Genomic DNA, 60,948 nt, shown 5'->3' with positions numbered 1-60,948 from the left:
TTCTGAAAGGATAGTCATTGTATCTCGAAGGTATACACCCTAACATTTTGTAATGTTAAGGGAATTTATATCGCCTCGAGTCCATTATCATTTGTCTATCTCGGTTAATCCGAAAGAAAGAATTACTGATAAAGTCGGTATTTGCTAATCGTTTATCTCTCTATAACTTAGAGAAAGGAAGTTCCCTACTTCAATCCAGACTCTGGCTTAATCAAGACAAGACAGAGTTAAAGTTAGCTCAAACGGAAGAACAATAATTTATCATACACCCATAATGTTTAATATCAGGCATTATTTGATACCCATTTTTCTCAAAAAAACCAAGACCTTCCTCTATCTAGAAACACTCAATCCACCATGACTACAAGCATTTAAAACACTCAATCCACCATGACTACAAGCATTTAAAACACTCAAGAAAGTTATCCTATTTGGCTTCAAGTTATCATTCTCCATCTCTTCAAAAAGTTTTAAAGCTTCTTTTGCCATCCCATGCATTGCTAAACTTGAAATTATTAAAGTCCATGTAATCAAATTTTTTCTCTCTCTAGAAATGTCTTCAAACATCTTCATTGCACATCTATGGTTCCACATTTTGCATAACTATCTAGAAACGAATTGGTTACACGAATATCAGATGAAATGAACCCAAATTTCTCACTATAACCATGAAGTGATTGACATGAATAAAGACAACCAACATTCCAAACTGCAGTAAGAGCTTCTCTATGTTGATTCGAACGAGCATACCCATCAGGCCATCAATTATATCAGTCCAAGAAATTACACTCTGTTAAACCAGTAATCACAATATTCCAAGTAACCAAGTTTCTTTCAAGCATTTCTTCAAACATTTCACACAGACAATCACAAGCTAAGTAGATATAAACCAAAGCAGTTTGAACATAAACATTAATTTCACAACAAAATTTGATTATATGAGCATGAACTTGTATTCCTTTAATCGGTTGGTTCAAATCAGCACAAGCTTTAAGAAGGAAAGTGAAAGTTTCTGATGGAACAGAGTAATGGGAGAACTGATGAACTTGTTTGTAGAGATATAGAGCTTCTTCAGAGACTGCTTTCTTTCAGGCTCAAAGTTTCTGTCAAATTCTGGGAAGAAAAAACTAATGAGTATTCCAAAGTAAAAACGCCGTCTGTGGGAATCGAACCCACGACCACGTGGTTAAAAGCCACGCGCTCTACCAGCTGAGCTAAGACGGCTTCATGTCCACATTATGCTAAGACATATTTACAACTAAAAGTTATTCGTTTTTCTTCCTCCATTCTTCTTTCAGTTAGACATAAAATCGAACTCGAGCAGAGAAGTCTGAAATCTAATTCGTCTAAATCGCTGAATCGGGTTATTCATTTGATTTGGAAGAGAAAAAATCGAAGAGCACTGGAGAAATTTAGAGGGAAAACCAGTGAGAGCGAGAGGAAGTTATGGTGGGCTCTGGCCAATGTCTTTAGCTACACTCAAATCCAGGGTTTTTCATCAGAGAAAAGAGAAGATTAATGATCAATCTTCTAAAGAAGTCTTTAGCTACACTCATTCATTAGAATTGGCTCAACAAAACCTTCTAAGTAGATAGCCAGAGTACATCAGTAAATCCAGTAAAGGTAAGGTAAAACTAAACAAATCCATTACTTCAGTTTGGCCTTTCAGGCTACAGGTGTAGACTCTCAATCCTTCCGCTATTGTATATGGCTCAGTCCAGCTACTACACATATCCTAACCTGATTGAGTCAGTAACCTCCCAAACCCGAAATGGTTCAGTGAATGTGAAGGGGAGGGTTTAAAAAACAGGCAATGTTTTTTGCACTAATAGCACCGACTCCGCGCACCAATTTTCACATAATGTCACTGAAGCAGTATTCTCAAGAAGACCGTCCGATGAGCATAACTTCGTTCTTCTAGTCTGCCATTTATATTTGTATCTTCCCCTCTCACTTCGTTTGCAAGAACAGGATTAAACAACCTGAACAAACATTATTGTTCAACTGTCAAGAACAAGAATTAAGTACGGGAGAATTACTGAAACCCCCCACTTTTGATAATGCGTTTACTGAAACCCCCCACTTTTATTAGTAATTACTGAAACCCTCCACTTTCGTTAGATTTAACTTTGATATTTTCAATATTACTTTCATGCCCTCTTACGTTTTACCCCACCTTTTGGTAATGTCTTTACTGAAACCCTCACCTTTTATTAGTAATTACTGAAATCCCCACCTTTTGGTTTACTTGAACAAATTAATGGTCAATTTCAGACAAAAATAGAAACCTAGTTGGAAAAATCCCTAATTCGAAGAATCCTAGCTCGAAATTGAAGAAGTTCTATAGGAGTACAACACTAATTCGAAGATTCCTAGCTCGAATAACTGTAGTTCAAATCGGCAATCTTTAGAGAGAGAGACAACTCGAAATTGCAAAAATTTTGTATTGACTTCACCCCTAATTCGAAGAACCCTAATTCGATTAAAGGGTAGTTCGATCAGTACGAGAAAGAGAGAGAGAGAGAGAGAGAGAGAGAGAGAGATGTATTACCTGGTGTGAGGGTAGGAAATCGCGGGTCTAGAAGTCAGCTGGACCAGGCCGTTGACCGGATGTCGGACCTCCACCTGTTAATATTTTTTGCGGGCACCGACGACGTCTTTGGGCTTAAAATGTGACCAAAGAGACAAGAATACACGTGACCGTAAGTCCCTTGGGACACCTGGATGGTGCCGGCCTAAGAAGGCTCCGACGGTCAAGTTAGTAAGCTTGCAAGAGAAGCAAAATGTACGTGAATGATGTCATTAGAATGTTACCGTCGATTGAATAATGGTCGGAGTCTAGGCACGGCTCGCATAGTGGTCGGAGCTCGATCTCTACGGGTTGACTGACTTGGTTGGAGAGAGGTTAAGACAGCCTATGAGGTCTGTCTTGAACGAAGGCAGCCCTGGTGAGGTATGCCTTGTTTGGGGATGTGCACCGTAAATAAAGTGGAAAGCTTTAGGATCTGGCCTTGTAAATATTCAAGTGGGTGAGGTAAGGAAAGCCTGACCACTAGGAGAGATAAAGTAGCGTGCCTACGTTGATCGTTAGGAGAGATAATGGTAGGTCGCCCTTCCTTAGTTGTCAGGTCGCCCAAGAGAGAGAAAGTAAAGGTCGACCTTCCTTGGTTGTCTGGTCGCCCAAGAGAGAGAAAGTAATGGTCGACCTTCCTTGGTTGTCTGGTCGCCCAAGAGAGAGAAAGTAATGGTCGACCTTCCTTGGTTGTCTGGTCTCCCAAGAGAGAGAAAGTAATGGTCGACCTTCCTTGGTTGTCTGGTCGCCCAAGAGAGAGAAAGTAATGGTCGACCTTCTTTGGTTGTCTGGTCGATTGTGAGATGTTCGAGTGTTTTAGTCGAGAATCGGACGATCGCTCTGTATGAGAGAGAAAGTAGTGGGGTGTGTTCGGCGATAACCTGATGATCGAGTGTTTTAGTCGGGAATTGGATGATCGCTCTGTATGAGAGAGAAAGTAGTGGGGTGTGTTCGGCGATAACCAGATGATCGAGTGTTTTAGTTGGGAATTGGATGATCTGTATCACTCTTGGTTCCGTCATTTTATAGTCATCGTTATCCTGATGAGTTGTTTCTTTAAGACGGTAACGGAAAGAGTTGCCATTTGTGAAGATCATAACTCCTTAACGGGCATATTCCGGATATAGTCATCTTGAATGACCGTAACGTCTCCCAACGGCTACAAGGTGGCAGGTCCGCTGAGGAGATGAGGACTGACCTCTTTATCCAGAGCTGGAAGTGGTTTACATATTTCAGCCTGGTGAGGAGGCGAGGGCGGACCTCTTCCTCTAGAGCTGGAAGTGTTTCTTTACTCTAGCATTGCTTCGGGGTGCCCGAAGATAAATGGGTCTGGTCCATTAGCTGTTAATTCATGGGCTTAGTCACCGTCTAGGCCCATTAATCATGGATTTCTAGGGGCGCTCTTGGTGACGTATTTTGGCCCATATACCTGGATTCGACAATCTTTAGAGAGAGACAACTCGAAATTATCTCTCTCTCTCTAAAGAAAGTGGGGATTTCAGTAATTACTAATAAAAGTGAGGGGTTTCAGTAATTAGTAATAAAAATGGGGGGTTTCAGTTAAGTAAATACACAAACACTAAGGGCAGTGAAGTAAATTGACAAGCACTAACCCAGATTTTCCGTTAAGTCTAACAAAAGTAGGGTTTCAGTAATTACTAATAGAAGTGGGGGCTTTCAGTAAACGCATTATCAAAAGTGTGGGGTTTCAGTAATTCTCCCATTAAGTACACAGGATAATCGAGCTAACTTGGGATCTAACTCTGATTCAACTAGCTCTAACTCTAATATATCATTGGTGCAACCAAATCATATATATCATAGTTCGACTACAATACACTAACCACAGTGATGCAGCATGAACAGTTCTCTCATGTTGGGAGTGCAGCTACTTAGCTCGCTTTGCCAGCACCAGGATTGCGGCCAAACTGAATGATCATTGGCTTTCCTTTGAACACATATCCATTCACCAGATTTCGCCATCAATGATACTAAATTCAGTTTTGGGTGATTCACCATCACTAAATATAGAGATGAACATAAAATTGAGGAAACCAAAATTTTTAAGATGGTCTCAGAGACTCAGACTATCGTCTACATTCAGTTAAGCTACAAATTTAAGCCATCATCTTAAAGTAGTTTACCAAAACGTGAAGAGCAAGATCAACTGATGGAAATGTAACAAACGCTTGACCCCTCTTTCTTTCCTCCTGAAATACCAAAAGGCGCATGTACCTTTAGGAACTTTGGCAAGAAAACTAAAAGAAGCTTGAAGAGGCTACTTTAATCAAGAAAAGGAAAACTAGCCAAGGACATTAAAAATCAAATTTCTAAAAAATCGAGAAATACAAACCAAAAAGTTAATCTATTAGGAGTGGAGAATTGAGTGATCAAACTTGCATGAGCATAACATTCAGATCAGACTTTGCTGCATCAGCACTACCAAAGAATGAATCTGCAGGGATGAGAGCATGACTTTCAAAACTTCCTATAGAGCAACTTAAATATAAATTTGCTTAATTGGTTACAAATTCGCTAGAGATGATGTGGAGGAGAGAAGTGATGAAATGGAGGAGAGAGAGAGAGAGAGATGAGGTATTTAAATTTTTTTTAAAGGAATTACATTTTGTCCCTATGTGTCTTTGATGTGTAAATTTTTTTTAAAATGAATCCCATTTTGGCCCTCCAAGTTAGTTATAAGAAAATTGAAATTTTTTGGGAATTAACCCATATTTAAAAGGGGGTCAATTTTGACTTTACAAAATCACTTTTATAAGAAGGGCAAGTATGGAAACAAAAAATAACTATTAAGCATAATTGACGGTATTAACATAAGGGACCAATTCTAAATTTACGAAAAATAGGGGGTCAAAAAGGAAGCTGGTCACAAACTAGGGGGCTAAAAAGAAAATTTAAGAACGCCTGATGCTTTACATTCATCATGTCAAGCGTGAGGGTTACAACCTGTAGCACTGGATTCTTCTTTCTAATCACGGGAATCTCTTTTCGAACCAATTGGCAGTTTTAAGTCCAACAGACTCATGAAAGACATCTTTATCAACTGTTGGCCAACAATAGATTCTCGTCTTGGATGCTTTCGGCTAGGGTTTGATGATTCTGGAGCCCTAGGTTTCCTCTTATTATCATCCTCCCATTCACCCTGTATTTCAAAACTTTAGAAATGTAAGGGCGTGACTGTTCGTCCACACAATTCCAATTGAATATAACCCATTTATTTAAAAATTACACAATCCATTAGAGTCATTAAGTCATTCTGGGCGGGTAGAAAGTCACACGTTAGAGAGATCGTTAGGTAGTCACCAACAACTAGGCTTCGGGCCTTCAAGTAGATGGGTAAACGAGCAGAAGGTTGATCCTGGTAGCCGCGTAGCGGGGTAGGCGAACGTCCTAGTAGGAAACGGGTACTGGTAAGCAACCGTCTGGATTGGAAACGGATACAGGTAGACCTGCACAAGAGAAACAAAACTGTGTAGTCTCCCTCCTCTATATCAGTTTGTCTTTCTTCCCTCTTCCCGTCTCTCTCGCTCCCCACATTCGCCTAACCTTTTAGATGCCTCATTCTCTTTCGAGCAAACTCAGAATGATTGCTCCATCCAAATATATTGTCAACATTTTAGGTTTATGATTTCTTCTTCTGGATGCTTACATCTTCATGCTCTTTCATCCAAGAACAGGAAGTGGGGAGGCTCATATGTGATAACTAATTTGATTTATCATCTTTAAATCTCTCTTCTACTCTTTCTCTAACGCCCATTGAATTGTGTTTTCAGAATTTTGCCCATTGAATTGTGTTTTCAGAATTTTAATGGAAAGAGACGGTGAGAAACAAGTGTATTTAGGTAAGAAATTTTGAGTTTCCATTTAAGCTCATTTTCATTTTATTGATTGAGTGCAGAGATGATAGATCATATCTTTTGCAATTTCACTCAGGTTCATTTGTTGTTTGCTATTAGCTTAACTCATTATTCTTTGGGTAGCTGCTTGCTCCAATAAACAATTTGAGGTAAACTTCTAAAGTCTTTTACTTTTGTACCTATTTTATATCTATTTTCTTCTCAATATTGCCTATCACATGTGCAAGAAAGGTCAAATGCATAAATGGTGTAAAGATAATAATGAATAATTAGTTTCTTTGGTTGTGTTGAATAGTTTGTCTAAGAAGAAGTATATGTTGTTGGATGAAGATGTAATTCTATGATTTTTATACATAATCAAACATACTTTCAGCTTTTGTTGATCATCAAATAAAAGCAAGAATTTCTTGTCTCAGTCTCACATACTGTAGAATATATCTATGTATTCGTATATGGATGGATTTGATTGCATGTGCAAAGTTCTCTTATTAAAGTATTCAAACTACAAATAACTTTGTCAGTTCGAATATATTGCAAAACAAATTAAATAGTAAAAGCTCTACAATAAGAGAAGTTTGATATTCATAGCCTTCATATGTAGCTACAAACAACAAGAAATTTTTATAACCATATTTTTGCCAAAAAATTTATTGTTCCAGAAAGCTAACGTAGTTCAGCCAAATTGAGTGGTCATATTCAGTGTGTTGGCTTAAATTACAATGATGATGAGAATTTATATTTAGTTAACAAAGTTCATTTTCTAAATTACAGTTATGATTGTCAATCGGGAGTTGTCCATAGTTCACGAAGAAGGTGAAATTCTTTATATTTATTTCTTAATGTTTTTTCATATATTTATTCAACTTCGATTTTAATTCGTGAAAATTTAGACAATTTTTTTCATATTTTTCTTTCTTAATGTTTAATATGACTTTTAACCCTCATTTTGTTTTCAAAGTATATTTTATCAGCTGCATTTTTAGTCATCATATTTGAATTCGTCTACAACGAGGAAGGAATTTCATAATGAAGGATTCAAATTTAATAATTGGAGGGTGTTCTTCTCTATGGGCCTACTGAACACGAACAAAGACACTATTGGCCAGAGCCATTGCCAGTAGTATAAATGCCACCTTTTTAAAAGTATATTCTCCCTCCGTCCCATTTTGTTTGTAGTTTTGGAGAATTCAACTTATTAAAGGATATTATTTATTGTTGACAAATATAAAGACTTTTCCTAAATTACCCTCATTTAATATAGAGTATTCATTAAATACAACATAGGTAGAAGTGTAGAACCAATTAGAACCTTTGAATGGTATTCAAAGTTTCAAACTAAAGGGTAGTCTTGGAAGTTTTATCATTTTATCTATTAAATGAATGTTATAAAAGGAAAGTGACCAAACATTTTGGGACATCTATAAAAGGAATAACAACCAAACAAAATGGGACGGAGGGAGTAATTCTTATATTGCTATAAAACTGATATTACTGGCTTTGGGTTTTTTCCAGAGAAAACTTTGAACCATAACATATATTGTGCTTATAGGTGGTCTCAGCTGCTATAATCGACAAATACTTTAGAAAAAGCGCAAGATTGATTCATGAGATGTTTGGTAGGGGTGAGCAACGGTCGGTTTTTTTCGGTTTTGGCTCGAGCCAAAGCCGAACCAATAAGTGACGGTTTGACTAAATCGTCGGCCAAAGTCGAGTCGATCATTCGGCCGGCCGACATGGTTCGACTCGGTTTGGTTCGGCTCAGTTGAGTTCGATTGATCGGTTTAACCGATCACAATTTAGAGAAAATTGTAAACTAATGGCATTCATTTCATTGCATACACCGAAAATAAAAATTAAGAACTCATCATACTTTTCCAGCGTTACATATGCTGAAAATAAAAATTAAAAATTTATCGTACTTTTCCACGATTACAAAAATAAATAAATAAATAGAAGTACGAATACAAAATCTATAATTTTAAGTTATTAACTAAGAATAGGTTGTGGTAAATAGAAAATCAGTGAAGACTTACCTTTAAAACCTTTCAATCAAGTTGAATAGGTGGTTGATGAAGCCCACAACAACAACTAGGGAGGAGGACGGATAGTAGTATGGAAGATTCGATTAGGGGTTTTCTAATTTTTTTTACTTTTTAGTTTAGCACTTTCTAACTTTACAAAATTATTATTTCATTTTTTCTTAGGGTTCGGTCGGTTCGGTTTGGGCGGTTTCTAGAAACTCAAGTCGAGGCCAAACCAAGCCGAATTTGGGTTGTTCGATTTTTCGGCCGAACCGAGTCGAACGGTGATCGGTTCGGCCCAAAAATCGGTCGGTGCGATTCGACTTGGTTGAGTTCGGCCAATTGGTTCGGTTTTTGCTCACCCCTAATGTTTGGATTTGCACGTGATCACCAAGTAAGGCTGCATTTTTATCATCTATCTTTTCTTACTCACAAGATATCGCTTATAACAAGATCTATTCTATTATGTGGTTTATTTGGTTAATCCTTGCACTATCATCTATCTTTTCTTACTTATGAAATTAATGCTATTGGTGGGATCTGTTTTCTGGTTTCCCCTTCTAGGAAAAGCATGTAAGTGGTCATTTGACGATAAACTTCTTATTCAAGGTATTTGTTAATGCCATTTATTTGTATTCATCTCTCTCATTTTGACTGCATGAGGGAACTCATCATTCACTTTTTTAACTCTTAGTTTGATCGGTTGATTGAAATTCCGGATCTTGCCCTTTGATTTTATGTTCTCCGAATATATACAGAGGGAAAACATATAAAGATCGGTTGATTGAACCTACACTTAAATACATATAAAGAATGAAATAGTAATACCATAATCAAGGGAAAACATTATGCAATTCATAAAGAAAGGGAAGACCATCAAAACCGATCAAACTAAGAGTTATTTGTGTACCGACACATCACACATAGATAGGTTATTTGTGTTAGGGTTGGTTTATATTTTGTAGAATGTTAGGCAATTCCGACTGGCTTTGCATACAATAAGTGATTATCAAGTCGGAAAAGAACTCTATAGATAACTACTCTGATGATCTGCATTTACTTTTGTAGTCCACTCGAATATTAATGAACATTTGTGGAATTCATTATTATTTTTATTAATTTTAATTGGTTTGAATTAATTTTTTCACATGCATATTGGTATTTATACAACTTAAAGAGAAAGGTTGTTCGATCTTGCTTTCTAACCATTACAAGTTTCGTTAATCCCTAGAACATGAGAGTTATAGATTTCCAACGATGGAGTATTTGTCATGCAATAGAGGAAGACCTTAATCTTATAGTTTTCAACAATGGACCACAGATAGTAAACATATATATAGATAAGACTTAAGAGTGAGGCAGGCCTAAAGAGATAAAGTTGTTGTGTAGAGGATTTCGAATAAACTTTTATCTTATAGTTTCACTCTAATTCTTTTATGCATTTTCATCTAGAATATGCGTCAACCAATCTCACCGTGCCCGAGGCACGGGCTATACACAAATTTTAAATAAAGTTGAAGTAACAGAGTAAAAATACAGATTTATTTAGGGAGTGTCATCTTCTATTCTATTTCTACTTTAAAGAAGAAACATAGAATTTAAATTAAATCCGGTTCAAACGCAAACTAGTTTGAGTAGTGGGTGTCTGCCTTTCCTACCAGATGGTTTGAGTTTATACAGCTGTCTTTGACATACCCTTCTCCAATCCATCCCTTTTTGAACTCCTCTCACTCTCTCTCTCTCTCTATGTTCTATATGTTTCTCTTACACTACCAGGTGAATATGAGATTTTAAATGAAATGATGAGAGGCAAGTACTTGATGAATTGGGGGGAAGCAGTTTTAACAGCTTCAATGTTTATAATATTATTGGGACTACTCTGTTGCTGCCTCAGTACTGATCCCAATCAAGGTCCTTCCGATACTTGTGATGGAGTTTCTGGCGTGTAATAGTCCACAAAAACTCCCAGACCAGCCTCTCAAGTGATTCAATCTTTTTTTTTTACCTTCTATTGCGATATATATCAACAGAGGATTGACATTTTTTTTTTGTAATCGAAACACTTTTGATTCTTGTATGTGTTATTACAATGTTTTCATAATGATATCATGTTCTATTTCTCTACTTCTTTTATTATGGTCGTAATTTTGTTTCGAAGCCAGATATGTAATCTAACTATTCAAGGTCTAAAGTGGTTTGGATCGAAGTATAGACTTTTTTTTTTGTGTGACTTAATATATCTAACTTGTTTGAATGGCTGATTTGAACTGATTTTAGTTCATTTGATTTAGGACGTGAGAAAAGAAAAAGTCACATGCGTATTTCAATAAGTTGCTCACTGTACACAAAAGGATTCCTCCGCGCCTAGCCTCTTTTGCCCTTGGCCCACCTCTCTTGGCATTTCTTGTATGCAGTCCGAGGCTCACGAACAAGGGAGTCTGAGGGCACTTGGATTGGTATGCTTCCGTGTTGTTTAAACCCCGCACGTATCAGACCCAATCCGAGTTCCCTTTGGACTGTTTAGTCTGTGGGGCACTAAGAGTGAGAGTGGACTCTCCAGTCTGTGGGGCACTAAGAGTGAGGAGCAATTTGCTCGAAACCATTTCATGAATGACGTCCAACTGTAAGGGAAGTTCTATAAGCAGTCCCACTTGAGCAGAAACCATTTCACTGAATGTCCCCAACTATAAGCACTCCAACTTGACCTACTACCTAGGAAAAAAATGACAAAGAACACACAAAGAGAAATCATCACAAATTTCTTTCTTGGCTATGTTCTTCATTCTTCTTCATCTTCTTCAAAAGTGGGTAAAACTAAAGAAAGGTCGAATCTTCATCTTCTTCAAAAGTGGGTAAAACTAAAGAAAGGTCGAAAAACAAAAAGAAGTGCATATAGGCACCTAAAAGTCGGTAACCATCGATATTAGCATATCCATTTCAAATGATATCCACTTCAATAGGCTTGGTCACAAAAAAGTTAGAAAAAGAATTGTTCAATTTTTTGACTTTAACTTAAACAAATTAATACTAAAAGAACTCCAGAGTTCATAAATTCCACAAGAACGAAGTTGATAATTAAAGTTCAACCCATTTAGGTCAACCTAATTACAGTCATATCCGCTTGATCATAAGCTCTTATACGTCATTACCCAAGTTGAATCGAGAACATTCAACATAAAATAAACAAGGGTCAATTCCGTTTAGCCTAAAACAACATATACTTGGTTTTCTATCTATATATTTTTGCAAGGGAAGTTTTATAGGAGCCTCCCATTCTTGTTAAAAGGGTCCCTCTTGTGAATTCAGTACGAGTCCGTACAATTTACAAAAATAGGCTACTAGAATGAATTTCGGTAGACTCGTACCGAATAGTTCTTGCGAGTTCGGTGCTCGTACCGAATATTCTCTTGTAAATTCGGTGAGCTTGTAACGAATTCACAAAGAGGGGTCCTTTCAACAAGAATAAGGGCCTTGTAAAACTTTCCTATTTGCAATCTATGACCGCACTTATAAACACAAAATATAGAAAGATTCCACGGGTGACAGGAACTAGTGACAACATCAAAATTTGGATTACCATAAAATAGATTATCTCACTAACTATATTGTTTAGAGTTCTATTAAGATCATTATCTTGCTCTCTTGGTCAAGTCAAATGCTTTGACTTCATATAAATATTCTGAAACTCACCAAGAAATTTCTTATTAAATTAAACAAAGAAGTTTTAAATAAACTAATCAATATAAATGGATCTTCATTTGTGAATTGAGAAGAAAGGTGAGAGAGAAAGAATGGAAACAGGGGCAATAATTGCTATTATAGTTGTCGGTTGTGTATTTGTGGGTGGATTCATTGGAATGGTTATAACTAATCAACCCAAGGAAAAAACAACCCAATCTCGTGATTTAGCAGACCTACCAAATGCTACTACTATTACTGGTGATAATGTTAGAGATGGTGGCATGATTATTATGGTTGGCACTGCTGCTGCGGCCACCTATGCCGCTACTGCTTGTGAAAACGGGGATGATGGCAGTGGTGGTGATGGTGATGGCGATGGTGGCGGTGGAGGTTGTGGTGGTGGTTGTGGAGACTGAAGATAGAATATTTACGGTTTGCTAATTTACATGTAATTGAGTGCTTAGAGTTTCTCTTGAGTGTTGAATTGGAGAAGGCTTTCTCATCGTCTTTGCATTGGAGATGCTCTTACTTATGTTGTCCTGTCGTAAGTATTTGTATAATGAGAAGCTATGTGACCATTCTTGTGTTATCTAAATATGATATCTTTACTTTATGGACCGTGATATTAATCATTATTTTAGGCTCCTACTTTCACCATCTATAGTATGAAGCAGGACGACAAGACGTAGCGAAGACCCATCCACTGAAAAAGATCTGATTACCATACAAGAAGTTGAGTAAAGTTCACTGTTCCAGTTGGTATACCCCCCTCCAGAATCCATCGATAGCAAAGAGGAAAGAAGAAGGCACAAATTTGCAGATTCATTGTTGGCGTCCACTGGTCAATCATCGGAGGCTAGGGATGAGGGGGTAAATGAATAGCCTAACTCGGTTGAACATAATATTTGCTTAGTTATAAGTATTTGGTTTAATCTTAATCTCTAGTTAGTATCTTCTAGTTAATTTCCTCTTTTCTAGTTGGTTAGTCACAAGTATAGTTTCTTTTAGTATAGTGTTTCTCAGGTTGGATCGTTAGACAGAGACTTTTTTGTTAATTTTGTGTGGTATACTGGTATACAACTAGTATAAAGATGGTTGTTCTAATCCCTGAACTATACTTGTGCTCTGGTATGTGGTAACAGTGTCTTTGATAATTTTTCCATAATAAGTTAATAGTTATTACCAGTTTCTTTAATTCTCCTTTCTCTGTTTTGGCTTTTTCTGCTTTTCTTATCCAGTTTCACCTTTACTTGATTCACTGTTTAGTCTTCTTGGTGGCCTTTAATGGTAGAGCTCGATTGTGGGATCACTCCCCACACTCTAGCCTTTTTTCTGTTGGAGTGCCCTTAGAGGTAGGTTAGTTTCAATTATGAATACACCCCCTAGTCTAGACCCAACCATTCTTAGCTGGAATGTTAGAGGCATCTCCTCTTATATCACCAAAAAACACCTCTTGAAACTTATCAACAAGAATAATCCTGACATAGTTTTCTTGGCTGAGACTAAGAATAGATCGACCAACATTAATAAACACAATAAGATTAACAAAAATTATGCTAGTCACTTTGTCGAACCTATCAACAAAGCAGGGGGACTAGTTATGTACTGGAAGCACCATCTGAATATGAAAATTTTATACTCGGACATGAACATCATCCACGCAGATATATATAATTCGCAGACACACCTCCACACTATAGTTACAGGTTTCTACGGGTGCCCATATCATAAGAACAAATTCAAACCTTGGAAAAACCTGAACAATCTTAAGCCAGACAATAACACGTCGTGGATAGTCATTGGCGACCTTAACAGTATTATAGACACCCATGATAAAGTAGGAGGCACGAATCCTTCTAACTCCCACATCCATAAATCCTTTCTATCATCAACCGCCTAGAGCTTATGGACATGGGCTACCAAGGTAGCCAATACACTCGGAGTAATAAGCAATTCGGGGAGAACCTTATTCAAGAGAAATCGGATAGAGCCTTATCCAATCGCGGAATAATTTTCTCTCCCTGGGAGACAAGAACACGAAGTACTTCCACTCTCAGGCCATTCAACGCAATAAAACCAACAATATCCTGGTCTTTAAAGATAACAAAGGTGAATGGCAGGAAAGTCTCGGGAACATTCAAACGATCTTCTCTTCTCATATCCTTAAGATAAGTACATCGACTAACACCATCTCCGATCCTACCATCCTCAACCTCTTTCATGCTTCTATTACCCCTACTCAGAACCAGGAATTAACAGCCATCCCAGATGATGAAGATATTGATAGGTCTATCAAGGGGCTCAAGAGAGAAGCAGCCCCGGGGCCGGATGGATACCCTCCATTCTTCTTCCAATCTAATTGGGATACTGTTAGTCAGGATATTCATAAATTTGTTCATAACTTTTTTCAGTCTGCCTTTCTACCCTCGGAGGCCAATCACACTCACATTTGCCTAATCCCTAAGACGGCTACTCCCAAACCCTGACAGATTATCGACCTATAAGCCTTCTCAATACTACCTATAAGATTATTACCAAGATTTTGGCTGATAGGCTGAAACTTACCCAGAATTCCATCATTAGCCCTTTCCAAGCGGCTTACATCCCGGGTAGACAGATCACTGATAACATCATAATAGGTCAAGAGATCATCCACTCGCTCAAGAAGATGAAAGGTGCCACGGGTTACTTCGGCCTCAAGCTAGATATGTCTAAGGCTTTTGACAGAATCGAGTGGAACTTCCTAATAGATATTATGACAAAGCTGGGATATTCTGAACACTGGATTAAGATGATCTTCAATTGTATTTCTACCTCGTCCATGTCGGTGTTGGTTAATGGTCGTCCAGGACCCACTTTCTACCCTTCTAGAGGAATTAGGCAAGGTGATCCTCTATCTCCCTTCCTATTCACCCTAACAATGGAAGGGCTTAGCCGTCTTCTAGCAGCTGACCAGAGTATGGGTAAGTTCATGGGGTCCCACTAACAACCCTTACTTAGTGATCTCCCATTTCCATTTTGCTGATGATTGCATTATCTTCGGTCGTAACTCTATAGACAACATCCATACCCCAATGCCATTCTTAAAACCTTCTGCGAAGCTTCGGGCCAGATGATCAACTATAATAAGTCCAACATATTCTATTCCAGAAACTCTCATCTGAAGTTCAAACGGCTTATTATGCGCGCCCTCAAAGTCAAATACGCGTCCACTTCAGAAAAATACCTCAGAGCTCAGTTGTTCATTAGGGCCCATAAAACTAGGGTCTTCAGCGATATTCTTCAGCAGATCAAAGCTACGCTGGCTAAATGGAACCACTCTCTCCTGTTTCAAGCAGGTCGCACGGTTGTCATATCGGCAGTAGCGGCGGCCGTACCCCGATACCAAATGCAATGCTTCGCCATCCCTAAAGGTATAAGCAAAAGCATTACGACTGTCCAACGGTCGTTCTGGTGGGGTAAGTCTAAAGGTATATGCACTAAGTCTTGGTCATATATATGCCTCCCAAAGAGATTGGGAAGACTTGGTATACATCTTCCCGATCTGGATAACAGATCCATGCTTAGTAAACTAGCCTGGAGACTAAAATCTGAGCCAAATGCCATGTGGGTTCAATTCTTAAAAGCCAAGTATTACCCACAGCCAGAGAAATCAGGTCCCGCCAATCGTGGAACTAGAAAACCCTGAGTAAACACCTAAACTAGATTGACAACTTGACTACTTGGGAGGTTCATACAGGAGAGGAGATAAAAATCTAGACTAATAATTGAATTTCCACTCTCCACACCCCTCCGAGGAACTTACGCAACTCTAATCTAGTCATGGTCTCCCAACTCATCACAAATAATAAATGGAATGAGGAGACTCTTAACGACGTTTTTGATAACCCTACGAAAAATCTGATCAAAGCGATTCTAATTACTAGCGACGGAAGGGATCAAATGAAATAGACCCTCACTGATTCGGGAAACTACCCAGTTAAATCCATGTACCATCACCTCTGCATGAGCATGCACACTCCCCAACCCTCCTCCCCTAACTGGAAGTTCATCTGGTCTATCCCCACGGTGCCTAGAATTCAACTTTTTTTTATGAAAGATTTGCTCCAAAGCTCTCCTGGTCAGAGAATGAATTGGTAAGTATATTGATAATAACTTGACTTGTCCAAATTGCAATAAAATAGAATTTATCGAACATGCTCTTCTTCATTGTCTTATAGCGAAAAATGTTGGTTCTATTTTAATATTATCTCTGAAAACATCACTTCTGTGTTGGAATGGATCTTCTCTTGGCAACAACCATCTCAGCAAAGCTACACTGATAATGACATCCACTACGCTACAATTTTGTGGATCATCTGGAAAACTAGGTGTGATCATTGTTTCCAACACACAATTAACACTATTAGTACAGTGATAAACATGGTAATAGCTTATCTGAAAAATTATAAACAGCAAGGGAAAAAACAACTAAATCTCCAAGAAAAATGGAAACCACCAGAAACTCCATTCCTCAAAATTAATGTAGATGCTTCATTTAGCAATATAAAATCCAATATTGGCACTAGCTTAATCATTCATGATGCAGAATCAAAATTCATAGAAGCTCATGCAACCACAGCTAGGGCAAGAAACAGTGAGGAAAGTGAAGCAATGGCGATTCTCAATGGTCTCTTAAGGGCAGAAGAACACAACTATAGAACCATCATTATAGAAAGTGACAACATAAACATCATCAATAACATACAAACCTGTAGACACGGAGTACAATGAAAATCCATCATACATATACGAAGAATACAAGAAGTCAGAAGTAGACTGGAAAGGATCCAATTCAAGTACACCAACAGAAAATTAAACTCACCAACAGAAAATTAAACTCACCAACAGACAAGCTAGCGAAATGGGCAAGAAAGAAAAAACAGAACAAAAACATGGAAAAATGTACCTTATCTTTTAGTAAACAAATATTGTAGTAACGTTTTAATTACTTAATGTTCTGAATAGATTCAACAAAAAAAAAGTAAAGTTCACTGTTGATGCATTATTAAATACAAATGATGGTGAAATATGAAATGTAAGAAAATAAGCTAAAAAGAGTCAATTTATCGCTAATATTAGCTTTAACTGGTACTTATTTTGGTTCACAAGTTAGTTGCCTGAAAATGATGAAATGTGATCGTATCGGAAACCAGTGGTCTCACTTACAATGGCAAAAACAGTAAGGATCCCCCTAGTGATACTTTATGAACACAGGATCCCAATACCATTAAAAACTCGAAAATTTACTTGGTTCTCATGCTATTGCCTTCAAAAATGGATTAAAATATGCAATATCTGCAATGAGTGGTCCCATCTAAGATAACAAAAATGAGTAAAATCTGTTGGTTATGATACATACTACTAGTGTTGTTAGCGGAATCTCAGACATCTCATGTCTAACACTAGTACTTCCCAGGATCATCATGCATAAGCTAATAATTAATCTAAGACTTTAGGATTACCTTAATCGCTATTTTTTCCTCGAACCTTTCCAATCGAATGCGAAAACCAAGAGCCCCACGTGTTGCTCCTCTACTCAAGACACTGAATGATGTATTTGATTTCCCATCTTGTAGCTCGCTAGAACTCCAATGGTGGTTTGATAAGAAGAAAACCTTCTTCTTTATTGACTAGTTAGATAGCTTGGGAATTAGCTCACTTTCTCTTCTCTACTTGATGTGATAGAGTAAGAAAGTTTAATGAGAAATCTCACACCTTATTCAAGTCCCTAAGATACCTTATATAGAGTTCTAAGTTAGAGTCGAACCCTAATTAGATTCCTAAAAAACCCCTTTCGAATAAGATAAAGGAAATAGTGAAAAATAGAAACTAATTGCTATTTTTCCAATTCCCTTAGATGTGGTCGTCCCCTACAAGGGAGAATATCCAGATCTGGCCGGCCCCTTATTGGCAGCCCATTGATCATGGTCGGCCACCCCTTTGGCCCCAATCCACCCTTTTGGTGCCCCGACCCAAAATCCCTTCTTTTAGGCCTTTTGTGCTATCTTTACCTAAACTTCTTTTAGGCCTATGAGACATGTTTATGGGACTCTCCCATGATTATATATCTAATTCCCACTAGTCATATCATTCGATCAAATAGACATTCTTATGTGTAATTTGACGCTTGTAGTTGGTTTCTAGCTAAACACTAGGACCCCTAAATCAACCGGACTTGATGATCTTCTTAATCAATTGTCCTATTCGACAAATTGCTCGCATTGCATCTTTGGTCGAAGGACATCTCCTTTACAAAGAAATATCCTTCAAAATCCCCCTGATGATATTTAATGAAGATAAAGATAGGGTCGGTTATCCATTATACACTATCTCCTATATTAAGAATAGCAGTACAAGAACAAACAGAAATAGAATTACTACCAGGACCTAGTCTTTTTCCAAACTTGGTTGAGTGATCTTTTATAGAAACTAGGTTTTCATCGCGTCCTAAGGACGCGACGGATCCTTCTTGGCTAACGTCGGAGATGACATCTAAATTTAAATTCCTAAGAAGAACCATCTGGAGATAGAAAAAACAGAGAACAATCAATAATTATATGAAGTCGATTTTGGAAGAAAAAATAAGGGAGAATAAATAGATTAGAGATATTAACCAACTCATAAACAAGTTGTAAATCGTGAGTAGGGAGAGAAATAGGGTACTAGTTAGTGTAGGGATATCCTAACCGATTTTCATTGATTTACACTAATACCCTTCTATTTTGATTTAATGTACATAAAGAGATTGTATACCAGCTCTCAGATTTGATCTTTATGAAACTCTCACTAAAAATGGACGGTCAGACTCATCCCCCATGTAACCGACTGACCTGTTCTACTATAATAGATTATTGAATTTTCGAAGAAACTTCAACCACTTTTCAATTTGTATGAGTAATATGATGCAGGGAGATTTTCTGAAGATATTCCAAGTACCTTGGATATCTTAAGATCTTGTATTTTAGTGGTATAATATTTTTGTTGGTGGAGAATTATTATTTTTAGCAGTTTTATATTTTTAGGAAACTAGTATTTTATTTATTTAGAAGTTGTTTATTAGAGTTTGACTGGGTTAAGGAAACCCTAATGCTATATAAAGGGGCTTCAGTGGTTGTTTAGTTTATCAAGTTGATCAATAAAATTCAGTATTTTAGATAAATCTTTGTTGGTTTCAGGTTCTATAAGTCTTAGACGGAGATCTAAAGGTTTTTCTTAGTTTTAAAAGTTTTAGACGAAGATCTAATTCTTTTCAGAGTTTTCGCTGCGTCAGTTGGCATCAAGAGCGAGGTTTCTCCTGGCTTAATGACAGAAGGCAAGGCCAGAAACATAACCTTCGACGGTAATCGGAGTAACAAGGTTGCACGGTTAGCAATAGACAAAATGCATCATGACTTAGACAAACTAGTGGAGAGGCTTAACACCTATGTGAATGTCAATGCAAACCTTAGGCAGTCAACCATTAACAAGGAATGTGTTAAGGGATTCACCCTCAATGTAACATCCCACGATTTGAAGTTAGATGAGGGACCATTCTGAATTCAGACTAAGTGAAATCAGGGACTAACTATGCAATCGAGTCAGAATCAGGGGTCTTTCCGCAATCAGTACTAAATCAAGGACTAAAAATGAAATTCGGCTGTTTAATGGGAAAAAATCAGAACCGGGTCTTCTTTCATCTTGCAACCGAGTTCAAGAGTGGTGTTGGGTTTTTGGAGTAGAAAAAATTTGGTCAAAGAGAAGACTCGGGTAGAATTTCAAGGGGGAAATGCTTGATTTGTTGATTCAAGGCTTGAAGATGGGATTTGAGCTAGGTTTTATGGAAGCTTTGGTAAGAATTCTTACTTTCTCTCTCTAGGTGATGATTGTGAGATGAATTAACTAGTTTTAATGGAGGTTTATTGTTGCATGTGTAGAGATAAAGAAGTGATGAAGGAAATCAAAGGGACAACATCAAAGAGAAGGTAAATGATGTTAATTTCACCCAAATTGATTTAATTGATCATGTTCTAAAATCTAGGGTTTATGAGTATGAAATTTAGGGATTTTTCATAGTCAATGGAATTTTAAGGTTAATATGGATGGGAATTAGTTAATTATGAGATTTAAATGATGATGGAGAGGTTAATGGTGTTTGATTATAGATCAAACAACTGTGTGAGGGACTGTTACGAGGAGTCCACTGTTTTAGTATTTCTGGCCTTGTAGATTGTTCGGACGAATTTTCCGAAAACACGAGACTCGTAGATTAGGATGTTAGATTTCCGACATGGTGTCGTACATGTTATTTCGAGTTAGGATGAGAAAGATATGACCATTAGAACACGCAGCGTACGATCAGTGAAACTGATGCACTGCTGCGTACAATTTGTGGTTTCCGGAGATGTTTTAGGGGGAATTAAGAGAAACAACCTGAGAACAAAACATTATAAATGAGATAAAATTTCCGAAGACGAATGAATGGACTGAAACCGATCAGCGATAAGAGATTTATGACTGTTATAGCGCGCAGCGCCCTGTTAGGAAATTCAGATTTGCTGCTGTTTTGTATTTTGCTATTTCGAGGACCGTACACTTTAAATTTGACCGAGACACTAAGGAATGAAATGTTAGAAACTGAAGTAGCTTTCCAACGATATATGATAGCTTGAATTGGGACTAAATTGTGACGGGAATGAATCTAAGACGACAAAATAAAGTCACTCGGGGTCTTCCGATGTTAATGCGAGTCAACTCTCTTTTGTTCTTTCTTTCCTTATGGTTCTTTCGGAGTTATCTATGTTATTTTAAGATTCTTATCGAAGAATCTAAGATTTATCCTTGTCTAGGTTGTCAGAATGAAAGCCGAAACGAGTGGGAACGAGTTGCTCGAGGCGAAGCGAAGGAGGACGGAGTCCTGAATCGCTAGGTAGGGGCGATCTCTTGTTTTCTTTTGTATTATTGTCTAGATTCATGCTAGAAGTAGGAGATATGCATGCATCACTATGTGTGGATGGTAGGTGATCATATATGCATGGTTTATACGGTTGATTTCAATGAAGTTTAACTATTGATTTATGCCTATTTCAATATGTTTTACGATGAAGCTTGTATTGTTTATTGTGATTATCGATGAGTCGTTTTGATGAGTTTTACTTGTAAATGACTTTCAAAGTGATAGTTTTGAACTGCTTTGTAATAATCGATATCTGGAAACATGAAAATTTCGTATATTGCATGTGATTGGTGAAGTGGAAGTGAGACGAGTCATGAGGGTCTTGGCAGTTGTAGTACTCCACTCTCTAGCTAGGATTCTCGTTTAGGTTGGACTCTCGGGGCTTAGGGATTTGCTACCCTTGACCGCTCGATTGGACTGTAAGGCTGTTTATTTTTACTCTCGGGGCTCAGAGGCTGTACACCTCGGACCGCCCGACGGGTTTGGTGATTGGGATCCCTCTGCACGTTATGATATGACTCTTGGTTGTGCCACTTCTGTGTTTGTAAAAAGCCTATCTCAGTCGAGGGCGTAATGGGTGAGTTTTGAATCTGCTGAGATTGTGGGTGAAGGATGTTTTCACAAGAAAAGAGAATTATTTCGGCTGTTGACACAATAAATGCTTTTCCAAAACCAGAAAAAATAGTTGCATGCTAGGGTACCGATGAGAATATGCTTTTCATCCCAACACGAATACTGGAGGGACGACCTGACTATTCGACTTCGGTGAAGCTAAAACGTATCTAGTTAAGTTATTTATCACGAGGTTAACTTTTCAATGACTGTGGAGTCGCCTAGTGGGAGAGGACTTACCTGCCTAGGGATAAGCCACTTTCTCGAGAGAATTTGAGTACCTTGGTCAGTGCCGGTATGGGACGGTACTAGCCAAAGTACTATAGAATTCTCTGGGTAACTCCCTGTTAATTGAGAGGCATACCTGGGCAGTTAAGTCTGCTATTGTATGCTAGTATTAGGATTGATATATATTTATATGTGTGCATGTTTTACTCGAGAAAAGGTTTATCGCAGTTTTGTTTTGGGACTCCTCTACCAGTTTAACTCGTGTCGGTGAGTTACTGATCCCCTACCAGTTTTTACTGTGCAGGTTCTTAGTTAGAATCATCTGCAGTGGCAGGGTTAGCAGATGGATTGCAGTGGTTGTGGCGAGGTGCCACTTTGGTGTTATCTCTTTTCACTTTGGTTTTCTTTAGCTTCATGTTATATTTTATTTCACGAAAAACCATATAACATATATATGTATCACATAAGTTGTATTAGGATGTATGGGTTTGTGAAGGATGAGTTAAGTGAGTTCTGATGGTTCGGTTTTGAACCAGAATCTGTTAGTTTAATTTTAGCGTCCGTTGTGTTTGTGTATGCGAATGTATGGTTTGCATGACAGGTTTTACAGGTGCGACCGGTTCAATTTACAGAGTAGATGCTGCCGAATTTTCAGTTCGTCTGTGAATTGCCGGGGCGTGCTCGTGCCTATTTATGGGGCATGGGGTGTCACACTCAACCAAGTTGTTATGGTAACAGGGAACGCGATGAGGGATTTGCCCACAACTAACCTGTTAATAAATGAAAAAAAAAACAAGTAGTCTTACAACAAATTCTGAAGTAATATCTGATTCCGATATGTCTTTTGTTGTGGATGAAATTAGTTATACTAATTTAGACACAAAAATACATTTGGATTATGCCATGAAGCAAGTTGATGAAGAAATAAATACTGACATTATTGAGATCGAGGAATAGTCTAATATCATCAGTTCTAAAGATGAGGAGTTTGTTATTTCAGAAGAAGTCGATAATAAAGTTGTTTTAAAGGAAGATGCGAAACTTAGTGAGCCAGTTATCGGACCGATGAATTTTTCTTCATATGCAAATCCTTTTCTAGTATTATGTGAACCTAAGATAGTTTCTAATTTATTGGTTAGTAGTTTTATTTGACAGTCTTCACATAAGGTTGTGATTCTCAATCACTTTATTCATGATTCTCACATATTTATTTTTGGGGTGAAGAAGAAGATTCAACTAAATCACAAGTATCTTGATTATATCATAACTCAATCTTCGTTCAAATCTGAATATTTGGTTATTCCTATACATAACTCGCGAAAAAGTTGCATTAAGGGAGTACCACTCACCATGATAGCTAAATCGATCAGTAAACTCGACGCGAGTTCTTTGAAGTGGAGGAGACTGATGCAGGGAGATTTTCTGAAGATATTCTAAGTACCTTGGACATCTTAAGATCTAGTATTTTAGTAGTATAATATTTTTGTTAGTGGAGAATTTTTAGGGAACTAGTATTTTATTTATTTAGAAGTTGTTTATTAGAGTTTAACTAGGTTAAGGAAACCCTAATGCTATATAAAGGGGCTTCAGTGGTCGTTTAGTTTATCAAGTTGATCAATAAAATTCAGTATTTTAGTTTAATCTTTGTTAGTTTCAGGTTCTATAAGTCATAGACGGAGATCTAAAAGGTTTTCTTAGTTTTAAAAGTTTTAGACGAAAATCTAATTCTTTTCGGAGTTTTCTGCTGCGTCATGATAAATAAACAAAGATGGATCAAACGAAGTAATATTGGAGGTGCCCATAGCAAATGACACCTCCCATCATGAACCGGAACCAATAAAGAAATTCTCCTTCCAAAATTCATTCACCCTTGTTTGTAAATAAATATATTAGTTTTCATTATTTGTAGTTTTTTTTTTTGATGAGAGTCATTATTTGTAGTTAGGTTTCCCATTTCTGGTTTATGTTAAGTTCGATCCCTTTGTAAAGCTATAAATACATGAAGACTCTATCAGTAAATTTTTACCTTTGGTTCTTAATATTTTCGTGCAAGTGTTATCATTAGTTTGGTGTTATTATTATTATTTTGGCATTATTATTTTCACATGGTATCACGAGCATAAGGACTCCGTTATTTTTGATCTTGGAATTCTTCTCGCCGTCTCTAAGTTTCTAATTCCTAGAACCACAATTGTGAATTAAGAAGAAAACGGAAGAAGAAAAAACTTCAAAGGTTAGACAAATAGAGATTAGAGACTATGGACATGTACCTGAGAATTGCGCTTATATTTGTCGGTGGGTTTTGTGGGTGTAGCAATATTAGACGGTGAGCAGCGGTCAATTTTTTTCGGTTTTGGTTCGCGCCGAAGCCGAACCAATAAGTGTCGGTTTGACTAAATCATCGACCGAAGTCGAGTCGATTATTCGACCGACTGACATGATTCGACTTGGTTTGGTTTGGTTCAGTTGAGTTCGGTTGATCGGTTTAACCGAACACAATTTAGAGAAAATGGTAAACTAATGTTATTCATTTCATTGCATATACTGAAAATAAAAATTAAGAACGCATCGTAATTTTCCACCATTATGTATACTAAAAATAGATCTTAAATATTCATCGTACTTTTCCACCATTACAAACAAAAAAGAAGTAGAAGTGTGAGTGCAAAATCTATAATTTTAAGTTATTAACTAAGAATAGGTTGTGGTACATAGAAAATCTGTGAAGACTTACATCTAAAACCTTTCAATCAAGTTGAATAGTTTGTGGTTGATGAAGCCTACAACAACAACTAGGACGGAGAACGGACAGGTATGAAAGACTTGATTAGGGGTTTTCTAAAAAAATTTCTTTTTTAGTTTAACACTTTCTAACTATACAAAATAATTATTTCATTTTTTCTTGCGGTTCAGTCGGTTTCGGTTTAGGCGATTTCTAGAAACTTAAGTCGAGGCCAAACCATACTGATTTTGGTTGTTCGGTTTTTCAGCCGAACCGAGTCGAACAGTGAGCGGTTCGACCCAAAAACCGATCGGTGCGGTTCGACTTGATTTGGTTTGGTTTTTGCTCACCCCAATGAAGAAACTCAATCCCCTCGTTTGGGAGGCCAAACCGACACTTCTACTTCTCTAACTACCATTGGCCGTAATATTAGAGATGGTGATATGGTTCTTATGCTTGCCGATGCTGCTGTTGTGGCCAATGTTGCTGCACCCAATACTTCTTGTTACAATAACGGAGGTGGTGGAAGAAGAAACGGCGGTGGAGCTGGTCGCTGATCTCATTCATTACACATATAATATATCTATGTATATAAAATAAGCTTTCGTAATCTTAGGGGGGTAGTGGACATTGGGGGACATTTTCATGTCCCCCAATGTCCGTGTTATTGGGGGACATTTTCATGTCTCCCAATGTCCGTGTTATTGGTTGGGGACATTTGAAATGTTCCCAAATGCCCACGTTGTTAGTTGGGGACATTTCAAATGTCTCCAAATGTCCGTGTTACTCGTTTGGGACATTTCAAATGTCCTGAAATGTCTGTGTTATTCGTTTGAAATACGAAATTATGGACATTTCAAGACAAATTGATTTTGGGGACGTTTGGAGACATTTTAGTGTAAATTTGGAGAGTTTTTTGACATAAAATGTTTCTCAAAATATGGAAGACACTTGAGGGTATTCGAGGACATTTTTGTAAGGAATATAATAAAAATTATTATTATTATCAAATTAGATTAAATAATATATAATAAATAATATATAAAAATATTAATTACTATAATACTCTATTATAGTAATAATGATATTATTATCCTATTACTATTATTATATTATTATCTTATTATTATATTACTATATTATTGTATTATTATTATATTATTATAATATTATTTTATTATTATATTACTATATTATTATATTATTATATTATTATACTATATTAAATAGTAAATATTTACCAATTGTCTATCAATGTCCACAGATATCTACAGATGTCTACGAAAATCGAAAAAATATATATTTAAAATATTAATTATATTTTTTTGTTTTATATGATAAGATAATAATAATATTAAAATAATAAATATCAACTAAATGATTATCAATGTCCAAAGATATTCACGGATGTCTACGAAAGTCGAAAATCATATTTTGAAATAGTATTATAAATATATTATTTCATATGATTAGACAATACTGATAATATAAGAATAATAAATGTCCACCAATTATCCATCAATGTCCTCAGATATCCACAGATGTCCATAAAAATCGAAAAACATGTTTTTGAAATAGTAGTATAAATATATTATTTCATATGATTAGACAATAATGATAATGTTAAAATGATAAATGTCCACCAATTATCCATCAATGTCCTCAGATATCCACAGTTGTCCACAAAAATCTAAAAGTATATTCTTTAAATATCAGTACAAATATATTATTTGCATATGTTTAGACAATAATGATAATATTAAAATAATAAATGTCTATCAAAAAAATCCGTCCGCTCACCTGAATATGACTGGGTATACCCGCCCACCCGAATATGACTGGGTACCCGACCGCCCGATAGAACCCGACAGGCGTCTCCAAGACGCGTCCAGGAAGCTTCTGGTCCGGCCAGGAAGCTTCCCAAGCATCCTGGCCGGATTTTTAGGAGTTTCAAATTTTTTTTTTCTTTTGCAAATTCAATTTGCTATTTCCTTCTCAAGCATCAAATTCCAACTTTTAGAAACTTCCAAAAAATTCAAATTTGATTTTCAAAACTCTTTAAAGTCTTAAAATCAACTTTTAATCTTTTTAGGAACTTCTAAAATCCAATTTCTTTGTTCTTGAGACAATTCCAATTTTTAGTAACAACTAAAAAACCCAATTTTCAATGCCAAAATCAAAGTTTTGAAAACACTTTTCAATGCCAAAATCAATCAAAATTGATCTTTTTGAAACACTTTCAATAATCAATCTTTGATTATCAATTTGAAAACCATTGAATCTCATTCAAAACATTCAAATTGGATGTTTAAATCACTTTTAAACATAACTATCAACCTAATCAAACATGGATTAGTTCGATTCTTAGCAAAAATTAGTTATTTGCAAGAGGCTCTGACGCCGTTGTTGGGTTATGGTGGTGTCTACTAATGTCGTATAAGCGGAATCTCAGACATCTCATGTCTTGACATTAGTATGTCCCAAGATCATCATGCATAAACTAACAATTAAACTAATATTTCCCTCGAACCTTTCCAATCAATTAAGAAGACCAAGTGCTCCAATTGTCGCTCCTCTACTTGGGACACCGAATGGTGTATTTAATCTCCCTCCTTGAAAGCCTGCTAGTGCTCCAATGGTGGTTTGATATGAAGAAGACCCTCTTCTTGCTTGACTAGTTGATAGCTTGGGAATTAGCTCACTTTCTCCTCTCTACTTGATGTGGTAGAGTAAAAAAGCTTAGAGAGAAATTCAACACCTTATTCTCTGCCCTAATAGTCTTTATATAAAACCCTAATAAGAATCCACCTCCAATTAGGTTTCCTAAAAGAGCCTTTAGAATAAGATTTAAGGAAATTGTCGAAAATAGCAACTAGTTGATATTTTCTCAATTCCTTGAGGAGGTGACGTCCAAACCCAGACAAAATTGGCTTAATGTTCATAACATAAGGAACCGACCCTCCAAAAATCAGCCCAATCCGAGCCCTAAAAGTGCCCGAATCGGTTTAGGCCCAAAACCCCGTTTTCGGGCCTTTTTGCTATCTTTTGCCTAAATTCTATTTAGGCCTATGAGATATGTTTATGGGACACTCCCATGGTTATATCTCACTCCCACTAATCATATCATCCGATTAAATACCCATTCTTATGTGTAACCCGTTGTAGGATCCGATCGAAGTTAGCCGCGAATTACTTTGTAATTCGACGATCGTAGTTGGTTTCTAGCTAAACACTACGATCCCTAAATCAATCGGACTTGATGATATTCTTCATCAATTGTCGTAGCCGACAAATTGCTCGCATTGCAATCTTGGTCGAAGGACATCTCCTTCATGCCCAACAAGTGTTTGTCAATAATCCTCAATGATAATGGTTACCAAGTGTTTGTCAATAATTTTGTATGTATTGGTGTCAGTGGCGAAGCCAGAAACTTATGTCAATAAGGGCACTTCTTAGTCATAATCGTTGAAAAAATCAAATATAACTTACTGAAAAGTTTACGTGAGGGGTTCATTCAAATCTAATACATGACTATTATGGTACTAGGTCCTCTACTATCATTATAATACTTATTAAGGTAGCCAATACGTGGACAACTGTTTTTTTTTTTATATGGACAACTATTTTCGGGCCCGGTGCGAATCAATTATGCCTGACTTAGTTGACTTTGATTTAATAAGAGGACAACTCCTTAAAGTCTTAAATACTAACAGTTACTAACTTGTGGACCGTTAACAAAATAATAGTTCAAAATTGAAAACCTAAGTTGTCTTCTTCTTCATCATCTTCTTCATCATCTTCTTCTTCTTCCTTCTTCTTAGTCTTCTTCTTATTCTTTTACTGCTACTAAAAGTAAACTATAGTTTCTACTACTTCCTTTTGTTTTTTATCAAACCCTAGATGAATGAAGAAGATAAAAATCATCAATCTTCGTGTTATAGACTCGTCTTGGCGCTTGCAGTTATTTTATTTCAGAATACAAATTTGAATCAGCCAATTACATATGCATCATTTGCAATTACCACCTCACTAAGAACTGACAAATACATAGTTTGAACTCATAGTTTGTAAATTACTGGGAGAAAATAAATCCTTCAATGCTTAGTGCAATCAGTTGGCTTGAAAGAAACCTTCTCACATTTGAGGTCATACTCAATAATGAAGTCTCTCTGTGATACATTCCCAAAGATGGACAACTTTGAAGACTGACTGAAAGCTAAACATGTAATACCATCTTCCTTGAACTCAAGAAAAACATTAACATATCTCAGAGCGATTTAGGCACCGGTAAAATGAGCTTTAATGGTTCGAATCTTAGTAAGTTCTTTAAGAGAATAATACAATTTAAGATGACAATGACTTGGACTAGAAACAGGTTCAAGATGAATAACATTTCTCACTGCCAATTCAAATTTCTCAAGAACTTTCTTTGGAGGAAAATTTAGTGTTGTTTCTGAATAAATTATAATATTACAAACTTCTTTCTTACTACCCACTGATCTATTTCTCACAGGAATTCTTTTTCCATTCACACTAAGAGCTTCAAGTGTGAGGTAATACAAACTAGGGTTTTTCTTTTTCCTCACTAAAGGGGTTGAAACAAGTCCTTCACGACCTGAAATTTCAGCTTCACTACCAAATGTGAATTTACTTGTTTCGTTCTTCGATTTGGTGGTGGATGGAGGAGTCAAACAATAACAGAATTTGTTGTCAACATAAGTACCTAACTGGGAAACCAAAGACATAGGACCTCGACCGAGACCTACTATACCTAAATTAGTACTTTCTTCACCGAAAGTTACTCCATTGTCATGAAAGCAATCGAATACGATGCCATGAAGATTGACGGGCTGACCATTCGTGGAATTGAGCTTTAGCGTGTTGGCAGCAACGTTACAACTAGTTTGTTTAGAATCATCTATATAATTACAAGTAGTGTACTTACAAGTTAAATCACAATAAGCTGCATCTCCTTATGCCTCACATAAAGGCGAAGAACACGATATATCTTCGTAAGTTGAAGAGTTTGAAGAATCAAAGGTAGGAGCTATTTGTTGGTAAAAATTTTCACAAGGTAAACATTGAGTCCAAGTAAAGTTACTACCTGTATCAGCAATTCCTAGTATTTCTTGTGATGGCATTCCAAGTTGATACTTCATTAGATAGTCACCATTGGTGTCATTAGAGGTGGGCACAGGATGCTTTAAGTAGTTGACACGGTTGATCGTGTTGGAATTAGGAATATATGATTTTTATTCTTTCATATTTAGTTTATATTGTTAGATTAAGATTAGGATAATATATTATGTGATCTGTATTTATATACTTTGATATGTATCTAGGCTATATAAAGAGATGTATAGCATGAATCAATATATACAAAAATCAGAATTCAATTTGGTACCAGAGCTAGGGTGATCGTTTGTCCTTAACCCTAGAATCTCCGGCGACATTTCTGGCGACATTGCTTTCAACAATTCCAATCCAGCGTGTCTCCATCAATCGCCGATCTTTATTATCTAGGAGAAGTCTTTCTCTCCTTCGCGAAGATCAATTCAGATAAGCATACAACCAGAATCAATTTATCCTGGTTTGAATCTTTGTCTTGATTTCTTCATTTGAAGCTCTCAAGTTGAAACTCTAGCTTCTAATTCATATTCTTAATCTCTTTGTCTGACTATCTAAACCATCAATCTCTTTGTTTGATTCCATTGTAATTCAATCTTGGGAATTTTGGTCTTTCTTACTATATTACTGTTTGGATATTAAGTTTGAGGTTTGTGGCATTTTTTTGTCAAATCTGTGATCTTTTTTTTTTTATTAAGACGGCAATGGCATTAGCTTCTCGTACAGATTTATCCCTCATACATTCAACACCAACTCACCGTGTTACAAGTGTACTACTGAATGGGAAAAAATTTCATGCTTGGTCTCGTTCTTTCCGTCCATATGTTGGTGGAAAACGTAAGACTGGATGGATTCTCGGGAATGAGCCCCAACCTGCTGAAACGGACACAGGATTTCATCAATGGGACGCAGATAACTGTATTATCCTAGGATGGATGTTTAATTCGATGGAGGATCACATCTATAACATGTTTATGTATCATAATACGGTTTATGGGTTGTGGACAACATTAACAAAAATATATGCTCATGCATAATGTGATTCTCGGGTATTCGAACTTTATCGAGATATCTCTCATGCTTCCCAAGAAGCTTTAGGCGTCTCTGTTGCTGGTTTTTTTGGGTACCTTCAGACTCGATGGGAAGAATTGGCTCAATATGAACCTTTAAGTGATTTCCCAAGTGATGCTGAAGTGGAGTCCAAGCGTCTTGATCGTCGCCACACATATCAGTTTTTAATGGGTTTAAAACCTGAGTTTGAGTCTCTACGAACGCAGATTTTGAACACATCTCCTATGCCATCCTTGTATGAGGCATTTGCTACCGTGGACGGTGATGATTGACGACCTTTGCTCCTCTCTCCACCGCAAATACCTACAAATGTCCCTCAAAATCAAGATCATATGGCATTTGCTGCCCACTCAGATTCACATTCAGCAGGTAATCGCCCATATTGTCAACATTGTCAGAAACTTGGTCATCTCATTGATCGTTGTTTTGTTCTGCACCCGGAATTAAAGCAACAATTTTCTCGGGGTCGTGGTGGCGGAAAAGGTAAAGGTGTTACTCGTACTGGTGTTGTTGCTGTAACGCCCACTCCCACTCAACTAGATTACACCCAACTGCAGTCCCAGATTGCTGAGTTGCAGTTACACTTAGGCTTAACACGCTCTTCGGAACCGGTGGCTGCTATTGCTGCTAGTACTTCTGTTGCTCTTCATGGTAAGTCAGAACAGCCAACTTGGATTTTGGATTCGGGAGCCAATAATCATATGACTGGTGAGCTATCTACTTTTACCTCCCATGTTAGTCCCGTTGATCAGACAGTGTATATTGCTGATGGGACATCTATGCCCATTTGTAGTCAAGGAAGTGCTCGGTTATCCCCTGATATAACTCTTCATTCGGTGTATTATGTTCCTAAGTTTGCTTATAATCTCTTATCCGTGAGCCGTCTTGCAAAAACACTAAATTGTGCCGTCATTTTCTTACCCGACTCTTGTGTTTTACAGGACCTGATTTCGAAGAAGATTTTTGGCAAAGGATATAAGCGTGATGGACTCTACTACTTTGGTGATCCGTTGCCTTCTCAGATATCTTCATCTAGTTTGCAAGCTTCTGTTTTACCTTCCTTGAATTCTTCTATCTGTTCCTTAAAAACTTTAGACTTGTGGCATGCACGTTTAGGACATGCAAACTTTCAATACTTATGTTGGTTATTTCCCTCTTTAAATAAAGCTTGCGCAGATTTTAAGTTTAATTGTGAGGTTTGTGAATTATCAAAACATATTCGTACTTCATATATTCCTCGTATGCATCGTGCACCTAGGGCTTTTTATCTCATTCATTCGGATGTTTGGGGACCTTCTCCAGTGTCATCCTTGTCCAAACATCGTTATTATGTCACTTTCATTAACGACTACACTCGCTGCACATGGGTTTATCTAATGAAAACAAAATCTGAAGTTTACACTCATTTTACCAATTTTCTTCAAATGATCAAAACCCAATTCAATACTACTGTCTGTAACATTAGATCTGATAATGGTGGGGAGTATATAACTAATGAATTTCGTTCGGAACTTAACAAAAAGGGAATTCTTCAACAACTCACATGTCCTTACACACCAGAGCAGAATGGTGTGGCAGAAAGAAAAAACCGTCACATTATGTCAGTAGTTCGATGTCTTTTATGTGGTACACGTGTTCCCAAGTACTTCTGGCACTTAGCAGTCCTCACTGCAGTGTATCTTATCAACAGAACCCCTAGTCGTGTGTTGAAAGGAAAGACACCTTTCCATGTCCTTCAACCAGATAGCACCTTATTTCCTATTTTACCTCGTGTGTTTGGATGTACGTGCTTCGTCCAAATTAAATCGCAGTCCTACACGTACCAAACTTGATGATAAGGCTATTAAGTGTGTATTCCTAGGATATTCCTCAATGTCTAAAGGATATAGGTGTTACAATCCTATCAAATGTCGTTTCTATCATTCTATGGATGTAACTTTTCTCGAAAAAGTTCCGTTTTTCTTACATACTGCTGAGGAGACTCCTAAGGAGGACAATTCTTTTCTTCCACGACCAGTTCCAATCCTTGAGTCTGCTCCATTGTCCTCCCCTGCTTCCTCTAGCCGAATTCTGCCTCCAGGTGCCGAAGGTGTTGCTCCTCTACGGGTCTACTCTCGTCAATCACGCTCTCAAAATCCATTGTCAGACTTTTCTCCGCAATCAGGTAACCCTTCACCCCCTTTAGTTTCTAACATTATCCCTTCTAGATATCCTACTAGGGAGCGACGCATGCCTTCTCGATACCTTCTTACATGTAGCACTAACCATCCAATTTCTGAGTATCTTTCTTATCAGGGTATTTCTAGTCAATACCAATCTTTTATTGCTCAGGTTGATTCAATTTTTATTCCTCGCTCTATCCACGAAGCTCTTTAGAATCCTGATTGGGTGGCTGCTATGCAAGTTGAAATGGATGCCCTTCAACATAATCAGACGTGGGAACTTGTTGCTTTACCTCCCGGTGAACGCACAGTAGGGTGTAAGTGGGTTTTAGTGTGAAGTCCATGGCAGATGGTACTATTGACAGATACAAAGCCCGCCTTGTTGCAAAAGGATTTACTCAAGTACCGAGAAAGGACTTTGGCGCTACCTTTGCTCTTGTTGCTAAACTAACTACAGTTCGCTTATTAATATCTCTTGCAGCGTCTTATTCATGGCCTTTGTATCAACTTGATGTAAAAATGCATTTCTGAATGGCGACTTATCAGAAATTATATACATGGACCCTCCACCAGGATTTCTGGCTCTAGGGGAGTATTCGGGGAAAGTATGTCGCCTTCGAAAATCCCTTTACGGTCTTAAACAATCTCCTAGAGCATGATTTAATCGCTTCAGTGATGTGGTCCAAACTTTAGGATTTGTACGTTGTCACTTAGATCATACATGTTTCATTCGTCACCATCACGAGGGAAAATGTATTCTCCTTTCAGTTTATGTAGATGATATCATAATTACCGGAGACGACTCGTCTGGTATTGTTCAAATTAAAAAGGCTCTTGGGAAATTTTTTGAGATTAAGGATTTGGGTCTTCTTCGATATTTCCTCGGCATTGAGGTTGCTCGATCCTCAAGTGGAATATCTGTATCTCAACGGATATATGCTCTTGATCTCCTTCAAGATACAGGTATGCTCGGATCCAGACCTGCCTCTACTCCTATGGACCCAAATCTTAAACTGACAACAGAGTCTGGAGAGTTATTACCAGATCCATCACAGTATCAACGACTTGTGGGTCGCCTCATTTACTTGACAAACACAATACCAGATCTCACATATGCAGTGAGTGTTGTAAGTCAGTTCATGCACTCACCGCGTACTGCGCATCTCGATGCCGTTTACCACATTCTTCGGTACCTAAAGACATGCCCTGGTCTTGGTCTCTTTTATGTCACAGGTCCGCAATCAGGTATTTCTTGCTTTACTGATGCAGATTATGCGGGATCAAAAGATGATAGGAGATCCACTTCTGGTATATGTGTGTTTCATGGTGGTCATCTTATAGCTTGGAAAAGTAAGAAGCAAGCAGTTGTCTCACGATCTTCTGCAGAATCTGAGTATCGTGCCATGGCCCAAGGCACATGTGAGATCATTTGGCTTCGTTCCCTTCTAACTGAATTAGGCTTTGCTGAAACAATGTCATCTACATTATTTTGTGATAACAAGTCTGCCATAATGCTATCATCTGACTCAGTCCTTCATGAAAGAACGAAACACATAGAAGTGGATATCCACTTCATTCGGGAAAAAGTGCGCTCAGGTGTTATCAAACCAAATTTTGTGTCATCGGCTAATCAAACTGCAGATATGTTCACCAAACCTGTTGGTCCGTCATTACTGCAGTCATCTCTTGTCAAGCTGGGTCTCGTCAACATCTTCGCCTCAGCTTGAGGGGGAGTGTTGGAATTAGGAATATATGATTTTTATTCTTTCATATTTAGTTTATATTGTTAGATTAAGATTAGGATAATATATTAGGATAATATATTATGTGATCTGTATTTATATTCTTTGATATGTATCTAGGCTATATAAAGAGATGTATAGCATGAATCAATATATACAAAAATCAGAATTCAATTGATCGATCGTTGAATGGCTTTTTGGACTCGTTCGGACGAATTTTCTTTGGGGTTGTAGAATGGGGAGAGAGGAGAGCCGCCGTGAATGAGTTGAGCATTGAATATACAACAATTTAAGATATTTGATGCATAAAACTTGGTTGATGGCCTGAATATAAAGAAGTGATGGCTCCAGCAACTGCCTGTCTCGAAACCTTAACATTTGGATAGAAAGTCATTCTTCTTTGAGCAATAATGAAAGTCTATCAAATTGATAAGATATTCGGACTAGTACCTTTGCAAGACACCCCCACACTTTTGTGAATTTAAAAGAAGGTTTCCTTTCTTTCCATATTTCATATGGAATTTTTCCTGTTTTTCTATGGGGCAATCTATTTAATAGATGATTTGCTGTGAGTAAAGCCTCCCCCCACAAATTCTGTGGTAAACCAGAACTTAGTAACAAAGCATTCATCATCTCTTTTAAGGTTCTGTTTTTACGCTCGGCTACACCATTCTGTTGAGGTGTGTATGGAGCTGTCGTTTGATGAATAATGCCATTTTTGGCACATAATTCCTTAAAGGGAGATTCATATTCTCCTCCTCTGTCACTTCTTAGTGCTTTTATTTTTTTGTTAAGTTGATTTTCTACTTCATTTTTATAAAGCTCAAACTTCTCTACTGCTTCATCTTTACTTCTAAGTAAGTAAACATAACAGTAACGAGTAGAATCGTCAATAAAGGTAATAAAGTATTTCTTTCCACCTCTTGTTTGAACCAATTTTAAATCACATATGTCACTATGTATTAAATCTAGTGGTTCTGTATTTCTTTCTATGGAATGAAATGAAGTCTTTGTTGATTTAGACTCGACACATGTTTGACACTTTTCTTTAGTGTCAACTTCAAATCTTGGGATTAAATCCATATTCATTAACTTCTTTAATGAATGGTTATTTACATGGCCAAGTCTTTTATGCCAAATACTACAAGAATCAACAACAACATAAGCAACATTATCTTTATTAATAATTTTTGGAGATACAGTTATTACATTCATCTTGAATAACCCCCCACATAGATAACCCTTACCCACATACATACCACTCTTGCTTAATACAAAATTATTAGACTCAAATACTAGCTTGAACCCATTTTTTGAAAGCAAGGAACCAGATACCAAATTCTTACGAATATCTGGTGCATGAAATACATCGTTGAGGGTAACTTCTTTCCCTGATGTAAATTTCAGGACTACCTTCCCTTTTCCAGCAACTTGAGTAGTAGAAGCATTTCCCATAAAGAGGGTTTCTCCTTCTGAAATTTTGGTATATGTAGAAAACAAGTTTTTGTCTCCACAAATATGTTTAGTGGCTCCTGTATCAACCCACCAATCACTTGGATTTCCACCAACCAAGTTGACTTCAGAAACTACATTACATATATTAAGGTTCTGAAGGTCTTCTGTTACTTCTTCTATTTCTTCCTCCATTCCAGTAACCAAAGTACATAGGTTCTGGAGTTCTTCATCTTCCACAAGAGAGGCCTGATTTTTAGCCTTCTTGTTCTTATTGAATTTGCCGTTTTTAGTACGACAATCTCTAGCAAAATGACCATTTTTGCCACAATTGTGACAAGTACCATCAAAGCGGTCATTATTTTTCTTTGATGGCTTACCTGCTGGTCTCATTCTTTTTCTTTTCTGTTTGGGGTTTGGTTCACCCTCAACCATGTTGACTTTTGCAGAAGAAGACCCATTCTTTTCTATCTTCTTTTCTGCATTACGACTATCCTCTTCAATTCTTAACTTGAGGATAATTTCTTCAAGAGACATTTCTTTGTTCTTATGTCTCAAGTAGTTCTTAAAATCCTTCCAAGATGGAGGTAATTTTTCAATCATAGCCCTCACTTGGAATGATTCGTTTGCAACCATATTCTCAGACTTCAATTCTTGTAAGAGAAGTTGAAATTCCTGGACTTGAACCATTACTGGTTTAATATCAGTCATTTTAAAATCCAAAAATCTACCCACTATAAATTTCTTAACTCCTGCTGTTTCAGTTTTATATTTATTAGCCAAGGTCTCCCAGAGTTCCTTAGCCGTGTCTATACCATAATAGACATTGTATAAACCATTTTCCAGTGAGTTAAGAATGTAATTCTTACACAGAAAGTCTGAGTGCTTCCATGCTTCAATGGCAGATACATGCTGAACATCTCCATCCCTTTCAAGAGTCGGCTTCGGTTCAGATAGGTACTTGACTAACCCTAAAGTAGTCAAATAGAACAACATCTTTTGTTGCCAACGCTTAAAGTCAACTCCAGAAAACTTCTCTGGTTTTTCAGCGTGAGTTGGACCAACTTGCTTAACAGCGGATTCTGTGGTTGTTGCCATTTTCTGATAATCAAAATAACAGAACAAATTAATTTTCTGTTTCAACCAGAAAAACAAAAAGATATTTGAATCACTGTCTTAAGATTGTTGTTCTTTATTAATAATATGAAAAACCAAGAATCTGATCTTCCTGTTTAATAAAACAGGGATACACTTTAGAGTGTCTTTCTGAAATAGATTCAGAGATAATTTTATTTCTAAAAAAAAATTAATATCGTATCTCAAACAGATTAAAAGGAAAACAATATCATTTAAAAACAAGGATTAAATAAAAGATTAGAGAGAGAAAGCCGAGTCGAGTTGTCTCTTTCCTTAAGACAGTGAACACCCTGGTATTAGTACTAAAACCAGTAAGGTGTTTGTCTCCCAGGATACAACGGCTGTACCTTTCAGTATGACGACTAAGAGTACTTCGTTTTCTGAAAGCGTGCGAACTTAGAACAGGTAGTAAGAATGACAGATGAATCGACTTCTTAAACTCTAAATGCTATGTAACTGTGAATGCTAAAATTTTCGTATTTTGTTTGCTGGATTCTGTTTGGTATTTATAGAAGTATTGGTGACACTTCAGACAGGTGCCTTAGAAAAGAATGGATGCTTCCCAAAAGTCATATTTGTCTGTTGGTTTTCGGGTGCCATGTTGACCGTCAGATCTTAACGGATCTATTAAGATCTCCCGCATTGAACGTCCACCGTTAGATCATCAACGGATCTATCTTAAAGAGCGCCAAATATCCTGACCGTCAGATCATATCTATGATCGTAAAATCCAAGGCTCCAATCGCATCCTCGCGACGATGCGTAAGTGCGAAGTGCAAAGTGCGTGCGGGCGCCTCAAAAGCGCCCAATGCGCCCTAAACGCCCATTCGCCCACGCCGCGCGTGCGCGGTTTGCGTGGTGAAAACCACGTGAGTCACCTTTCTATTCTAAAGAACATACCATAAATATATGGAAGGTTCTATATAAGGAAATAAAAAGTTTCCTCCTTCATAAATGTGGTACTAACTCAAAATCCCGGTTTTGAGTTAATGGTACTCATACCAAACGAATTTTGTAATAACTCACTCATACGGAATCGGATTTAGACAAAATTTGAGTCTAAATTCAAGAGCTCGACGAGACGAATCCAACTAGACGTCTTGCTTGAGATTCCGATGAATATAGGTACCTCAAATTAAGGAAAAACCGGTCCAGCTCCTTTTGAGCTAAGTACCGATTCCAACATCCTTAGTGAACACTGCATCATTTTATTTAAGCCAATCCTACCAGCTGGAGGATTAATTTTTTGAAAAATAAAGAAGCTGAACCCCAAAAATGGGCGAGGGGCTGCCTACGTACCAATGAATTAGAACATGAAATCCTCTAATTCAAAGGATCAAGCCTTCACGTAGTTCTCTCTCATCCCTTTATTACCCATTAATGTTACTTCTCTTCATAAACTCATATCTTGAATCCTGATTATGCTGCTGCTGCTGCTGCTGTGGTTCTTCTTGCAATCCAGCTTCATGAGGTCTGAGCAGCTCCCCTGATTGTACTCTATTATTGTTCAAGTACTGCTGCTGGGGTTCTTCTTGCAATCCATCTTGATGTTGTTGTTGCTGCTGGGCTTCTTCTTGCGATCCATCCTGATGAGGTCTGCACAACTCCCCTGGTTGTACTCCATTATTGTTCAAGAAGTCATTGTCTTCAATGCCCAACAATGATGACAATTTTTTCATAAATTCATCAACTGATCCTACATCATTCTTGTTCTTCAAGTCGGTGAAGTCCATGGGGATCATTTGAGAATCAGAAACCATACCTTCCCAAAAAGACGAATCATTACCAACTACATTAGTATTGTTCAAGTAGTCATAGTCCATGGGGATTTCATAAGCAGTGTCTGTCATGTCCTTGATTACTATTGCTGTTGCATATGTTAAGCCAACTTGGTTATCTTCATTGTTGTTCAAGTACTGCTGCTGCTGGGGTTCTTCTGGCAATCCATCTTGATGTTGTTGCTGCTGCTGCTGCTGGGCATCTTCTTGCAATCCATCCTCATGAGGTCTTAGCAGCTCCCATGATTGTACTGCATTATTGTTCAAGTACTGCTGCTGCTGGGGTTCTTCTAGCAATCCATCTTGATGTTTTAGCTGCTGCTGGGTTTCTTCTTGCAATCCATCCTCATGAGGTCTGAGCAGCTCATCTGATTGTACTCCATTATCGTTCATGTACTGATTGTGTTCAATGCTCAATAATCCATTTATAAATTCATCATTTGATTCTTTTGCTACTACATTGTTATTGTTGTTCAAGTCGATAAAGTCCATGGGGATCATCATTTGATAATCAGAAACCATACCTTCCCAAACAGACGGATCTTCATTATATACATTATCAGCGGGTTCTTCTGCTACTACATTAGTATTGTCCAAGTAGTCAAAGTCCACGGGGATCATTTCATAACCTGCAGTGTGCATCATGTCCTCTATTACTATTCGTGGTGCATCTGTTAAGTCGACGTGGTTCTCTTGAATAGGCTGCTGATATGCACTCAATACTTCTTTTACCGGTGATGTCGTCATGTCCTCGCTTACAATTCCTGGTGCATCTGTTAAGCCAACTTGGTTCTCTTGAATAGGCTGCTGATATGCACTTAATACTTCTTCTACCGGTGATGTCGACGTCAACTCTGTTCCTCCTCTTGCAGTGTTGTTGCTGCTACTACTAGTACCACCATCGCTAACTTTTTTTCGGATTTTACAAAGTACATACCCATTGTTGTTGGGGAACGTATCAGGCAATGTGTACTCATGCATTATCCATCTAATATTTGTTCTTCTTCTTTTCGGGTCAGGGGTTGATCATGATGAATTTTTATTAGTCTCTTCAAGCGAAAAACTCTTTTTAATTCCTATTTCCATTTTTTGATCATTGAAAATGGATTTACCTCTGCCCTGGCCTTTCCAAGTACATGTACCGACTTGTCTTGATGATCTGGCAGACTTATCGGATTTCTTCTTTAGTTTCGGGAAGAAATATCGTATCTCTCCAAAGTTTTCATCAATATTATGATAGCCATTACCATATTTGCTAGTATCTAGGTTGTAGTTTTTGTGGCCATCATGGGTTAACGTTGCAAATAAGTCCCATGGTTCGGTTTCGTAAACATCTCTTTCAAAGATAAAAAACTCAGTAAAAGGTGATAATTTTTCTCCCAATACCTTCTTCTTTAGAAAGTCTTCGATAAGTTCTTCATCATTTGCGCAAAATCTACACCATTTAGGTAGTATTCCTTCCAGTGTTTCTACTTCCATTGTTGTCGGACTAGTGTTGAAAGAGAAAAACTTGACTATTTGGAAAGTTACTCTCTGAGTTTGGGTTGACCTCAAAAGTTAAATCAAGTATTATTTTCTTCTTCTTCTTCTTCTTCTTCTTCTTCTTCTTCTTCTTCTTCTTCTTCTTCTTCTTCTTCTTCTTCTTCTTCTTCTTCTTCTTCTTCTTCTTCTTCTTCTTCTTCTTCTTCTAAGGCACTGGGTCGGATTGTGTTAGTCCCAGACCTCTCGGATTGGTTCGAATCCGAGTCCTTGTTTGGCTCTCGGATGGGTCGATCCGTGTGGGTGCCAATAAGTGTTCGGGGTCCAAGACAAAGTTAACTACCATAAAAAATGTTAATTGATTTAAATTTGTAAGTACTAAAACCGATATTGGTAACGAAAAGGGAGGATAATTTAAAAACTCAAAATTTGGGGGATAATAGGAACCATGTCCAATTTGGAATAATATTTGAAAAAAAATATTTTATAAAATTACAACTTTACCCCCGAAATAAACGTGAAAAACATTTTTGAAATTTTCTAAACAAATCTTAGTGTGCTCTCAACAATTATGTAAATTTCTAAACAAATTTGGTTTTGCTAAAAAATTGTATTACAAAATGTTTTGGATTTTGTCTTTTGCGTTTGACAAACATAGACTAGCACTAACATTTTGGCTACACAATTTGTCCTGTGAAAAAAAAAAAAGATTCCTCTTGGTTTCAAGGTTCTCTCTCTCTCTCTGCTAGATCAAAATAGTACTACTACTTGATGTTATTAGGAATGGATCCAATTGTGTTATTCACTTGCTTGTTTCGTACTCCATTATAGAAGTTCAATTCATTATACTTGATCAAGGTTTGGGTTTTCTCATCTATGGAAATGTGCTAAGGTATTGCTCTTTAGTGTTCTACACACTAAAAAATGGAAATGCAAGTCAAAGTGTCCAAAAATCAAAACATACCAAAAATAGAACTTTCCAAATATAGAAATAAGATAAGACAAATTCAGACTTAGTGACCCTCTCGAGCTCAACCAAAGCAGAAAATATTAGAGAGAGAGAGACACCATTATCATCATCTACTTCTTTTCTTTTCTCTGTATTTATTATTTTTTTGTGGGAGAAAGTGATACACAGAGAGAGTGAAAGAGAAACATAAAGAGTGAAAGAGAAACAGAAAGAGTGAAAGAGTTTGTAAGAGAGAGAGAATTCTAGAGAGATAGAAAGGATTATTTTCAAATTCTCAATATCATAATACATATTTTCTTTCAACTTGTTTGGTTTAAGCTCTGAATTGAAATCAGAAAATAAATAAAAGAGTAACAGAGAGAGAGAGAGAGATTAGTTGAGGAAGACGAGAAAACTGGTTGGAAAATAATTTTCTCACAGAGAAATCGTTTCCGAGAAGATGAGAAAGTTGCTCCCTTAGGGCGCGTTTGGTTGCCAGACAGGAAAATCAGCAACAAACAATTTCCAGAGACAAAAAGTATAGTTTTTCTTCCATCCTCTCTTATTCTTCATATTTATTTCAATCTTTAATCATGATTAGCTAACCATCTCTAATCTAAGGTTGATGATGAAACCATATTCGATCTTTTAGAAACATAAGTTATTTGGTTAATTATTTGAATGTGATTCAATGTCGAAATTGTTTTAGTTTGTCAAATTGATTTTCTTTTCATTGCCTATACTTTTAAATTTGATATATCATGCTTAGTTAAATTCTTTGATGATATATGCTTATTGATTGATAGACAATAGCTTAGAGATTTATTTTCCAAAATAAGACAATTACAATTTCATGAGTTAAAAACCGATTTTATCGAAAACATGTCCCGGAATTAGGATAGTTCATTATCCGAAATTCTAAGTTATAAAACGAGAGAGTTGGTCAGTTAATTTCGTGTGTTTGAAAGTGAGTTATTCGGTGGATTCCAAAACCCTAGGTCTTCTCCCCATTGATTCGTTTATTTTTTATTTGTTTTAGTATTTTATTATTTTATCACCAAAACCAAAACCAAATCAAAATAAAAAACGTACGAATTCTAAGTTTTAGAATAAGTTTGACTAGTCACTGAGGATCGATCCCGGTCTTACCGGGATTTTATTACTTGACCACCGCGCACTTGCGATATAGACCTTTTAGGGTAAACTTTTAGGCCCATCAAGTTTACGTTTTATTTAATTTTTTTTTTCTTGTATTTTTTTGGTGAGAGAGAGATTTTATACTTTCTAGCTTTTATTTTTGGTTTAAACGTTTTAACCCTAAATTAGAGGGCTTTTAAATTCTAATCGAAAAAAATAAAATTAAATAAATTAAAAGAGAGACGGATAGATCGTGGTCCCAACATAATGGTAGAAGAGAAGAGAGTTATTCAAATCTACCATGGTGGTACTTAGCAAATGGTCAAAATAGTATTCGTCAACCTAGCTATAATTTGCATAATGATGATCGTTGGGATTATTGTCAACCTCAAGAAGGTTATGAGTCTCATCATAGATATTCTGATAGATCATCTTACATTCATTATAATGGAGATCTTATGTTTCACACGTGTCTCAACCTCAATGGGATAATAGTGGAACTGGTGACTCTACATCTTTGTTACACCAAACTATGAGTATGCTAGCTAAGAGTAATGGAGAGTCTTATACGCCATGCGTGTCTCAACCTCAATGAGATAACGGTGGAACTGTTGACTCTTCATCTTTATTGCACGAAGCAATTAGTATGCTAAGGAGGAGTAATGGAGAGTCTTATGCTCCAACGTGTCTCAACCTCAATGGGATAACGGTGAAGCTGTTGACTGTCCATCTTTAGCATCACCTTCATTAGCCCAAACTGTTAGTGATCTTCAAACGAGTACTTCCGAATTTTGTCAGATTTTAGAAAAAAAGACTGAAAATATTTGAAAAACTATAGAAGAAATACTTTGTAGGACAACTAATGTTATAGAAGAGGATTACCAAGATAATATAGAGTACAGTACACAGTACCCTGTGTATGATGATGAGGATACAATTTTAGTGGAGTATAGTTCTCCCGAAAATATCGTTATTGAGCCCAAAATCTCAGAAACGGTGGAGCGCGATATTGAGATATCCTCTCATAGTACCAAAGTTGAAATTCCTTCAGGCCAAAATGAAGAGTTTGCTAGAGTTGAAGATGATGAGAAACCTAAACTCCCAACTGAGGATGATGAACCATGGTTGACCGATTTGTTAAATGAGTGTAATGACCCATCTGACTTAGGCGAAGATCTAGAATTTTATTAGAACCCCGATTACATCGTGATAAAAGAGATTACATAATGTCTATCCGACCCGAGTTCTAGGGACTGTGAGTTTGATAGTAGGGTCTCTCCATTGAAGGAACCCGAAATACCTATTTTAGAGACACCTAGTTTAAGTTCGGGTGTCATTGATAGTCCTCTAGATAATTTAGCATTTTGTCCTTCAGATACATGTGTAGATTTTGAAACAGTCTCTCCCTCTATCTATCATCAATATAATGACCCCTTCTATCCGGTCTGTGATCTCTCTGGTGCTAGATTTTTGTGGCAAGTCTCCTTTTGTCTTGCCAAATTTTCGTGGAAAATCTACGAAATTGGCTAAGTCAGAAATTTTTTTTTTACAAAAAGTCAGAAGTCAAGATCTCTCGTGTTTTGTCGATTTTCCACGAAGCACGAGCGACTCTCTAGGGTTTTGAAAATTTTGATTTCTAGGTTTTAAAAGTTTAACGGGTTTTAGGGTTTTTAGATCTGATCTTTCTGGTTAGGAATATCCTTCAATAATTCTTTTCCCTTTGTTTGATGTCATAATCTTCTCCAAAAATATTCTCTCTCTAGAATTTTGGGTTGATGATGAAGATGAAGTAGTAGAAGACCAAACTTACTTAGGGTTTATGGAGAAAAGAGAGAGGTGTTAAAATAATACATCTAATTCTAAGATGACTTAATTGAAAATAATAGAGAGTTGTCCCCTTAGAAACTGGTGTCCATATAAAAAAAATTAATTATTTTGGTTGTCCACATAAGATAGTTGTCCATATAAGAAAAACGGTTGTCCACGTATTGGCCACCATTATTAAATCATTACATCTTTCTAAATAATTATCAAACCATTACACTTTTTCTAAATAATTATCAAACGATTTTTGAGGAGAGAGAAATAGTCGGCTGACGTCAGTAAAGGCGATTTTCCCTCTCCTTTTTCTCGCGAACCCTAAACCCCCCTTTCCCTTCAACCATTGTAGATCTAGCCTCCTTCAACTACTACCTCTCATATCCAACAAAGTGAACAGATAAACTCACTCACCCACAAATCAATAGGAAGTCATCATAAGAAAATATTGAGGATACTTCTTCTGAAGATACTAATCATATCATCTAGGGTTGTTCATCTCTCCTTTTTCCAGTAACCTTAGGTGCAAATCAGCAAAAACCAACCTCAACTACTAGAGAAGATGTTGAAGGGATTTATACCCTTATACTAGTGTTTATAGCGGATAACGACATCTAATGTCAGATCATCATGCAAAACTAGTAATTAAACTAATGGACATAGTAGATTACCTTAATCGCTTTTCCCTCGAACTAGTTGAATTGATTAAAGAAGACCAAGAGCTTCAAGTGTAGCTCCTCTACTTGGGACACGAGCAATCAACTTGATCTCCACCTTGTTGTATAGCTAGCACACCAATGGTGGTTGGAAAGAAGAACACCTTCTTCTTTGACTAGATAGATAGTAATGGGAATTAGCTCACTTTCTCCTCTCTACTTGATGTGGTAGAGTAAGAAAGCTTAGAGAGAAATTCCACACCTTATTCTCTGCCCTAAGAGTGTTTATATAGAACCCTAATAAGAATCCACCTCCTTTTAGGTTTCCTAAAACACCCTTTAGAATAAGATTTAGGGAAATAGTCGAAAATAGCAACTATTGGTATTTTCTCAATTCCCTAAGGCGGAGGTGTCCAAACACTACGAAAATTGGCAGATATAATGTTTATTATATCAGAACCTAACCCTCCAAAATTCAGCCCAATCCGAGTCCTAGAAGTACCCGAACCGGTTTAGGCCCAAAAACCCTGTTTTTGGCCTTTTTGTACTATCTTTGCCTAATTCCTTTTTAGGCCTATGAGATATATTTATGGGACACTCCCATGATTATATCTCACTCCCACTAGTCATATCCTAGATCAATTTGTCACTCTTATGTGTAACCCGTTGTAGGATCCGATCGAAGTTAGCCGCGAATTACTTCGTAATTCGACGATCGTAGTTGGTCTCTAGCTACAACTCTACGATCCCTAAATCAATCGGACTTGATGATCTTCTTTATCAATTGTCCTATCCGACAAATTATTCGCATTGTCACCTTGGTCGAAGGACATCTCCTTCAACTCCTTCAGACTCCCATTTGGACTTAGAACAAGTGCAATGCCTCGATTCCCCTGTCAATTTAGTATCCCATCTGATACGTCACGTCATTCAGACTTTCTTGATATTCGAGCACAACTGTAAAATACAAACGATTAACTCCTAATCCGTTTGAGCGTGGCCACGCATTTTCAGTTGCTACTCATCAAGTGGCCTTGAGACACTTTGTACCTAATGTGATTTAGGATGACACAATCCATTCTTGCGCTCCCACTTAACTTCATGCCTATCCTGTCCTTCCCAGTATCCGTCTTTATAACCTCTTTTTACGGCGCGGCGTTTGACGGAACCAAAGTCAGACATTCCTTTCATAAGATGAGTGAAGCACTCATGTTTTGAGGAATCTCTCCAATTGTCTTTATGAGAAGTATTGACGTTCATCACTAGTGATGTACTTCTCATTTGAGGGTTATCCAGTGTATAAACCTTTTACACACCCACGTAGTCGAATAGAATATACTATTCCTATAGCCCATGAAACTGCGCTATCCCATCGGCTCCCGTGCTAGTCTTCGTGAGTCATTGTTGTCCATGCAATGACCTGGACCAGGGATTCGATAATAAATATTCCAAGTTCACTTAATAGGATTTCATTCATCAGATCACGTATCTGACAAACCTATTCGGAATGTTTTATCATCAATGGACTGTCGTTTAAACACTAAACCAAATTTAGACGACTTGTGAAATAACTCTATTATTTTTTATAACGAGAGTTGTAAATCTGAGCCTCTTCCGTAAAACTCTTTTTACCCACTCAGTTTTACTTGTCGAGGTTTAAAATTATACCTCATGCCTTAGACTCGTGTATGACTCTCATACTTTGTCTTAGGTGACAGTTTAGTTTGACTACGGATGTAATCCGTTTAAACTTTGCTAATTATCAATTAATTTGAAGACCGTTATCTTCAACCTTGATAATTTCTAGTAACTTTTACTAGAGTTAAGGCTTTTAATTCTTTATGTAGTATTTGCAACAGTTCCCGGCTTAAAACACTTTTAGCCTACTTTCCTTCCATGTCTGGAAGTTTGCTACGATGACATGTTCAATTTTTGTACTACTTTATCCTTTAGCCTTCTAGGATGTTTCTATGTAGTGTTTCGGTTTTCAAATCCGAATTTAGATATTCAAATGCTAATCATATCCAATATGATTGACTTTATGTATTCGAACATAAATCTCCCTCTCATGCTTGTTTGCTACATCGGTGTCTTTTCAAACTCCGATTTAGCAACGCTCTTAGTCATGAGTTTTGGGTCGAAATTCTTTTAGACTTTCCGAGTCTTAGATTTTCTGTTTCAGATCTCAAGCATCTCAGCGTACTGAGTCTCTCTAATCCTATCATCCTTTTGATATATGCTTATAGATCTTCAGATGCCCAAAATGGCATTTCATCCTTGTGTGTGGTCCTTTTATTGAGTCAGTGTGTTCACTGTTACACAACATCTTATGTCGTACTCAATCTTTTGTATGTACTCAGCATACGGATCCGGAAGGTTTGTTTCTCCCACTTACCTTCTTGAAACTCTTGATTCAAGATTATCTTCATTCCTCAGGAATCAAACTTCTTTGATTGCCTTTTGAATCGAAGATTCTAACTCTTGCGTGCTTTTAATCCGTCGATAGATTTCTGAAGCATGCCTATGGACATAACTTGATTGGAAGAATCTTATTCTTCTTGTCTAGTTTCAGGAAACATGAATGTTTCCATCCTTCTCAGTTTTCTACTTTGGAAAACCAATTTAGGTCTTCTGTTGACTTAAATTATCAAGCTTCATGTCTTGACGAGATATGGATTCCACGATGATTTTGACTTCTAGCCAAAATCTAGAGTCAGTTTCCGTTTCTGCGCAGGTCTTTTATCTCTTTAGAAATAACCTTTATTTTCTGAGTCTTTAAGATTTTATTTTGACCTTTCAGGGCTTTTGAACAACAACTTGGAATTTTCTCAACTACTTTGAGATATTCCTTTAGAGACACTTTCACTCGCTTTGAGAGTTCTCCTGCGAATGACATTCGCTTTTGTGCGGTGGGTTTACAAGATCATATCTTTAACCTTTCCTTTTCCGAGGAGCCGCAGTTTGTTGCTCTTGGTCGAATTTAATCGTCTTGTACAAGTTTCATGATTGTTCTTCATGACCCTCCATGATTTTTCTCATGATCGAATTAAATCAACTTGTACTTTTCTCCCACTTATTCTTGTAATAATTAGTACTTTTCTCCCAGACTACTAGGTGTGCTAATTACTAGAAGAATACTATCATGAGCAACAAACACTTTGTTCTCTTGATTGGTTGTGGAAGAAGCCCAAATTTCTTTCAAAAGAAATCGCGTCAGATATTATCTAGTTTTGTAACGCTTTTTACAAGTTCTAGCTTTAGACGGAATTTTGGTAGTTTTGTGGGAAGCTATGTCTAGACTTAATGGATTTTGGAGGATAGAGTTTGATTCGTGTTCTTCATCTTAATCCTTTTGGACACTCCAAATATGGATAGGTTAGAAGTACGTTTGACGATCAATCTCTGTTTCTGACTCAAGACTTTCTTTCTTGTCAGTTGATTCATGTTCTGGTTATTTGAACCTATCTTGTAGGTGTTTAATCAAGTTTAGAATCCTTAGGTATAGTTTGTTTAATTTAGCACTTTTAATAACATCTCAATTTAGAAATAAAATTCTTTATTGATTCTCCATAATACTTAGTACAGAGATGATGTTAAAAACTAGAAAAACGCTTAATCTAGATTAGTGTCTAAAGTAGACTTCGATCCCTTTCAGCATCCTTAGCAGTCGAGGCTTCTGCTCCCTCTTGGATCTTTACTTCTTTTAGTCAAGTATATGATTTCCTTGAGCTTTACCGAGCCGTACATCCGGTATAAAATACCTGATGAAGAAATTTTACGATACTTGTTTTTAACTTTGTTAGCAAGGATGTTGGAATCGGAATTCGTACTTCCATTCCTTATGTCCTCCAGGTGCTAAGGGTAGTTTCCTCTTGAATGGTCTAGCCATTGTTTGGAAACATTCACAGTAATGAGAAATACTCTTGATCATGTACTCGGTAACTGTTTGCCTTTTCTTCGATCAAATGTTTGTCTCACTTGACTGACCCTTTGCCCTTTTGAATCTTAAGAGCTCTTTCTTAGATTTTTGTACCAAATCTCAAGAACCTTTCTTAGATTGGATATTCTCATATGTTCTGCTCAGTTTGTTCGTAACAACCTGAGTGACTCATCTAAGGTTTTATCTATCTTTGTTCAATCGATATTGAATTGGGTGATAGATGTATTCTGTTGTCTTCCGTTAGGAGGACTTTCAGATTGCCTTGGAGGTCTCGTACCTCTCCATTTATGACTTCTGTGGGAAATTCTTCCTCAGTTTGTCTTAATGGTTATGCTAGCATCCATTACTCTTCCAAAGAGAATGTTATAAGATTGCTTGCAAATGGCTTTTGACCTTCTTCGGTATGAGTCAACATTGGGATTGGGTATTCTAGTAAGCTTTCCTTTTGAATCTGAGAACTATTCTCGGATTCATTCTTCCATTCTAGGAAGTGGATCAACACCTCCCTTAGGTGTGATTTTAAAGTTGAAACCGTTTTTATGTGTCATCTTAATTCTACATAAAGAAATGGCAAAGTTTTAAAACTCGTTATCGTTTTTGAAAAACTTAGTTTTCCCACATTATTCAATAAAAATCGTCCCCGATTGAATAAGTGATTCCAAAATCTCAGTTCTTCGGAGTAAAGCGGACGAAGGCCCTACCCTTTGACTCCGTCGTTCCGGGTGAGTGAACTACTTCACTGATCATACCTTATGACTCTTGGTTGATAGATTTCATTAATGAATGACTAATCTATCCTTTTGCCTCGAGTATCCAAGACTCTCTTGTTGATCTCGTTGAGTAGAACCATTTAGACGTGTAGGCCTCTTCTATAAGACCTACCCGCATTGTCCCAAGGTAGAGGAGGTACTCTGCGAAGGCCGACCCACCTTCCTTCCTCGAACAAGGGCGCAACGAGTGTCTTAATCTGGATAGGCGATTACTCAAGATTACGTTTTGGGGACTTTTACGCTAGTCTGGCGTTTGTTATAGTGAACTATTTAGCCTAACTAACATCCACGACATAAAGCGTAAATAAGTAAGTAAATGCGCGCGAGAAAGTAAATCAAGCAGACATGGATCCTAGTATGGCCCCTAACCTAGAAGATCTAATCTCCTTTGGTTTTCTTCTTGTTTCGCCTTTTGGTTCGTCTTAGATCGCCATCTTTGAACCTCCATTGATTTCTCCCACTCGCCTTTGGATTTCATCCTCGAGTTTCTTCAATGGACTCATAGACCCTAAACTCTAATTACAAGACTCTAATGATTCTCAGATCGTATAAACTTGAAATTAAAATTAATTACAAAGCATGCACCCATCCGTGCTTAAAACAAGAATAAAGAAATAAATCTATGGCCATACTAGTTTCCCGCATTCACATCACATGCAATCATATAATATATCAAGGCTAAGAATTATATATGCATGATTATCTTGGGAGATACTTTTGTTGACATCACATGTCACATTACGGACCTTAAGTCTAAATTCGAAGAATTCAACTAATGGTGCGTTCCGGTTTTATCTTTTATGATTTCTAAAATCATCTTTAAGAAAACTCCGTTTCGGGTTCTGAAAGCCCGGGTCAATTTCGGAAAAATATTGGTTCGATTCTTAATGATTTCATAAATCAATTTAAAGAGAAATCCGTTTTGGCCTTCTGGATGGCCCGGATTGATTTTGGAATTATTTGGTTGGAATCAGAAGATATTTTGGCAAAAACTCCCACTCGAATGATGGTCCCTTTTCGTGGTCCGAAAAGCCTCGAAAAAGCCCGGGACAAGTCCTAGACAAGTCCCAGCCCAAGCCCACAAAAGGGCTCGGACAAGGTCCGGACATAGCACGGCCCATAGGGCCGGCATGTCCTGGCCGAGGCCTATCAAGGCCTGGTCTCGTCCTGGCCGGAGCCAGGACGCTAGTCCATGTACCAGACGCGTCCTAGACGCGTCCAGGAAGCTCTGGACGCGTCTCAGACGCGTCCAGGAAGCTCCCTTGCAGCTGCTGATCGCGTCCTAGACGCGACCTGGACGCGTCTCCAAGACGCGTCCCCAGTAGCTGCTCTAGACGCGTCCAGAAGACGCGTCCAGGAGCTTCTGGTTGCAGCTGCTCTGGACGCGTCCAGACGACGCGTCCAGGAGTTTCCGGTCCGGCATCTCCAAGACGCGTCTGGTTGAGAGCTCTGGACGCGTCTCAGACGCGTCCAGGAAGCTCCCTTGCAGCTGCTGATCGCGTCCTAGACGCGACCTGGACGCGTCTCCAAGACGCGTCCCCAGTAGCTGCTCTAGACGCGTCCAGAAGACGCGTCCAGGAGCTTCTGGTTGCAGCTGCTCTGGACGCGTCCAGACGACGCGTCCAGGAGTTTCCGGTCCGGCCAGGAAGCTTCCTGGCCGGACACTAGGGTTTCTCGAAACCCTTGTTTCCAAATGTTTTTTTTTTTTTTCTTATGCAACTCTAAGTTGCTATTTTCTAATTTTAAAACTCTTTCTAAAATTCTGAAATTCCACTTAGAACACTTCTAAAAATTTTCAAAACTTTTTGAAACTTTTAAAATTTTCAAATTTAGTTTTTGGGAGTTTTCTAAACTCAAAACAACTCCTTTTAGAACACTTCTAAAATTCCAAATTCTTGTTTTTCAAAAGTTTCCAAAACTTAAAAACAACTCTTAATCAAACCAATTTTAGATCAAAATTCTAGGTTTTTGAAACTCTTCCAAGAACAAATTTTGAAATCTATTTGAAAAATTCTTGAATCCCATTCAAAATCAATCAAATTCTTATGTTTAAAACTCTTTTAAACATAACTATCAACTTAATCAAGCATGGATTAGTCCGAAATTCAATCAAATTGAGTTTTTAAAACACTTTCAATCATCAATTTGATTCTCAATTTGAAAATTTATTGAATCCCATTCAATAATATCAAATTATGAGTTTAAAATACTTTTAAAACACTTTTAAAATACTTTTATAAACTCAATTTTCAAACTATCAAGCATATCAAATATGAATTAGTTCGATTCTTAGCAAAAACTAGTTAATTGCAAGAGGCTCTGACGCCACTGAAGGGATTTATACCCTTATACTAGTGTTTATAGCGGATAACGACATCTAATGTCTAACACTAGTATCCCAAGATCATCATGCAAAACTAGTAATTAAACTAATGGAGATAGTAGATTACCTTAATCGCTTTTCCCTCAAACTAGTTGAATTGATTAAAGAAGACCAAGAGCTTCAAGTGTAGCTCCTCTAATTGGGACACGAGCAATCAACTTGATCTCCACCTTGTTGTATAGCTAGCACACCAATGGTGGTTGGAAAGAAGAACACCTTCTTCTTTGACTAGATACATAGTAATGGGAATTAGCTCACTTTCTCCTCTCTACTTGATGTGGTAGAGTAAGAAAGCTTAGAGATAAATTCCACACCTTATTCTCTGCCCTAAGAGTGTTTATATAGAACCCTAATAAGAATCCACCTCCTTTTAGGTTTCCTAAAACACCCTTTAGAATAAGATTTAGGGAAATAGTCGAAAATAGCAACTATTGGTATTTTCTCAATTCCCTAAGGAGGAGGTGTACAAACACCACAAAATTGGCAGATATAATGTTTATTATATCAGCAACTAACCCTCCAAAATTCAGCCCAATCCGAGTCCTAGAAGTACCCGAACCGGTCTAGGCCCAAAAACCCTGTGTTTGGCCTTTTTGTACTATCTTTGCCTAATTCCTTTTTAGGCCTATGAGATATATTTATGGGACACTCCCATGATTATATCTCACTCCCACTAGTCATATCCTAGATCAATTTGTCACTCTTATGTGTAACCCGTTGTAGGATCCGATCGAAGTTAGCCGCGAATTACTTCGTAATTCGACGATCGTAGTTGGTCTCTAGCTACAACTCTACGGTCCCTAAATCAATCGGACTTGATGATCTTCTACATCAATTGTCCTATCCGACAAATTATTCGCATTGTCACCTTGGTCGAAGGACATCTCTTTCAACTCCTTCAGATGTTAAGTACGGAAAGACCTAAAGTCGAAGTGAAGAATCACTAAATCAAATCGCCTTGCGAACCTCTTCGGATCTACGTATATCAGCCAGAGGGGAGACTATCTAATCTTAACTCATTTAGTGTTTATTTCCTTTATAATCTCATCATACTTCTCTAGCAGCTTAGTATTCTATTTTATCAAGTAGTATTTCTTTCTTTTCTCACCAATAGTCGGTGAATCAATCTTATAGGGTAGTACACCCATTGCATGCCCGATTTACTGTTGATTTCCATCTTTTGCTTTACTAGTTTGGATTACTAAGATTTGATATACCAGTAGTCGAGCTTTAGCTCATCAAATGAGGTTTTTTCTCTTCCAACTCCTATCCATCAATGAACAAACCCTAATTTTAATTGTCCTGATCGATCTTAATCGACCTTTAAGGTCTTGCACACCTATTGTATATCATGATCTCATTTCTGTTAGTCTACTTGTCATGTTGTACATTTATGACTACTTCCATCATATATCTTATCCCAGTTATAGAGTGTATCCATGTTGTCGGACTACTTACGATCGAGTCGATCGGCTATCCATGCTAGTTTCACCACTCTTGCACCGAGCTCAGTTTAGGAACACTAATCGTCCATTTGCTGGACACTTATGCCTATCAATCAGACAAGGAATAAAAAGCATTCAGCTCAACTTTCCCTTTGACCCCGGCGGACACAAGACTTTGAATATTAATCTCAACCCTCATCGTGCAGTTTATGTTGCTTATCCTCCAACTCACTTTTTGTTGATAGCATTGGGTTATGGTGACCTTATAGATTTAACTCTGAATACTATTTCTGTAACATGTTCACTTCCACCCCTTTTCGCAATTTTATTGCGAGCATTTGTCGGATTAGCGGAGTATTTATACTCGGGCTATAACGGCGATCCCAATTTCCAGGTGTCTGACCTGTTTCTACTTTGTAGAATTCGATCGAATATGGTCTCTGTATATGGTGAATACTGGCGGGATACCCTGGAATCATCCTATGATTCCATCTTGCAGACACCCTTGTTTCTTCTTGAAACTGTGGGTGTATGCTTAATCCATTTTAAGAAGTTAGGTACGAGTTTTATCTTTAATTCAACCAGACGGACTCTCAAGATCAAATATTTTATCATGCTCAAGAAGAAAGAAAAAAAATTTAGAGAGAGGAGAGAGAAATTGGTCGGCCGACAACCTTTGTCGGTGAAGACGATGAGGTGGCAGAGAGAGGTGATGAGATGGAGGAGAGAGAAATGATGACTAGTTAACGGTGTTATAACGGAATCTTAAAAAGGGGGCCATCTGGGCATTTTTGATAAAGTAGGGGGCTGGGCAGGAAACCGGTCACAAAGTTAGGGGCTATTTGGGAAATAACCCAAATATTTTTTTCTCAAATCTAGATAATAAGATTTCATTTTAGGATAAAAGAGATGAACTAGGAGAACCAACGATGACAATATCACTAGGAAGTAACAATAATAGAGCTTCAAATACTGATCTACAATTTTTTTTTTCATTACAGCAGTCTAGACTCGCACTGCAGCAGTTTCTTATGAACAAAGACATAAAAAAAAATTCTACTATTGAAATTGATATTACAAAATTCTACCACATATACACTTTTAATTACCAATCTTTGAATACATCATAAACTATCATAAATCTTTAATAAGTCAATTTCAAGAAACAACCTGACAAAATACATATAACACAATTAAAGATGTATCAAGGATTCACATCATAGTATCAAATGATAATAACTTCAATCCAGAAGAATTGATCCAACAAATTTCTTTAAGTGTTCAAGTATGAATTCTTCTTTATGTGGTTTACAACCTAATTCATCATGTTCTCGGATACCTAGTTCTTCTTTAATTTCGAAACAACTCACTTAACCTTATAATCTTTCTAGTCGGCATAAAATCCTTATTCACGCATATTAAAAGTACTACCAACCATAATAACACGGATCAAAACATAACATCGTAATGGTAATGAAAGCCATTAAAACTTAATGAACATGACTATCATAATTAATATTTCAATATTACCAACAATTTCGACTAGATATTTTTATTACACTTAAAAAATAAGTTAAACTAGTTATGTAATTACTAAAATGAGTAACTTTTAGTTGTTCAAGTAATATGCATCTGTTATGCCTCTAAACCGAAGGAATGTAGTGATAATTTGCTGGTAATAAGCAAATGGTTGATTTTTTCATTGAGGAATATTAACAAACATTTGGAGGACATTGTAAAACATTAGCAAACAACACATACATGAAAGGTATATTGCACCAATGAAGATGAAATGAAACCTAGTTAACCCTAACCAAGATGAAAACCTGCAAATGTAATAAATCAATACTTCAGTAAAGATTTATTAAGATCATGGGAATGATACAAGTGACACGACTTTGGTTTATCGAGTTACCTGTCATTATGGAATTTTGGCAATCTCGTTTATTGTTGAGACAAGTATTGCTACACTTTATTGTTGAATCCACTCTACCTAATTCTGTTGTGTGTGTTGATAAACCCTAGTAATTTTCGAGATCAATGGGTGAAGAAAATATAGTGAGATTGTACTACTGTAATAGATTAGAAGTAGAAAACCCTAGGCAAGTGCAAAGATTGAAAATGGAAAGAGATTAAAAATAATTCTGTGAATTTCCGGTGAAAATTTTGAACAAAGAAGGAAGAAAAGTGAAATTTAGGTCAAGAGGGAAGAAAAGCTATTGGTTTCTAGCATTGAGAAATTTGAATTCTAGATTTTCTAGACTCATTTTTATAAAATGGTAATTTTGGGAGAAAAGGAGAAAATGAGGTTATTTTGACAGTTTCCACAAAATTAAGGTCATTTTGCCAAAGTCTTCTTTGTGAAAGGTCATTTGACCCAATTTCCCATTTTAGTAACTTCCTATGTCCAAATCAAATTAGGATTGTTTTTTTTTTGTTGAACTATCAAATTAGGATTGTTAACTTGAAAATTTTTCAGTCCAACTTAAATTAGGGTTTAGAGAATTAATAGTATAAAATTCAAGTCTTCTCATTTATTAGCTGGAAGTACTAATTAGGTTGGCTTATGCAAAAATAAGAAGGGTAAAGTAATATATTTTGGTAGTTCTTCTATTATTCATTGTTTTCCCATGGAGAGATACTTTAAAAGAATCGGTACTGTTAACGAGTCTTCAAATATTAAGAGACTTAATACTAATTCAAGAGAGAAGGCTAAAGATGTCGAATCATTGCCCGAGTTTACAAAAGAAGACAAAAATTTAGAAGAAAATCATGATAACATTGAATTGCCATCACCAGCCATAGAAGAAGCAAACAATTCAAAAAATACACATGATAAAATCGACTTGACGAGTCTTCCTGCAGATCTTGGAATGCACAGTCCAATTTTAGATTATCATCCCAATATTCGAGATCAAGTTCGAAGAGAATATCTACTAAAAGACCCTTGTCAACCTAGAACCCATACTTTTCCTTTGACGCTTTTGGGAAAAAAGACACGGAGATTTAACCTTTCTTCGTTTAACGAACATGCTAATTGGTTAGAATACAGTATATCAAAAGATGTCGTATTTTGTTTATATTGCTATCTATTTTTTAACAGTTGTGATTTATTCGTAGGCGAAGGATTTTCAAACTAGAAGAAAAAAAAAAGTTACAAATTCATGTGAGAGGAATCAATAGTGTTCATAACAATGCTATGAGAAACGGTGAAGCTTTATTACGACAAGAAAATAACATATTGAAACAGTTTTGTGCAAACATTCTGTTGAAGTCAGAAAGAATTATCGAATCCGCTTAAATGCGTCTGTTCATTGTGTTCGTTTTCTTCTTAAGCAAGGTCTACTGTTTCGGGGAAACGACGAATCTGAATGCTCAAGCAATAGAGGAAGTTTTATTGAATTGTTACAATGGTTGAGAGATAAAAATGATGGTATTAAAGCCGTCACAATGGAAGAAGCTTCTGAAAACCTAAAATTTGTGTCACCTAAAATTCAAAGGGATATTTCAAATGCTATTTCATTTGAAATTATCGACAAAATTATTCGCGAATTGGGTGAATCTAGGTTTTCTATTCTTATTGATGAATCTCGTGATATATCTACGAAGGAGCAAATGACTATGGTACTACGATATGTGCATGAAGGTGAAGTAATTGAGCGGTTTGTTGGTATTGAATATGTAAGCAATACAACATCACTCAGCACTTAAGATAGCTATTGATGACTTCTTTTCCTGACATGGTTTAAGCATTGACAGATTGAGAGGCAAGGATACGACGGGGCAAGCAATATGCAAAGTGAGTTTAATGGTCTTAAAGCACTTATTTTAAGAGAAAATGGGTGTGCGTATTTTGTTCATTGTTTTGCTCATCAACTCCAATTAGTTATTGTTGCTGTGGCAAGGAATCATACAGAAATCAATGATTTATTTATTTTGACGGTTAATGTTGTCAATAATGTTGGAGCATTTCCAAAACGTCGTGATATTCTTCGAGAAAAACATTCTGATATAGTCTTTGAAGCCCTTAAATAATGAGCTTTCTACTGGACAATGACTAAATCAAGAAACTAGTCTTGTACGAGCTGGTGACACATGATGGGGATCACACAATCGAATGGGAGATGAATGGATGAATGATAACTTGCTCGCATATGTTGAGAGAGATATTTTTTATTAAATTGATAATGAAGTTATTATGCAGCGATTTCAGAAAATAAAAACTCGGCGTCGTCAACTATAGACTTGTATCTAATTATGGTATTATAAATAAATAAACAAATTCAAACTTTTTATTATTTAAATTTTCATTTAATATGTACCCCCACACAGGGTCGGCCCTAGGTCGCTGTGGGCCTAAAGCGAACTCGTAAAATGAGGACTTTTAAATAATTCAAATTTTCTTTTTATAAAATTTGGTGACCTTACTCCTGTTAACAAGGTGTACATATTTTAAAGAATTTAAACCAAATTTTATTTAATGTTGTTATCTTATTCCTATTAACAAGAATTTCGAACAACTTTAAAACTCTGTTTTGTTGAATAAAAGTTTAAATTTTATGTCAACTTTTATGTGAAATGAAAGATAATTTCAAATACTTTTAAAAACCATACATAAATCTTCATTACCACTATTTTCTAATTAAAAAAGAAACGCGACGTAGTATAACTGGATTTTTATGGCAAAGTTAAAATTAGGTTTAGAGAAGTAATTTTTTCTGATAGATAATATAGTTTGATCTAATCATATATATTATGAGATGTAATTACCGCAGAGATGTCTGTTGAAATAACTACAAAATTTTGTAATAATATTTTATTGGTATATGTAGCACATCATTGTTAGTAAATATTTTTGATCACTTGAAATCTCAACCAATAATGCATGCGAGAAGAACTTAAAATAAGACAACCAATGTTGATATACACATCACATATAAACGGAAAATAACATATGAATAACAAAATTACTTGCTAGAAACAAAATTCAACTTGATGTTTATTGATGATCGAGAGATTTTAACAAAAGAATACATGATCAAGAGACATTATAAAATAAATAATCAAATAGACTTTTTGTTTTGAAAAATAATCAAATAGACTTTTTGTTTTGAAAAATAATCAAATAGACTTTTTGTTTTGAAAAATAATCAAATAGGTTATTTAGGAAATAAAAAGTTAGAGATGGAAAGGGAGCAAGATTATGATGATAGTTGGGGATTGAACTCAAGACCTCTTGACCATTAAAAATAAGGTTTACCAATTTTTATTTTTATTTTTTGAAGCCAAGGGAACAATTTCCATTAATAAGTGAATAAATCACAATGATTACATGGATGAATTCTTATTTCTCTCATCTGAAAACTTCATGAGAGTTACATACTTTTAAATGCAAAGTGTCTCATGAAGGGAAAGAAATTGGACTAGACACAAAGGATCCTAAAGATCCGTGAAAAGAGACCCTACAGATCTGACAAAAGGATCCTAAAGATCTGTGAAAGGAGATCATAAAGGTCTGACAACAAAAGGAAAAAAAAACTAAAATAACCACTGATGTTATCGCCGGAAAACCTTCAATGTCGCCGGAAAACCAACGTCGTCGTCGGGAAACCGCCGTTTGTCACCGATAATCTGTATCCGTTACTGGAAAACCGCAGAACCGCTATACAACGATAAAAAACTAAAGAAACTCTCTATTCTACCTGTCTCCTTACCACCACCACCACCATTAACCACCACCCTATATACTCACTGAACACCACCACAAATACTACCACCGCCACCCTTACCCACAACTTCCTTTCCAACACCACCACCACCCCACCACCATCACTAACCATCACCCCAGATCTCATGTCTCCACCAAATCACCATCACGAAACTCGCCGGATGTAGCCATAAATCCAATCGAACCCCCACCACAGCCCCTATATCCATTAATCACCACCAAAACTGAAGTTTAATGCCGCCATTACCACACCACCACAACCAGATCTTGCCTTGAGCAAAACCACCATCACGAACCGGACAGAAAACAGTAACAAAAAGAGAGGGAAAGAGGGACAAAGAGATGTAACCCTCGCCGGATCTGGCGAGGGTTACGCTTCACAGTTAGGGTTTACCAATTGAGCTGAGGGTTAACAGGATACATTTTTTGCTTTTAATTCAGTATATCTTCCTTTTTGGGGGCCCTCCTATCTTCTCCAAAAGCTGGGGGCCCAATGCCACCACTTTGGTGGCTTTGGGCCTAGGCCGGCCCTGCCCCCATAACCCAACAATCCTGGGTCTGTCATTACCCCTACTTTCCACCCAAAAGGGTGTAATAGAATGATAAGTACACAAGCGGGGTCAATCCCATCAATATCATTTTCTTTTCTTTTTTTTGTTGAAATACCATCAATATCATTAAACTCTTATTTCTGTGATTATGGAGCTATTCATTGTGGCTCATTTTGTAATATGTGGTCCCACCTATAAAAAAGAAAAACAAATTCCTGCCCTAGGAGTGACATAAACAAGACCTAAATTGGGGTAACCTATTACAAATTCTACATTACCTCCTTTGTTTAGAGTTGCATTCCCACACGGTCATGATAACTTAGTCAAGCCAATCACTTAATCTCGACAGAAATATTCTTAAGATCCCAAAGTAATTTTCATTTAGTGTAACGTTATAAATAAACTTAATCGACAGAGAGGAATCTTCGGTTATGAATTGAGAAGAGAAAAGAAGTACATTATGAAGTATCACTGAGACGGAGGGGTTGGAATGGGGGCAGATTATTAAGGGCACCCACATGAGATACCCAGCTGCCCAAACCGAGAAGCCCACAAGGAGAACCGAACAGCCCTATCTCACTCACTCAACTCGGTCAACCCTAGTATCTCTACTTGATAAGTTTTGTTATGATTTTATGTAAACCAAATGTATCCCTACTTACCCTAATTGTAAACCTATATATACTTGTTAGATATGAATACAAAGTACAGAGAAAATCTAACTCTAATCTTCTTCTTCTTCTTCTTCATTCATTTTGATTGTTACTTAGTTTATTTTGATTATTACTTAAAGGCTTATTGCCTTTCACATGGTATAAGAGCCTGGTATTTCAATTTTTTTTTTCAACTATGTCTTCTACTACCGATACCATCACTCAATCCGCTGTCCAAAACAATCAAGTATTCGATGTTCATCATTCGGATTCACCCACGACTGT

The 60,948-nt window shown here is 36.9% G+C and overlaps 2 protein-coding genes, 1 long non-coding RNA gene, 1 other non-coding gene and 3 pseudogenes across 5 annotated transcripts in view; 4 read left to right on the top strand and 3 right to left on the bottom strand.

Moving 5' to 3' along the window:
• Positions 1–238: 238 nt before the first annotated feature.
• LOC147557768 (pentatricopeptide repeat-containing protein At1g09220, mitochondrial-like) lies at positions 239–11,134 on the bottom strand (annotated as a pseudogene).
• Positions 1,152–1,224, bottom strand: TRNAK-UUU (transfer RNA lysine (anticodon UUU)). The gene has a single exon. It is a non-coding gene; the product is annotated as a tRNA-Lys (tRNA).
• Positions 11,135–19,865: 8,731 nt separating the features above from the next.
• Positions 19,866–22,514, top strand: LOC147557767 (uncharacterized). Of its 2 annotated transcripts, none has more exons than XR_015235354.1 (4): positions 19,866–20,019; positions 20,105–20,152; positions 21,017–21,096; positions 22,268–22,514. It is a non-coding gene; the product is annotated as an uncharacterized LOC147557767 (long non-coding RNA). The 2 variants fall into 2 exon arrangements; XR_015235353.1 differs by having other exon boundaries at positions 22,254–22,514.
• Positions 22,515–28,779: 6,265 nt separating this feature from the next.
• LOC147557766 (aspartic proteinase CDR1 pseudogene) lies at positions 28,780–29,844 on the bottom strand (annotated as a pseudogene).
• A 2,280-nt stretch (positions 29,845–32,124) lies between these two features.
• LOC147557765 (uncharacterized) lies at positions 32,125–34,772 on the top strand. The gene is made up of 5 exons (XM_086658932.1): positions 32,125–32,665; positions 32,835–33,047; positions 33,814–34,008; positions 34,333–34,394; positions 34,497–34,772. The coding sequence occupies exons 1-5, from the start codon at positions 32,125–32,127 to the stop codon at positions 34,770–34,772; spliced, it is 1,287 nt and encodes a 428-aa protein (XP_086515058.1).
• Positions 34,773–56,361: 21,589 nt separating this feature from the next.
• On the top strand, positions 56,362–57,766 carry LOC147557764 (uncharacterized; annotated as a pseudogene).
• Positions 57,767–60,859: 3,093 nt separating this feature from the next.
• Positions 60,860–60,948, top strand: part of LOC147557763 (uncharacterized) — a 1,415-nt gene continuing 1,326 nt past the window's right edge. Inside the window, exon 1 of the mRNA XM_086658931.1 lies at positions 60,860–60,948. This exon is cut by the window's right edge and continues 995 nt beyond it. Coding sequence (XP_086515057.1) covers positions 60,860–60,948 — 89 coding nt within the window.

This window comes from Eschscholzia californica, unplaced genomic scaffold (genome assembly GCF_041429995.1).
Source record: "Eschscholzia californica isolate CP2 unplaced genomic scaffold, dmEscCali1.0.p SCAF_2, whole genome shotgun sequence".
Taxonomy (NCBI): domain Eukaryota; kingdom Viridiplantae; phylum Streptophyta; class Magnoliopsida; order Ranunculales; family Papaveraceae; genus Eschscholzia; species Eschscholzia californica.
The sequence above is the reverse complement of the archived record's forward strand: the minus strand, read 5'-3'. Positions and strand labels throughout refer to the sequence as shown.

Coding starts and splice junctions, on each gene's coding strand:
- LOC147557765 (XM_086658932.1), top strand. CDS start 32,125: ATGCATCGTGCACCTAGGGCTTTTTATCTCATTCATTCGGATGTTTGG. Junction 34,009..34,332: donor TGATCTCCTTCAAGATACAG/GTATGCTCGGAT, acceptor CGGGATCAAAAG/ATGATAGGAGATCCACTTCT. Junction 34,395..34,496: donor GTCATCTTATAGCTTGGAAA/AGTAAGAAGCAA, acceptor TCCCTTCTAACT/GAATTAGGCTTTGCTGAAAC.